This window comes from Xenopus laevis, chromosome 5S (genome assembly GCF_017654675.1).
Source record: "Xenopus laevis strain J_2021 chromosome 5S, Xenopus_laevis_v10.1, whole genome shotgun sequence".
Classification (NCBI taxonomy): Eukaryota; Metazoa; Chordata; class Amphibia; order Anura; family Pipidae; genus Xenopus; species Xenopus laevis.
Window position 1 is genome coordinate 87,399,325 of NC_054380.1, and position 72,089 is coordinate 87,471,413.

A 72,089-nucleotide genomic window follows, 5' to 3' on the forward strand; every position below is an offset into this window, starting at 1 on the left:
ACTAAAATCTAGAGTTAGTGTATGGGTATATATAGTTTGTAGAGTGTATGTGTGGGTGCTGGGTTTCATTTGGAGAGGTTGAACTTGATGGACTTTGGTCTTTTTTCAACCCAAACTAACTATTTAACTTTCCCATAGAAAATGGCCATTCACAAAAAACATGTGAAGTACAGGATTGCCAATACTGTTAGACCAGTCACAAGTTTCTATTCCATGATGACCAATCTGGGTAGTTGTGCAATAACTGTGCAAATATGTGTATATATATAATACACAAAAGCCATGAATATATTGTAAATTATATCCTTATAAACAGTGAGTTCTGATGTCATCAGTTATAAACGGTGAGTTCTGATGTCATCAGTTATAAACGGTGAGTTCTGATGTCATTTCTGTCACGACTCACTGAAATTTGTGTATTATAATAAATAAAGTACCCCCAGTTGCAAGATATGAGGATATTAGAAGTTACTTCGGAGTTTCATGACCTGTATAAAAACACTCGGCCTTTGGCCTTGTGTTTTTATATGCTCATGAAACTCCTCGGTAACTTACAATATCCTTATATTTTACAAGAGAGGGTACTTTATTCACTATATATAATTTATTTATTATGGAATTTCTTAATCCACAATGCTTGGGACCTTTGGTTTTCCAAATAAGGGTTTTTTTCCCCAGTCATTTGAATCACCATACATTTAGGGGCAGATGTATCAAGGGTCGAATATCGAGGGTTAATTAACCCTCGATATTCGACTGCCGAATTAAAATCCTTCGACTTCGAATATTGAAGTTGAAGGATTTTGCGCAATTCCTTCGATCGAACGATCGAAGGAATAATCGTTCGATTAAATCCTTCGAATCGAACGATTCGAAGGATTTTAATCCATCGATTGAAGGATTATCCTTCGATCAGAAAAACCTTGGAAAGCCTATGGGGACCTTCCCCATAGGCTAACATTGGCCTCGGTAGGTTTTAGTTGGCGAACTAGGGGGTTGAAGAAATTTTTAAAGAGACAGTACTTCGATTATCGAATGGTCGAATATTCGAACGATTTTTAGTTCGAAACGTTCGTTTCGAAGGTCGTAGTTGAAGTAGCCAATTCGATGGTCGAAGTAGCCAAAAAAAACATTTCGAAAATCAAATTTATTTTCCTCTATTCCTTCACTCGAGCTTAGTGAATGGGCCCCCAAATCTACTAAAAAAAACCTTTTAAATATTATATAAATTAACAGGGAATATTTTGAACTCTATATGGATTTATGCTATGTCACTGTTTTATTATTACAGTGAAAAAGGAAATCATCATCATCATTTATTTATTCAACACCAGAAAGTTATACTGTGCTTTACATGAATTTATAATAGGGAAACAAATTATCTTTGAATCCTTCATTTTTTTTTTTCATTCTCAATTAGTCAGATTTGGGGAATCATTGCACAGATGTATATCTAATCTAAGCTTCCAGCAACCATACCTAATAATCCTAAAAGCAAAAGATGAGGGGGGCAAGGTCCTAAAGCTGTTTTTCACCTAGAATCATTAAGTCAAGGCAGATGTGCAATCTCTCATTAACAGAGGATTTCATACCAGCAAATTAAATGGAAATGCCAGCCCACCCTCCCAGTTGTGCTACTACTATCATTCACCTCAAACACCTCATAATATGTAATGTATAGATTATTAGAGGAAAACTGAAAAAGAAGGGCAACAATATGCAATACAGGTATATTGCTTTTTCTAGCTGCATAATACAGCCTTCCAGTTCAAACTGTCTGGCCACATACACAAGCTGCTGGCACAGTTTTTGGGCAGTCAAGTAGGTCAGGCCAACATATGGCTGATCTGAAATTACACAAAACAATATTTTAAATAACAATTACAATTTAGAGCATCGGCACACAAGATGTTTCTAAAAAAAAAAAAAACTGCACTACAGTTTTCCTTCCCAACAGCAGTAATGTGAATTTGGGGGGGGGGGAGATGTCACAAATTAGACTGACATTTCCTCATGGGAGGAAAAGATGTAGGGGCAGATTTACTAAAGAGCGAAGTGACTAATGTTACTGAAAATTCGCCAGCGTAACGTCATTTCGTTACTTTGCTGATTTACTAACGGGCACAGGCGTATCTTCTCTAGGAGATAGTCTAGCGGTAATTTGCTGCCTTACGCCTGGCGAAGTTGCGCTTTGGAAGGGACGTAACTACGCAAATTCACGAAGTTTTTTATTTTAATAAACGTTACCTCTATCGCCAGTCTTGTCTTCGCCACCTCAGACCAGGCGAAGTGCAATAGAGTAGATAGGAGTTCCTCAAAAAATAGTTGAAAAAGTTTCTAAAGGATGATTTTCAGGGTGATAGGCTGAAAAAGATCGTAAATTTTTTCTGGGGTAACACGTCTTCCCCCCACCATCTCCTAACATATGGCACATAAACTATACACTGGGCTCGTGTAGGGCAATATAACAACTCTTTTTTTATTAAGGTTTCCCAGGCTTGTGTAATGTATTGGCTGCAACATATACGTCCATTCAACTTTAACTTCCCGCCATATGCAAATTAGCCAACACTAGCACAACTTCACTTCGCTTGCCGCAGTAACGCTATCGCAACTTTGCCACCGTTCGCCGCCCTGGACGCAGATTCGGATTTTAGTGAATTAGCGTTGTGCTGGCGAATCTACGCCTGGCAAAGTGTTGCGATGTGAGCGAATCGGACGCTAGCGCAAATTCGGAGCTTAGTGAATCTGCCCCATAGTGTTCGCCACGTGGTTACTTTTGATGATCAATATCAATCATGAAACTAATTTATAACATAAACAGTTATATACTACTTTTAACTTGTTTGTGCTTATAAAATAATAATAAAATAAAGTTAATCTTCAGTATCTCACACTTTGCAATCTGTCACGCTCAAAGCCTGGGTCAGATTTTGATTGACATGTAGGTCTACTACATCTTTTATGGGGGTGTCCCTTTCCTAGTAGATGTTTTAGGGTCTGGCCACATGGGCAGATTCAGGGAGATTACTCGCCAAGCCCAGGAAACCTTAATAAAATAAAGTAGAGTTGTTATATTGCCCTACACATGAGCCCAGTGTATAGTTTATGAGCCATATGTTAGGAAATGTAGGGGGGAAGCCAGGTACCCAAAAAAAATTTAACGATCTTTTGCAGCCTATCACCCTGAAAAACTGAAAAGTCGCCAGCATTTTTTGGGACTTAGGAAAATTTTCAAATTTTTTCCCCTATCTACTCTATTGCACTTTGCCTGGTCTGAGGTGGCGAAGGCAAGTCTGATGCAAGAGGTAACGTTCATTAAAATCCGCATCTTAGTGAATTTGCCTAGTTACGTCCATTCGCCAGAGCAGAAATTCGCCTGCCGTTAGAGTGCGAAGTAGCACTAGAGTCTATCTCCTTCACTAGCGAATTTTCACCAGCGTTAGTCACTTCGCCCTTTAGTACATTTGCCCCTAGGTGACTAATGCCAAACTAAACTCCTTAATCCTAACTATATCACTTATTCCTTAAACAAGGGGTGCCCAAAAGGTAGGTTGGGATCTACCAGTAGACCTTTAGCTGGTGATCAGTAAATCTCAAGATACTGCCAACAAACAGCTTGTCTAAATCACATTCTTATTTCATGCTTTTCATTCAGATATTCAAGTTAACGTTACCAAAAAAATTGTTTGTTAGCAATATACATTTACTGATTAATCAATATCAATATTGATTACGTAATATTAATATTGCGTAAGTAATATTTTCCATGGAACAGAATGCTAACAATGCTTTTATGGATGTAGATTCTAATAGGACGTCATCACTAAAAGTAGATTCCACATTGGGAAATTATGGGCACTCCTGCCCTAAACACTTACCTTAAATCCACATCATTTGAGTTTAATGTTACTTGAGGCTGCAGTCAGATCCCAGAGCTGGTTATTTGCTCGGCTTGGCTGCTCTCCCAGTAAGGATCACTTCTGGCCAATGTGAGGACATTTTCTACTATTTTCATTTGTTTAGTCAGCACAGGGGATCAGTGTCGTCATGCCTAGTTGATGTAATAGTCTCCTGATTTTGATTTTGCCCCTGGCACACTCTGTACAGATTTTATATTGTTTCCCCTGACCCGTGTATGTGAATTTGAGTGGGTTTCCTCCCACACCTGTAAAAAGGACCTTAGGTTGTCAGCCCCACTGGTGAGGGTTCCAGTTAAGCAAATCTCCATTAAAGGACAAGGAAAGTCTAAAATAGAATAAGGCCAGAAATGCTGTATTTTTTATACTAAATATAAACATGAACTTACTGCACCACAAGCCTAATCAAACAAATGATTTATGCTTTCAAAGTTGGCCACAGGGGGCTGTAATCTTGTAACTTTGTTAAACATATTTGCCTGACCCTGACCCTGCACGTGCTCAGTGTGGTCTGGGCTGCTTAGGGATCGTCATAAACAAAGCTGCTTGAATTCTGCATGGTTGGTAAGTAAGGCGGGGGCTCCCCATGTTGTTCATAAGTATGATTGTTTCCCTGCTCAGCAGTTAGGGACTATCTGACAATTCCTATCCACAGCAGTAAACGAAGGGAGAATTTCACTGCATACAGTCAGGTTTCTTATAAAAACGGTACACATTTTTTAATTAAAGTATATTGGAGATGGTTTCTTTTTATTAAAATAAGTAAAAATGGGATTTTATTTTTTGCCTTTCCTTGTCCTTTAAGTGCTGCAGCAGATGTTTTTTTTTCTAAATCTTAACAACCTAATGCTGGCAGTCACTGACGATGCTCATCTGCTCTTCCATTGTGAGTCGGCAAAGCACTTCTGACAAACATCATGGTTGAGTTGTTTCAAGTAAGAAAGTTTGCTATGGAAGTGCACTGATAAACCCTTTTTTCCTGTACAGAAATTGTGTCACATACTGTACTTTGCTCTGCCGCAGGCGTAGCGGTAAGTAGATTATGGATGTCAAACAGGGTTGGGGTTGTGCTCTGCCTCTTCAAAGGTGAACTCCACAAAAACATAACTTGTGTTTTTTGAACAGTAAACATAATTTCAAGCAACTTTGCAATATACATCAATTAAAATATGCAGAGTTTTCATGAATTTTTTAATGGTTTCTGACAGTTCCCTAAGCCTAGCCCCCTGCTCTCCTGCTGATCTGTCTGACTACTTTGCTGAGCTGGCTGACTACTGTTACTTTGTATTAACAGCCAGCTGTCCTTAGATTGCATCCTCCAAACCCCACAATTCCATGCACACGTGATTTCAATAAGGAACAGAACATCACAGTGCAATGCATTGTGGGTTTTGTAGTTCCTTCATGCTGTCTGTAAGCTGTGGAGAAGTTGTTACAATTTGTAACATAAGAGTTTAGTCCCTCCTTCCCTGCCAAGATTTCAAATGATGCAGAAAGAGAAGAACTGTTAAACAGATTGATTGCAGCATAGAAAATGGCATTTATTCATACTTTTTGAAGAAACAGGTAACTGTGATGGGTATATTTTGGGTTTCTGTGTTATGTGGGTCTCTATCAAATTTTGGTTTGGAAGCCAGAGTTCCCTTTAAGCAGTGGTCGTAGCAGAAGCAGCATTGTCCTAAATAGATGTTAGATGGCTTCCCACCCTCCATCCAGTTCATCGATACCTCCTGGTGCCAGACCCACAGTTTGGGAATCTTAGCCATACATCAAAGTTAGGGGGGTCATTTAAACAGATGATCCTACAAGCCTAGTGGACATGGGCTAATCTGTTTGATGGGAAAGCTGTAGCTTCCTGGTGGTCAAATCATTCAGACATTTGGCCCAAACAAAAAGAATAACACAAAAGTAGCCATACATGTGTATGTAGTTTGTTCAATTTCTTTCCTTTAAAAGCTAACTGTCTGTATTGGTAACAGGAATTGTTATCTTCCATAAACTTTTTTCAGTTTAGTTTTTCACCATAAATAAAATACTTTTTTCATTGCTTTCCATTTTTTTATAGTTTTTTCCCTAAACTGTAGTTTAAATGTTAATGTTTAAGTCGGGTAGCTCAGTAATCCAGGTGCAAATTCTGAACTGTTAAAATTTGCTACATTAGTTGGTGGATTTCTCAGTAATATCTGCAGAATATTACAAACTATTGTATCAATTATAACAGCTGCCTTTAATGAAACTCTGATTCAGCAGGGCCAAAGATAAGAATGCACTAATTAATGTATCATTTAGAAAAGCTTGCAGCAGAATGCTGTGGTTTTTAGTCTACTGTTAATATTAACCTCTTTTGTTGCCTTTGGTGTTCGATGAAGTTGTAATTTTAGAGACCTCTGGATGAGTTTGGATCAAATCATTGCATCTTTATGTCAACAACTTCTCTATTGTATGGGCCAAACTAACAACATGTGAACTGCACATAGGATGGCATTAATGAAAGGAATGCCAATTGTGAAGAACCGTATATAGCATAGAAAAGATTCTGCCAGCCTGACAATATATATTCCATATAATACATGTATAAAATGGTATTGTCCTAGTGATTCTTTATATATCACATAATAATACAGCATCAAATCCATTATGTGAAATAAAGAATCAATAGCACAATACCAAGAGAGTGCTGATGCATGAATTCATGTATAATAACCTTACACCCCGAATCACCATTGGAATGAATACAGGGATTTCCCGTAACTTGACTTACGTATACATATATACTTCCCAGTTTTGATCTGCACACACTCACTGACGATCTCCAAACGCACTCTATGCCCGGGTGGTGCTTGATGAGTTATCATAAAACCATAGAAGGATATAAGAGCACTCCGGGGTCTTCATATAAAAAAAGACTATTGATTCATACCAGTATCAATGTTCCTGTCTGTTTTTTTATATTTAATGATTTATGAATTTTTTAAATTAAGATTATTCACAATTTTTTAAAATACATAAGTTTGCAGAATTATACTCAATGTGACTAGTTTTTAAATGTGCATTTGTAGTATTTTTTTCATTGATTTTCCCTTTATTGTTTTTTTTTTTTTAATTACAGACCCGCTGATCTGGTTATAGACCTAGCTGTTATATCATTTTATGTGAACTGGCAGACGAAGCATAACAGAGTTACCTAGAACTACCGTATAATCAAATTATATAGGATTGTGTGTCAGGATAGCAAGCAGATTATTCAGAACAAAGACCAGAAGAAAGAACATAAAAGGCATCCTAATTAAATCTACCAAAAGTAATAAAACAGCTTTCCATCAGTAGACAGGAATCCTCATTAGATAAATATTTTGCATAGCAATTTTACGCTAAAATATACCTGTCAATGAAACGACCTTATGGCAATACAGATTCTGTTCTTCTTTATAGCTCTGTGTGTGTTTTCTGGAGTAACTGCTGCTTTTCCTCTAGGCTCAGAGGCTGAGTGGCAATCAAATAACATCAGATGTTTCTGAAAATGGGGTATATACTGGCTTATGAAGCAGATTTACTTGGGTTAATTAAAGAGGTAAGAGGTTGTTTATTTATAAGCTTTATGTCATGCAAAACTGTAAATAATGGCACAACAGCCCCGATTCCCAGAATGGATACATTGAAATCACAAGAATTATTATGCAATCGATATTAAGCAAACCAAGCTCATCTAGATTTTATGAATCCATAACCCTATTTCCTGAAATTTCAGTGTAGCTATCTTGGTGCTTTTGAATTTCGTAGGGAAAGTTATAGATTAAAGAGGGATGCACCATTTACTTGTATTTAGCATAATCTCAGCACATTTTGTGGGATTATTCCAAATTCTCATGGGTTTGGATTAGGGATGCACCGAATCCACTTTTTTGGATTCGGCCGAACCTCCGAATCCTTCGCGAAAGATTCGATCGAATACTGAACTGAATCCGAGCCCTAATTTGCATATGCAAATTATGGGTGGGAAGGGGAAAATATTTTTTACTTCCTTGTTTTCTGATAAAAAGTCATGCAATTTTCATGCAAATTTGGTCAGAAGGATTCGGCCGAATCCGAATCCTGCTGAAAAAGGGCGAATCCCGAACCGAATCCCTAACCGAATCCTGGATTCTGTGCATCCCTAGTTTGGATATGCTTTGCCATGTCATGGGGCAATAAAGTTCTGTACAACTGAAACCAACTTTTTTTTGTTGTACAGATGATGTTGTATCTCATATTTGAATATGTAAATTAGGACTTGTATTCAGCATGATATTTGGTCAAATCTCTGGTGTACAATAGATATTTGTCTAAATCCATAAATTATGGATGTTGTGCATCTTTGAAGTTAACATAATATAATGGCTTGTTTAAAGAAACTCATCACAAATATAAGCATTTAATTTAAAGTCATATAAGAATAAGTTGTTCCACTTTGTCTAACATAGAGGTCTGGATTTCACAAAATCATATATTGTTTCTGAAACAGTTACAGTTGTACTTCACTGTTTTATTTGGGTACTGTAAGTTTTAACTTTTGTATAATATATTTTAATTAATTTATATTATTCTATTTATATAACATCTTTATTCTGATTAAAAAAGTTGTATTTACTTTTCTTCCAAAATGTGCCTGTTTTAACTTGTCCGGCCCTAGAAGAATTGATTCTAGGGCCTGATTTGTATGTAATCCTGTTCCACAAATGAATGGGTAGACCTCAGGATACACTGAGCAAATGCAAACTGTATACAGGGGCCTTTTTGCAGTATAATTTATACTTCTATTACACAGATTTCCACTCCACCAGCCCCGCCCATGTGCACCAAGGACCTCCAGGTCCCCCTCCGATGATGCCCTTCTGCTCCAAAAACAGTGGCTGTTTACAATTACATTCACACACAGACAACTTTTAGAAATGTACACACATGCATACAAAAAAACTAATTTTACTCTTTTATCTTATGTTTTTCACCTAAAAACTGTTTATATTGGCAATGTAACTAATGAATCAGGTATTTTGACCACTAATTACGCTGATTATCTTGTTTCATTGGTTTGTGTAATTTTGTGGTTTTATTGCAATTTTATCCCTGCATTATTGTTTGCACAGTTTGTGAGTTTGGTGTACAACGGTGACTTTAACCATGTTGGCTTCATCAGAATGTGTACTTCCCAAAAATATATTGGTTTCTAGGAGTCTGTGCAGTTAGGGGGTCAGGCGGTACATAATATTCAGTCATGGGGCTCATATTGCGAAAGCTGAAATGGCAGACGAGAAAAAGGCATCTATACCCTTGTTGGATTTGTTGGAATGTGTACTTTCCAAAAATATATGGTGTTGCTGGGGTCACTGTACTTTTTTGCAGCTTTTACCAAACATAAAACTAGTGATGTGTTTTTGAATTTGTGTAAATGTAAACATGAAATTAGTATACATAATGTAAATGTTGTGGACCGTAAATGCCACATACTTACTATAGGTAAACTTATACATATTGGGCATAAAACTGGCGTTCATATTTAGGGTGATTTATCTTTATACCTAATGTTATGTGGGAGATAGGATGCTGAAAGTGGAATCTTTGTGGTAATTTTCTAAAATATCAAAATTGCCAGCTTTAGGACATTTTTTCAATTTGGTACTTTGGAGTAGAAATACATATTTACCCTTTTTGGATTTGTGTGACTGTGTACTTTCCAAAAGATATGACTTTCTCTGGTTACTACACTTTTTTTGTAGCTTTACCCCACTTAAAATGCATAAAATTTGTTGCTTTTGACATAGCTAGAATGACAGAATGATTGATCATATGGGATGTCTTCCATTTGGGAGCCCTAGAGGCCACATACTTAGGTAAACCTATACACATTGGGCCTCAAACTGTTCAGTGAACCCCTGGCCTTCATATTTAGGGTGAATAATCTTGATAACTGATGGTATGTGGGAGACAGGAGGATGCTGCAAATGGAATCTTTGTGGTAATTTTCTGAAATGTCATCAAAATTGTCAAATTTAGGAAAGTTTTGCAGTTTGGTATTTTGGAGTAGAAAGACATGTTTTACCCATGTTGGATTCGGGGCAATGTGTACTTTCCAAAAATATGACTTTTTGGGGTTAACACACTTTTTTGTAGGTTTACCCGACATAAAATTTAGTAAATGTGTTGCTTCTGCAGTAGCTGGAATGATGAGAGAGCATATGGGGTGTCTTAATTTTGTGGGCCCCTAGAGACCACATACTTCGGTAAACCTATGCAAATTGGGCCCCAAACTGTTCAGCAGACCCCCTTGTAAGGCTCTGCTGGGAGTCGAGTCAGAGACACCAAGCAAGGAGTAATAAAGCTGGCGTAATTATTCCTACTAGCATTCTCTGTGTTTGTATTGATAGTTCGTGGGTGGAAGAAGAGAGGGGTATCTGGCATGCTGTGAGCCCCCAGAATTTCTCACACAGTGAGTGAGGAGCAAAGTTATGTCCCTCCCCTCACCAAAAGGAAGCAGGAAGATCGTCTGCTTCCCCAAGTACCAGCTCTTCTGCCAAATTCAGGCTCCTGCTTGCGTTCTTACCCCCTACTATTAAAAAAAAAAATCAGTTCAGGCTCTAATAATGGTTTTGCACAAGCCACAGAGATTTTTACAGTTATTCTGCCAGACTTGAACGCTTCACGGAGCAATTCTCTACGGGGGCTGAAATCCTGAAACGGGGCCTTTCTTTGTAGATCATCACTGTGGGAATTGAAGATGCTGCTAATTCAGGTACAAATGCAAATATTAGGGCTGAAAAAGTTGAGTTAATTTTGGATTAAAAATTCTAATATAAGGATTTATCAGGCTAAATATAAATCTGCTGCAATTCTACGTAGGGTAGGGGGGTAGATTTTTTTTATATAGTGTTTGTCTCTCCTTTAATGGAAGACTATACCCCTGAAAATTGCAGGTGTCTATAAAAATATATCCCATAAAACTGCTCATATGTAAATACTGTAAATAAATATAGCTTTTCAATGAAAGAAATCCTTTTATTCTGTAGGTATAGTTTTTCCTTTAATGCAGCTTAGCCTGATGCATTTGCTGTGTGCACAAGTAGCACTATATAAACTAAAATATACTTTTGTATACATTCATATAGCGGAGATTATATTCGCATCACTCTGTGTCCGATTGGAGCTTACAAGTCCCTATGCCATTTGCACACACTATGACCCAGCTAACCTGTCTGTATGTTTTGGAGTGTTGGAGGAAACCTGCACAGACAGAAGGAGAACATAAAAACTCCTTGCAGATCCCTGCAGAAGAATGTAATTGACCAGGGGCGCCCACATATTTGAACATGACTGTAACTAAAACAAGCCATAGTTTATAGTTTAGAGTTACTATAAATTTTAGCATCCTTTTGACAACTTAAAGATGGAGGGGGCCAGGTGTAGTTCAGCATCCTGCAGAAGGCCTTACATTGCCCATTACAAATGTCAAATCTTTAGCATGCGAGTAGAGTGTGATGTGGTGACATCTCCCTGAGATCATTTTATGTTTGTAAAAGTCCTAACAGATTACATGCAATCCTTTTTCATTAGAGAGTGTTGCATAGATCATGCCAGTGCTGAAAGGGTTAGAGTAAGAAATTATTTTAGATTAGATAGAGGTGCAATGCTTGGAATGTTAACACCGGGGCTGCCTTTCTGGTAGCAATCAACAACGCCCTGTCTGGGTTTGAATGCTGTTCATCACCTTGTGCTGCCACTCTCTGCAGACAGGCTGGTGAATGCTCGGAAATGTCTTGTCTGTTTGGATATATTGCTTAATTCTTTTCCTTCAAGGCCAGGCAGGGTAAATTAGGATAAAGACATCATTTCATTTCCAGAGGTGTTCTCTTGTGTCTGCAACAGGAAATGGTGGGACTTGCCTTTTTATATCATTCAAATGCAGAACATTATTCATGGGAGATCTTGCCCTTTAGCCTTTGTCTGTCTGCAGATGCATTTAATCAACAGCGCATGATCATTTTCCAGGAATTTCAATATATACAGAACACAATTTGCTATGATAACAATTATATCTCAATGTTCATTAAGTGCTGTCCAAGTCTTTCCAAGTAGTGGGCCAAATAACTGATATACTGCTACGTGGGCATAATTATATTAAAGTGATGACACACACAGCAGTCTGTAGAGCCCATAGGTGAGCAGGATGCCATAAAGAAAAAAAGAAATTGCAGTACTACTTCCAGATAGCAGACCTCTGGCTGGACAGTACGATTCCTTGTTTCTTTTATCTTTTTTTCCTTATTTTGGTAACATAATACAACCTGTGTTGAAATGCAAGGGAACATGTTATGTATTAAATGCTTCTCTCTGTCTGCCAATTTTAATGAGGTGGAGAGAAGCGAATCCGTTCTAAACAACGAGTTCATTAAAATCAGCATGCAGAGAAAAGCTTTTAATATGATATGTGTGCCCTTGCCCTAAGGCTAAATCAACATGGAATTGTTTCTCAGTGTTTAAATGGATTCTGTCATGATTTTTAACATGTAGTTTTTATTTCTAAATTACACTGTTTATACTGCAAATAATTCACTCTACAATATAAATTTGCATTCCTGAAGCAGCAAGTGCAATTATGTAGGCAGCCATCTCAGGTCATTTTGCCTGGTCATGTGCATTCAGAAAGAGCCAGCACTTTAGGATGGAACTGCTTTCTGTCAGGCTGTTGTTTCTCCTACTTGATGTAACTGAATGTGTTGCAATGGGACCTGGATTTTACTATTGAGTGCTGTTCTTAGATCTACCAGGCAGCTGCTATCTTATGCTAGGGAGCTGTTATCTGGTTACTGTTCCATTGCTCTGCTGATGAACTGCTGGGGGGGAGGGGTTGATATCACTCCAACTTGCAGTACAGCATTAAAAAGTGACTGAAGTTTATCAGAGCATAAGTCACATGACTGGGGGCAGCGGGGAAACTGACAATATGTCTAGCTCCATGTCAGATTTCAAAATTAAATATTTTGAGAAAAGGATTTGAGTGCAGAAGTGCGCTGGAGTAGCACTATTAACTGATGCATTTTGAAAAATTATTTTTTCCCAAGATAGTATCCCTTGAGGTGCGGGCTGACAAACAGGCCCTCTACACCTTGAGAGATTGAATTGGTCCTAGTACAAACACATGGTTCATCAAATTCCACTCTGTCTCCATCCGGCCTGAAGAAGTGACTCCGGGTGCAGACACAAAATTGAGCTGATGCATGGACAATCAGCTGGCTACACAAATAAAGATCTACTAGTTTTGCAAGGCCACCCACACTCTGGGTCAAATGTGGATCAAAGCAGGCCGATGAGATCATTTGGCACCCTGGCAAAGATGTTTGTATATGTGCATTTCTGGAGGAGACTGGGTGTGCTTTGGGAGGGGAGGGAGCCTTGTGGGGGAGCCCGGGTGCACATATCCTTAACCCTGGCCCAGACAACAATACTTACCGTATGCTACTGGTTTGTGGACGATGGGAGCAGTGGCTGACCAGCATTAGGGGCAGGGGATTGTTTGGTTGCAGTGCTAAATTGCCTGGCTGAATATGGATGTAGTTTACTTTTTAGTTGCTATAATTTTTTTATGTTTTAAATTTTCTTTCTCTTTCCAGCTTTCAAATGGTAGTGCCTAACAGCCAACAAAAGAATAAATAGATTTGAAGCTACAACTGTATATTATTGTTACTTTTTATTACTTATCATTTTATTCAGGCCCTCTCTCACAATGCAAATAAAACAAAAAAATGAAGAATAATTGCAAATTGTCTTGAAATATTAATGTCTGCGTCATACTAAAAGTTAATTTAAAGGTCAATAACCCCTTTAACAAGACCATATAAAATTAAACTGAAATAAATCCTTCAGGGCATCAGGAGGATAATATACAGGTAAAGACTGACATCATCACCCAACATTAAACTGGGTTACTGGTGTTTCGGCCTAACTACAAAAGAGATTCTCTCTTGCACCAACATGAAAACAGATTGGAGATCGTGGGGTTAATTTTGAATGAACAGTAAATCATTTTAATTCCGGATACATTTACTATATACCCATAGAGCTCACCTCAATCTGCCATAATCAAGTATTTGAAAAGAGAACTGATACATTTATCACAATCATTTTTACTGTCAGAGAGTGGTTTTAGGAGCATGTATAAAAAAGTAATAAAATATTTCCACAGTCATGTTTGCCAGTCTTTTGCATGGGCTGCAATTTAACAGCCCCACAGCAATTTTACTGAAATGGCTTAAGAGTCTTGCTAGCAAAGAGATCGTTCAGTAGTTTGTAGCATTGATTTCCTATCCCAAACCCAACATAAACACAGTAAGTAATTGCTATTCCTGCAACACACTCTCCACTATGTAAAATGCAGGTGCCACTGGCTTGGGGAAACATGTGCACAGAAGAAAACTAGTTCCTCAGCTTTATATAGGTATGGGATCTGTTTTCCGGAAACCAGTTATCCAAAAAGTTCAGAATTACATAAAGGCAGCCGCCCACAGACTCAATTGTATCTAAATAATCCAAATTTCTAAAAATGATGTCCTTTTTCTCTATAATAATATAACTGTGCCTTGTACTTAATCCCAACTAAGGTATAATTAATTCTTATTGGAAGCAAAACCAGCCTATTGGGTTTATTATGGGGCCGATTCATCAAGGGTCGAATATCGAGGGTTAATTAACCCTCGATATTCGACTGTGAACTAAAATCGTTCGACTTCGAATATCGAAGTCGAACGATTTTGCGCAAATCCTGCGATCGATCGATTAAATCCTTGAATCGAACGATTCGAAGGATTTTAATCCAACGATCGAAGGAAAATCCTTCGATCAAAAAATCACAGGCAAGCCTATGGAGACCTTCCCCATAGGCTAACATTGACTTCGGTAGCTTTTAGCTGCCGAAGTAGGGGGTCGAAGTTTTTTTTAAAGGGAAAGTACTTCGACTATCGAATGGTCGAATAGTCGAACGATTTTTACTTCGAATCGTTCGAATTCGAACGAATTTAACCAATTCGATGGTCGAAGTACCCAAAAAATACTTCGAAATTCGAATATTTTTCATTCGAATCCTTCACTCGAGCTTAGTGAATCGGCCCCTATATGTTTACAAGATTTTCTAGTAGATTTAAAGTGTGAAGATCCAAATTACGGAAAGATTCGTTATCTGGAAAACCTCAGGTCATGAGCATTATGGATAACAGGTCCCATACCTGTATAATCATATCAGCCTCACTTTAAAGGGATGTAAATAGTAATGAATGGAATGGATTACCCATTTCAAGTAGTGAGTTTTCCTTTAACTTTACTCAGTGTACAAAGTTCAAAACGGCAGCAGATCTGTGAAATTAAATTCCTGCTTAGAATGTTTGGCAAAATTACAGAAAGCAAAAACTTTCAAGCAAACCCTTTGGTGTTACTGTAGCAAGTATTCCTATCCACTTAGTCACCACTGGATACTTTATCCAAGACCTGCCATCCTAAAGGGGATGTTCATAAACAGACAAATGTCTGAAAGTGCCCATGCTATTGCAAAATGTTCCTAACTGATGTTGATTTCTTAAAATGAAGCAGTACCAATACATTTAGCTCTGCAGCTCCTCTTTGCCAGTTATAAAGAAATCTATTATTCCCCATCAACTGGCTAGTCGCCAACTCCCTGCTTGCTATAGTAGACCCATCGCACAGGATGACAAAGTAGTAGGTTTGGGATGCAGTGCTACTGAGCAAGTCGCTTTCATTTGCACCTCATTGATCAGATTGGTTGGAGTGTGCCAGCCAATCGTATCACTATTATGCAGATTATCCAGATGGATATGACATTGATCATATGAATGTTTGGTCAGATACATTGCAGCAATAAGCCTCTAAAACCAAAGTTTTTCTACTTCCTGAACCCTTGTACTGTTTGCAGGATGCTCCAATTTTTCTATTATGATGTACTGATGTTGTACTTAAATGTATTGTTACAGGTCTAGGATTCCTTATATAGTAACCTGTTATCCAGAAAGCTCCAAATTATGGGGCAAATAATGGGGCAAATTCACTAAGGGCCGAACTTGCACTAGCGTCCGCTTCGCTAACATCGCAACATTTCGCCAGGCGTAAATTCGCCAGGACAACGCTAATTCACTAAAATCGTTCAGGGCGCCCAACGCTGGCTAAGTAGCGATACTATGGCAAGCGAAGCGAGTTGCGATAGCGTTAGCTAATTTGCATACATCGGGGAGTTAAAGCTGAATGGAAATATATGTTGCAGCAAATACATTACGTTACACAAGCCCGGGAAACCTTAATAAATGAAAATAAAGTTGTTATAATGACTTATACATGAGCCCAGTTTATGTGCCTTATGTTAGGAAATGTAGGGGGGAAGTCGGGTACCCCAGAAACAATTTACTATCTTTTGCCTTTCACCCTGAAAAATGAAAAGTCAACAGCGTTTTTTGGGACTTAGAAAAATTGTTTAAGGAAGCCCTATCTACTCTATTGCACTTTGCCTGGTCTGAGGTGGTGAAGGCAAGTCTGGCGCAAGAGGTAACGCTCAGTAAAATCCGCATCTTAGTGAATTTGCGTAGTTACGTCCATTCACCAGACTGCAACTGCGCGAGGCATAAGGGAGCGAATTACTGCTAGAGTCTATCTTCTTAGCTAGCAAAGTTGCGCCTGGGCCCATTAGTAAATTGGTGAAGTAACAAAATGACGTCACAGTGGGGAATTTTTGCTAATGTTAGTCACTTCGCCCTTTAGACTCTGTTTTAAAGATTCATGATTAAAGCGATTGTTGCACCTGGGCAGTTACCCATAGCAACCAATCAGTGACTGGCTTTTTACAGGCAGCTGCCGGTTGAACAATGAAAGCAAACATTTGATTGGTTGCTATAGGTTACTGCCCAGGTAAGTTTTGTCCAGTGTTTGTAAATGAGCCCCACTGGGGCTGGTTGTGTTTTAGCAACTTTTAAATGGTTCTTCAGTTTTTATTTTTTTTATAGTTTTTGAATTGTCTTCTACTTCTTCCTAGCTTTCTCAGGCTGACTGACCTCAGCAGCCAACAATTTTGTCGTTAATATAAATTTTTATTACTTCTGTTTCTATTTGGACCCTATCATCTTCATATTCCAGTCTCTCACTCAAACCACTGTCTGTTTACTACGGCAAACTGGACCCTACCAACCAGCTGCTGAACAAAAAGCTACATAATTTAAAGAAAACAATTGTAAAAAGGTTTAGAATGTGAATGTCTACATCATTCTAAAAGTTGAACTACACCTTTACTTTGTTTTAATCATTTCTTTTTCTCTTCGATAATAAAACAGTACCTTACAATTGCTCCCAACTAAGAAATCATTAATCATTGGAGGCAAAACAAAACAATCCCATTGGGTTTATTTAATGTTTAAACTAATTTTAGCAGACTTGAGGTATGGATATCCAAATTGCAGAATCTGGAAACCCAGATTCCAAGCATTCCTAATAATAGGTTCTATTACTTTTTCATGTTACCAGGTTTCTTTATATAGCATAATTTTAAATAGTATTTGGCCTGTGTACTGTATATTTTATCTGGCATAATATGACGTAAGGAAAGCACTTACTCTTTCACAAGCTCATATTTTTTCTGTTTTATATTCAGTTTTTCCCCAAAAAATAGCAATTTTTTCATTCTCATTCCAAATCACAGGTAATATGCAATTTCTAAAATTAATAAATCTACTTATGATTTCTTGTCATCTGCAGAATGATCTAATCACTGCCTTTGAGGATGGTAACATTAAGGTGTTCTTTGCACTGTGGCAAGAGCACATCCCTGTTGAGACTAATACAGTGGCCCAAAAGCTGGGGTTTTACTTGCAAATTCACTTTGCCATATTTCCTTTGAAGAAAAACCAGGGTCGAATTGTATGTCTGATTAATGTATCATCTGTGCTATTGACTTTTAGGGGCCCATTTACTTCGCTCGAGTGAAGGAATAGAATAAAAAAAAACTTCGAATTTCGAAGGATTTTTTTGGCTACTTCGACCTTCGACATCAACTTAGAATCGAACGATTCGAGCTAAAAATCGTTCGACTATTCGACCATTTGATAGTCGAAGTACTGTCTCTTTAAAAAAACTTCAACCCCCTACTTCGCCACCTAAAACCTACCGAACCTCAATGTTAGCCTATGGGGAAGGTCCCCATAGGCTTTCTAAGCTTTTTTTGGTCGAAGAAAAATCGTTCGATCGATCGATCATTCGGTCAAACTATTTGCGGTAAATCCTTCGACTTTGATATTCGAAGTCGAAGGATTTACATTGGGCAGTCGAATATCGAGGGTTAATTAACCCTCGATATTCGACCCTATGTAAATCTGCCCCCTAATGTGTATAATATGTGATATTGTGAAACCTGTTTACTCGTCTCATGGAGACTTTTTAAGAAGCATAATGTTTCCACATCTAGATGAACACTTTGTAGTATGACCGTCTTCAATAGACTTTCTTTTTAAAATGAATGTATAGTATAGTAGGTAAACATTTTGATGTACACATATGACTTCGCTTGATATGAAGAATTGCTTAATTTAATTTGCTCCTGTGCAATCCTATTATTCAAGCTGAAATGGTACAAGTTCTTGTATCTCCTGTTTTGTCTTGATTCTGGCCCTGCTTGCCTGTTCTTCTTACTTTTAGGATATACACAGCTTCACAGTCTGGCTCTGTGAGTTTTGTATATATTAAATTCATGCTCTGAAGACTCAGATCCCCACCAACCCTACAGCATCATCACTATGGAATGTTCCAACACTTAATATTTTCAGGTTTTATTTCCTTGTTATGATATATATTGATTTCTACAGCTCCACTGTATGTTTTTTTTTTTTAAGTCTTTTATTTATAAAGCACAGCAGTGTTTTTAACAGCGTTCAGGAAACAGTACAAACTGTCTTCACACATTAACAACACTATGGTTTAATACTGGTAATTACACATATTCAGAATGTGTTCAAAATACCTTTGCCATTTCTAAAAAAAAACTGGACATTCATCACTGGTGAAAATAAAGACAACTCAGTCATTTCTCTCCACCATAATTATACAGAGTCCTCTGTGTATTTTAATTTGCAATGTGAGAACCCAGTCTCCACTCTTCTTTCATTTCATGGTAGTGAGGTCCTTCATATATAAATTGAGGCTTCTGATGGGAAAGTACTGTGAGAAAGCATTAGGCTGGCCTTTGAACTAGGTTAAATAAATACAAATGTTAATGGATAAATAAGTAGCAATTTGCCAGAGGGTTGTTAAAAAAAAAGTTAACCCTGTCTGCTGTTGTGCTGTGGTTGAGGTATGATTGTGTTAATTTAACGTTTAGACTTTTTGTATTTGTTATTTGTTGGATCGTACAGATTGTGAAGAGCGGATTTCTCATTTTAAAACATACTTGGAAACTAGTGGGGCAGCTCTTAGCCAGACAATTGAGTTCCTCTCCTTTTATGCACTGACATTTGTTCCTAATCCAGCTGCTCATCCCTCCATCAAAGAGATTTTTCAGGTAATGTCTAAAGAAATACTTGCTTAAACTATTCCACAGACATGTACAAGTATTGGATAGGTATGAAGAATCTTGGAATCATGGTGGACTAGTCTTAAAGGGGAACTTTCATTACATTTTTATTCATTAATAGAATTCCATTTGTCGAATAAAATAATTTTCTTTCTATTTATATGTCATCTATTATCATTTTTTAAACCCTCACTCTCTCTTAAAGCACATTTTCTTATAGTATAGTATCCCTTAAAGCCAGAATGCCAACTGCCCCCCCCACACACACAGTAAAGCTGGCCATAGACGTGCAGATTTTACCCTTGTATCCGACATTGCAATCTTCCGACCTGTCCAATTGGTTAAACGACCAATCACCACGGTACCAAAAATTTTGGGACGATCCACACACAGTCTGAAAATCATACGAACTTTCGATTCGTACAACTTTATCTTTGCGTCTGCGGGCATCTTTAAAGAGAACTAAAGCTTAACTAAAGAAGTAGGTAGAAATGTTGTACATTATGTTTTGTGCTTCTGTGCCAGCCCAAGGCAACCACAGCCCTTTAGCAGTAAAGCTATGTGTGTCCAAAGATGCCCCAGTAGCTCCCCATCTTCTTTTCTGCTGATTCACTGCACATGCTCTGTGCTGCTGTCCAGGGGACCAACTCACAATATACAGTACTCATAGAATAGAAATGTCACAATAGATTAGTAATTAATACAGATAATTACTACATGACAGCACATAACCCAGTGCAACTAGCATCAGAATTTAATAATCAGCCCTGTAGCATCATCTTATATTGCAGACAAAACTTCTTTTTCTTCTTGATAATTTGTGATGACCCCTAAGCTTCGCTTCTCAACAGCTGCTCAGAGCCCACTGAGCATGTGAGTGTCACAGACACTTTCCAAGATGGTGATCCCCTGTGACAAGTTTGGATCATCGCTGCTATTAAGAAGCCAAAAAAACTTAAGGCTGGTGCAATAAGTTCAGTGTATAAAATATGCAGTTTTTAGCCACATTCATTTTAAGGGTTTAGTTCTACTTTAAGATTCAGGTTTTTCAGTCTGAATACCAAATGACTGAATATGTGGCCAATTCGTATGGTCTAATGCGTATATCTGGTTGGTAAGTTGTCCAAATAATTTGACTGCAAATTTTCAAGCACTCTCAGAAACAACTTGATTGGTCAGTTGGTTTGTGTACATGCTGACCAATTCCATGTCCTTTATGTATAAAAAGATTTAGATTACTTGACAAAGTGAGCCTCGGGTATTGCCTACGTGTAACACAAATTCCTGCTGGTACTCCCACTGTTATCAACCATTTATCTTGCATCTCTCCTCCACCCACTCACTAGTCATTTTTAAAGTGTTCAAAGAAAGATTCACATTTATAAACATTCAGACCAACTGTACTGTTCAGTGATCCACAGTAGGTATAAATCCTTATTTATTATAAAAATGTGTAAATGTTTGGAGTTGATAGTAAAATGTTGGCTCCTGTTTGTGTTCAGCTCTATTTTTGAATATCCTTTATAATTCTTTTCTAAGACAAATTTATTATAAACAACTCCATAGAGAACATTCTTTCTTCAGCTTGTCCTGTAGCTGTTTAACCCAACTGTGCCAGGATATTTGTGTATTAGGGCAGAGACAGATGAGAAGATTCGGGGCAAACTCCCCGAACTGCCTCCCCACCGGCTAGAATGTAAATCGCCGGCAGGATGGCACTCGGAGCACTTAGTTTTCCGAAGTCGCCCCAGAAGGAGTGTGGGTCCATTTGAACTATATATATATATATATATATATATATATATATATATATATATATATATATATATATATATATATATATACACTTAACAATACAATTGTTTACTTGTTTCACCAAATTCCAAGTGGTCTTCTTGAATAATACACACACTTTTTTGCTGTGCACCTGGGTACTAAACAGTTAAAGCATTGTGCTACCATATGGAATATATATATATAATACACAAAAGCCATGAATATCTTGTAAATTATATCCTTATAAACGGTGAGTTCTGATGTCATCAGTTATAAACGGTGAGTTCTGATGTCATTTCTGTCACATGACTCACTGAAATTTGTGTATTATAATAAATAAAGTACCCCCAGTTGCAAAATATGAGGATATCAGAAGGTACCTCGGAGTTTCATGACCTGTATAAAAACACTCAGCCTTCGGCCTCGTGTTTTTATATGGTCATGAAACTCCTCGGTAACTTATAATATCCTTATATTTTACAAGGGGAGGTACTTTATTCACTATATATGGTCCCGTGGGCAATACCCCATGGTATACTGTTTTCACTGAGTACTTATGGACACCGTCTTATCGGTGCTTTGTGTACCAACTCTATCACCATTTGGCCTACTCCAGTAACGACTCCTTTCCTGCTATGTGTGCAATAGGTGGAGGTGGGGGTGAGCAGTGGCCGAAAGAACCCAGTAAGGCTAAGTGCAGTAGGGTGTATTGGTCGGCGTTAGCTCGTAGACTATACACCTAAAAAGACTGCAGGGCCCGCGCTGTGGTGAGCAGCAAGGGAGCGCCGCCGTTGCTACGTGTAGCAATAATGGTTACGGCTCCTGGCTGTCAGTAAGCGCAAAACGGTCCCCAATTGCAAGTATGCGCATGACGTTTTGTAGCTCCGCCCCCACTGAACCTGCAGCCGTGATACACGTACAGCACACCAATACAGGACCCTGGACGAGGACTGAGTCTCGCTACTTCTTAGGTTGGGAACACGATCGTTTCCATGCAAGGGGTCCATGCTATGGATAATGAGGTAGGAGCTTTCAACTATCCAAATGCGGCTATGTTTTTACTTTTACTCACGCTTAGGTGTCACATTCACTGTGTTCGTTTACACTAACATATCGGTTGCCTGGCAACCACTTTTGGCGCCATATTTTGAATTTAAGCGTGCCACTGTGCACAATGCTTTTCACTCCCTGATGAAAGTTCCTGTGAGAAACTGAAACGTTGGTTCAATAAACCTCCTATTTTCTTCAGAATAACTTTGCTGCTGTAATTTCTTGGTGTGACGTCTCCTTACACTGCTTATATAAATATATATATATATATGTACACTCGAAAATAGTTGAAATCTTTAAAATTTGACCTAAAACATCTGATTTTCAAAAAAGTCCTAAAAGTAGATGAAGAAACCCTAGTTAAACATATAAAACAAAAACATTTTTTGGTCATGTATTTATTGAGAAAATTACCCAATAAATATATGCTTGTGGCAAAAGTAAGTGAATCAGAGGGGCAAATTCACTAAGATTCGAAGTTGCGCCAGGCGCAACTTCGCCGTGCTTCGCCACACTTCGGCGCACTTCGCCAGGCGTAGTTTCTCCAGCGTTCCGCAAATTCACTAAAATCCGAAGTTGCGCACAGGGGTAGCGTAAGTTTGCGAAGTTGCGCTAGCGTTGATTCGCCAAGCGAAGCGAAGTTTGCTAGCAATGGTTCATTTGCATACGGCGCCAAATTCAAATTTCAATGGAGGAATACGTATCAGCACTACAAATGCCTAGAAAACCTTCAAAACATCAAATAAAAATTTTATTTTGCCCTACACGTGTGCCCACTGTATAGGTAAGTTGCCATGAGTCAGGAAATGTAGGGGGGAAGGAGGGGAGCCCTAAAAAAATTTTCAATCTTTTTCAGCCTATCACCCATAATGTAGAAAACACGCCAGCGTTTTTTGGGACTTAGAAAAATTTTGACTTTTTTTGAAGCAATCCCTATCTACTCTATTGCGCTTCGCCTGGTCTGCGGTGGCGAAGGAAGTCTATCGTAAAAGGTAGCGTTCAGTACACTGCGCGCGTTAGTGAATTTGCGTAGTTACGTCCATAGCGAAAATTCGCCAGGCGTAAGTTTGCGAAGTAACACTAGCGAATCTACGCCAGCGTTCGTTAGTGAATTTGCGAAGTAACGAAAATGCCCAACGCTAGCGAATTGACGCTAGCGTTTGGTGCTTCGGCGCTTAGTGAATTTGCCCCTCAGTATTTGGTGTGACCCCCTTGTGCAGCAATAACTGCAGCCAAACATTTGCGGTAACTGTTGATCAGTCCTGCACATCGGCTCGGAGGAATTTTATCCCATTCTTCCATACAGAATAGCTTCAGCTCTTGGATTTTAATGGGTTTCCTCACATGAAGCACTCGCTTTAGGTCTTTCCACAACATTTCAATTAAGGTCAGGACTTTGACTTGGCCATTCAAGAACATTCACTTTATTCTTCTTTAACCATTCTTTGGTAGAATGACTTGTGTGTTTAGGATTGTTGTTTTGCTGCATGACCCAGTGTCAAATGTCTTGATATTTTCCTTTAGAATTCTCTGGTATAGTTCAGGATTCTTTATTCCATCAATAATTGCAAGCCATCCAGGCGCCAACTGTAACACTCCTCGTTTAAGCCAAAGTTCTATTTTGACTTCATCCATCCACAAAACATTTTTCCAGTTTCCTTCTGGATTGTCCACATGATCTTTACCAAACTGTAGCAGGTCAGCGATTTTTGTGGAAGATTAGTGGCTTTCTCCTTGCTACCCTGCCATACACACAATTTCAAGTATAGTATAGTTTCCAGTTAAATATAGACAACTACTTTTTAGAACTAATAATTAAAACGAAATCTCTCTGCAAGATAGGATGCTGTGCACTAGCATGTCATTTTCAGATGGCTGAATCTTCCTGTGGCTCCTCTTTAAGTCCCATGATGCATTGTTACTTGTAAAGAAAAACTACAATATTTTGCTATCCTAATCTTCATGATTTTTGACATTGCACTAGCAAGTTATATTAACTATTTGTTAACTATAGATAAAAGATTAGAGGTTGCAGAATGAAACAGGGCACTGCTTGCCGCAAGATCAACTCCTAAAAGGTACTGCAAGGCATATATAACATGCATATATTTTATATTTTCTCTCAGGAGTCATGGGAGGCTGAACTAAAGATGAGGCTGGAAAAGTTTCTCTCTGTCATACTTAAAGCTGCAAGTACCCCCAGACTCATTACATTATATGTATCCTTTGCTTCATCAAGCCATGGGCGTCCACATATAGGGGCAAGGGGGGGCACTGCCCCCCCCTGGACTTGTACTTCATTCTTATCTTGCCCAAGTGCATCTGTAATGGCACAGACCGGGACCCTGAGGGAGAAGGCACTTACCCCGCCACACGATCATCAGTGTCAGACTGGGACACCAGGGCCCACCCAAAAACCTTAGACCAGGGGCCCACTCTCAGTACTATTATTCTTCCTCTCCTCGCTCAACTACTATTCTCCTAGTCTCTTTTCTTTACATAATATAATACTATCATCTATTATTCCATCTATTCAGTCTTTTTGTTCTCATAGAAATAAAGAATGACCATGAAATATGCCAAATGTTTAGCAGCATGAGGGCCCACTGACACCTGGTTCCACTGGGAGTTCTCCTGGTATCCCGGTGGGTGAGTCGACACTGAGGGCCACATTTACTTAGCTCTAGTGAAGGTATAGAATAAAAAATACTTCGAATTTCGAAGTATTTTTTTGGCTACTTCGACCTTCGAATCGAAAGATTCAAACTAAAAATTGTTAGACTATGCAACCATTCGATAGTCAAAGTACTGAAAAAAATTTTGACCACCTACTTCGCCACCTAAAACCTACCAAGCATCAATGTTAGCCTATGGGAAGGTCCCCATAGGCTTTCCTAGCTTTTTTTGATTTTAGAAAAATCGTTTGATCGATGGATTGAAATCCTTTGAATCGTTAGATTCGAAGGATTTAATCGTTCGATCGAATGATTTTTCCTTCGATCGTACGAACGAAGGAAATGCGGTAAATCCTTCGACTTCGATATTCGAAGTCGAAGGATTTTACTTTGACGGTCGAATATCGAGGGTTAATTAACCCTCGATATTCGACCCTAAGTAAATGTGCCCCTGACTCTAGCTTATTACACCTGGTGAAAACATTTTTATTATCACACCTCCCTTGTCTTTGTGTTGTCTGTGAAAATGACTTCAAGTATTTATATAACGTAAATGATAAACTTTGTCCCAACTCACTGCAATGTTGCTTCATTCAGTAACTGCTTAGACATCCCACTATGCTGCACAATAAAAAGCGCCTAGATATTATCTCAAAAATTTGTATATTTATATTTTTTAAAAGGTATCGTGTTGAGTTACAAACATGAAATATAATGTGCAGCACTTTTGAGTAGTTAGGGGCCCCTGAAATGGTGCATTTTGATGAAGAGAAATACCATAAAACGGTCATCTTGGGCATTCCTCTGGGCTTACCAGAACTCTGCTGTAATATGTAAGGGTAAGGTCACACTGGGCATTTCGGGGAGATGTAGTCGCCTGGCGACCAATCGCCTCGTCTTTGCGGCAACCAATCTCCCCGAATGCCTTCCCTCACTCTTGCGCTGGCTAAAAAAATCTGTGATTCATTTTCCGAAGTCGCCCGAAGTTTCCTCGTGAGGCAACTTCGGAAAATAAATTGCCGCGTGTGCTTAGCGCCGGCGATTTTTCATTTTAGCCAGCGCAAGAGTGAGGGAAGGCGTTCGGGGAGATTGGTCGCCGTAAAGACGATGCGATTAGTCGCCAGGCGACTAAATCTCCACGAAACGCCCAGTGTGAACTTACCCTAAGTGTATAGAATCCATTTTGGTGTACTTATCTATATGTGCCAGAAAGAATCCAAGTACAGGTATCTCATTCCAGTGCTCTGACATACACACAATAGGCTTAACTTATTCGAAAGTGTATCCACATTAACATTAGATATCACTTGCAAACAGAGATCAGAGCTAATGTACTATTCCATGTTCTGAAATAAATACCACAAGCAGTGCTGTTGGTTCCCTTTACTACTCGTAAAGATTTCATGATATTGAATATTTTAAGGTACTAACATTTAATTTCAGATAATTTGTTTCTTTCCTAGGGCTGTATTTAAGTCCGATGCCACCCTAGGCACCTGACCTAAACACGCCCCCTACACTGTGCGCATGACATCACCGCCAACCAATTGCCTGCATGATCCCTTTATATATAATACCCTCATTCATACTGTATGTCTAAACTGCTGGTCTTGCTGTCATTTAACCACCCACAGTATCAATATTACCCTGTTGCTTTATCAGCTTTTTAAAGAGGGAATTGTGTAATGCACTTTTAGCTTGTATAACCTTCCTCCATACAGTACAGCTAGCTATGTTTAACCCTGTATTCATTCCAGGAGGCTGACTCTCAACATCTGTTTCATAAAACCCTCTATAGATTATACCTTCTTACACTAATAAATGGGTGTGATAAAGGCTGGGCAGTGTCAAGTCTATATAAATATCCCACCTAATCCAGCTGCAACCCAGTAAAACTTGCCTTTGTTATCATCTACTGAAGAGGTTAAATTAGTAGATTCCTTCCTAATTCCAGGGAATTTTAGACAACTAAGGTAAAAGAGCATGAGATGATGATTCTAAAACAGAATTTGGTTGCAGATCTGCATGTAACTGGTTTTCTCTCTAAATATTCAATTTCCATGGCTTCCTTAAACCAACACAGACCATCAGGGCCCTTCTAAACTGTGGGGCCGGCCCTTTTCCAAAGGCCCAAAGGGAAGAGTTGTCCAAAGGCCAGTTAGGGTGAGATTTGGGAAGGATGTTTATTGGCTCTCAGTATTACATAGGTTCCTATAAATCCTATGGAGGATAGTAAGACTGACACAGCAGTTATATGTTGTTTCAGTTACCAAGGAGAAACATAACCAATGCGACCATTTCCTGCTCTATAAGAGCCTTATTCTAACTTCTCTCCCTCCCCCCCCTCTATATGTTATTCCTGTCAAATCCCTAGCCTAATACCCACAATAAAGATACACATAATGACTTTGTGGTTAATCTGTGTAATCCACAGCTTTATTAATAATTAGATAAACTGCGCTTGTTTGATCGCAAGGAAGGCAAAAAACCTCTGAAAAGTAAATTTCCTTCACTAGAGGGTAAAATTCCTTCCTGACCCCTTAAAGGCGATCGGATTTGCTCCCACGATCAATGTGCCACATTGAATCAAGGGAGGCGGAGGGGGGGGGGAATATGGTACGGTAAGGGATTGCGGTGAAAGGATGAGAAACAGAAGGGAATATGGCAGCATAAACATGGGCACATTTAGACCGCTTAATGAATGCTTCATTCCTTTCCATTCCATTGGACCCCATGCAGCCTGCAGACCCCAGCATTTGCAGTCTGAGGGATGGAATGAAAGGAATGCAAGTGGCTTAAAGGAGTTCCTGTGAATAACACCATATTTTGGATAAAGGGGAGGAACCACTGGTGGAACTACAGTGGCTGAAAGCATCACTGGTGAAAGTGCAGTGGATGAAAAGGGGGCATCACTGGTGGAATTGAGATGCCCCATACTTACTGCTGTTTTCTAAGGATGTGGCGCCTAGACTGAGGTGCATCGGTATTTGGAACCGAGGAAACTGCTGGTGGTGCTGGTATCATGTGCCGTTTGTGAGTTGTTCCGAGGACTATCTGTAAAACCAAACAAGATAACTCAGACTATGTATTTTTTTACCTTAGCAAGTGATATCCCTGTAAAATTCTTATACGGGTATGGGACCTGTTATTCAGAATGCTTGGGACCTGTGGTTTTCTGGATAACTGATCTTTCTGTAATTTGGATCTTCATACCTCAAATCTACTTGAAAATCATGTAAACATTAAATAAACCCAATAGAATGGTTTTTCTTCCAATAACTATATCTTAGTTTGAATCAAGTACATGAAACTGTTTTATTATTACAGAGAAAAAGGAAATCATTTTTAAAAAATTGGACTAGTTGAATAAAATAAAGTCTATGGGAGATGGATTTTCTGTAATTTGGAGCTTCTCGGATAATGGGTTTCCAGATAACGGATCCCAACCCTGTAATATTTAGGAGCACATTAAGCACAAATCAGGTGATTAAGCAAAATTAAATGATTGACCAAGTGTGGGAAAGAAAAGGATGGATTATATACTGCACCTGAATATCTCTCATTGTTCTTAATCAGTATGGCCTTGTTGATCTTCTCTAGGTCTTTGTAGAGGTGTTTCAGGTGGGCCTTGATGTATCTGTAGTCCTGCCAGAACTCATTCTTAAGGTGTAATTTCCACCATTTTGTAATCTTCACACAGTCCTTGGCCATCCACAGATCGTAGAGTGCAAACATGATGTCATTGGTGATCTTGTCCCTGATGCACTCGAGATAAGGGCCCGCGAGTGGATCCTCAAAATCCCTGATCTCAAAGATGTCCAGATCAGACGAGATCCACCGTGAGTGCTAGAAAAATGTAAGAAGCAAGAAAACATTGAGGTCAGGGCACATACTATGCTAAACCCTGTCAAATTTCTGTTTCATTGTATTTACACAGAAGATATGCCATGTTTAGCATTGGGTTAGCCCCTCCTTTAACCCCTTGGATACCTTTCTCAGCAGTCAGAAAATAAAATGAGGAAATTAGCTGTGAGCACCTTTAGTTTTTCATAGCGCCACTGGTAGTAAAGCCTGCTACTTGCACTCATTCCCATCTTTGATGTTCCTGTAATAAAAAAATAGAGATTTGGGAAGGTTAGAGTTAACATAAAGATGTAAGACCCCCAAATAAACACAATAAAGAGCAGAGGTAAAAACAGCAGCATATTTACACCTTATTTAATAAGAACCCATTTCATTCAGAAACTATGGTTTTAATATGGCTCCAATTAGAAACAAATGCTTACTTATGTATATAGAATGCTCCTCCCCACCAGCTCCCCCTGTCCCCATTTTAAGACAATACCATCCCATTATATTTGGTCCACAAATCAGCCCATTATTTCTGTCAGGGCCCTACTTTCCTCTAGATCAGCAGTTACACAAAAAGGTAGACCTTGATGAACGTGTGTCTTTTTTCAGCCTCATCTACTGTGTAATACATATTGCAGATGGGAACAGGGCCACCATTAGAAATCACGGGGCCCCATACAACAAAATTTTTGGGGCCCATCCACACTTTCACCCGAGCCCCACCCCCGATCCCACTCCACATCACAGTTAAAAGACCACACAGACATCAGTGCTGAAAAAGTAACCCCCGACACACTAGTTTAAAAAAAATTCGTGGCAGGGGCCTATAGAGTATTAAAATAATACATTGGTGGCCAGGGGATTTTAAAAAAAAACCCCACAAATTGGTGTTCAGTAGAATTGAACTCATGGCTTCAGGACTTCAACTTCGCCTACTTTTGTGACTTTGGGTCTTTTCGCCGCTTCAGGACTTCGGCTATTTTCGTAGCTTCGGGTCTTTTCGCCGCTTCAGGAGTTCGGCTTCTGCTGTTTTCTTGACTTCGGTCCTTTGGCTGTTAATTTTTCAGCATTTCCGCATTTCTGCTGTTTGGGACTTGAAAAATGGCTACACGGCTCGGGCGCTCTCAAGGGTGGCCCGGCTCTTTCAAAAGTGCAGCACTGCTAGGTCCCCCTTCATGCCCGGGACACTTGTCCCCCCTGTCCTCCCCCCGATGGTGGCCCTGGATGGGAAAATGCAAGACCCTTACCTTCCTCCAAATAACCCACAATGGGTTCGGCAAGTTGTTCTTCTGCTCCTGATTAAAGTTGATAGTCTTTAAAAAGACTTTTGTGTTTCTTCTTTATCTCCTTCTGCTCCTGGGAATCACTAAGAATGACTATGAATCACTGAGAATCACTAGGAATCACTCGTATTTCACTTTATGGGGAGAGAAAGAGAGAGAAGAGATTGTGAACTGAACCCTCTCTGCCGTATATATCTGTATATACTGGATTTCCCTTAATAGCTCAATACTGCGCTACTGAATATGGTTGTGCCTTATAAATAACCAGTAACACCAATCAGCAGTATCTTTAATAGAATGAAGGAGCTGATTGGGAGAGACAGAATGTATTGGTGCAATCAAGGGCCCTAGACACCCCTGCTAACCAAGGTTGGGTCCTGGTGACACAATGAACTAATAGTTAAATGAACACTTGGAATCACCCTCATTCATTTATATACCAATTGCTTTCACCAGGGCTCAATTAAATTGAATTTAGAAATGAACGGGAGTGAGCATTTGGGAGTAAGCATTTGGTTGGCCATACACTGAACTGGAAATCACATGGGGACAAAACATCCCAAATCCCCCACTGTGCCATTACTGTAAAGCTGTATGTTACTGGCAGGGTGTTATAGGGGCAGAAGACACTGGTTCCCATTAGAGGCCCAGGTGAATAATGGGCCCACTGGGGCTTTTCATAACCATTTAAGCTCTGATCAGTGCCCCTGCACCCATAACACAAGGCACCCTAATTCTAGGCATGTAACTATCATTCTGGTTTGTGCTACTTGTCCTCCCTTACCCATCATCTACTCTAATGCTGAGGCCACTAGGATGAGTGATGAGTGGGACAGTTGGCCAATGGCAGTTGGAAAATGGCAGTTGACATTAACAGCTAAAGAGCAGCAGAGTAAATGGTCTAACACTTCAAAAGCTGTAACAAGTAAACAAGAAATACCAAATACACTATATTCTATAACTACAAGTCAGCCACAGGGGGTGCTGGGAATTGTAGTAAAGGCACAGCTAGATAAGCACAGGTTTAGAGTCAGTGGGACAGCAAGTTCTCATGTTGTCTCATTCCCCTTAGCAATGGCACACAGGCAAATTTTGGGTACTTTGGCACCCACAAGTTTTAGTAGTAGAAGGGGCAGGGCTGCCGCCAGAAACCATTTTCAAGGCCCCATCATTGATTGTCCCCTTCCTTGTAGTTGTACCCCTTTGTACCCCCTGATGGCTTATCACCAAAAATGACCCCCCCCCCCCCTTGATTCCAAGTGGCCATTGGAAAATATGGAACTGGAAAGACAAACTGATATCTCCAATGGACAATTTCATGACAAACACCTTCCCAGACAATTACAATAGCAGGCAATGGTGGGACAATTTTGGGAGCTTTGGCTCTAGACTAAAGTCCAGACTGGGATTTAAAAATGGCCCTGGCAATTGAGACACACAGAGGCCTTCACCGCCCCCCCAGCAGCCCAATAAATAGTGTCTGTCTATTACAGCACCCCCTTTGGCATTTACCTAAACCCACAGATTGCCAGTCCGGGCCTGGCTCTAGTTCCCGAACTACTGTAAATCATGGAAGCTACACTGCCCAAACTATCTCCTTGTATAATTGACTTCATGCCCCCCCCATAAAGTCTGCTCCACTTACCTCTGAATCCAGAAATGAAAAACCTGTCACTTGTACCTGAGCCGTTAAGTCACCTTCCCTGGCAGCTTTCAGCCAATCAGTGCTGAGCTGGGAATGATGTCATCCTCAAGTAAGGCATGAGATACCAGTAATTGGAAGCCAATTACATCAGTCACACACATGTGCATTTATGAAAATACAACAAATAGACATCAAACATAAGCAGTCATAGAACCAGGGCCACCATCAGAACTCATTGATCTCTGACTGGACTCTCCCGTGCCCAATGAATGAAGGTCCTGCTGAGATCTCCTCTCTAGCCCTCTCAGTTACAACTCTGCTACTGGTTCTGGCTTTGAATGCTGGGAATTGTAGTTTATCAGTGGCTAGAGAGATACAGTTATGGGATCACTGAGGCAGGCGGTAGTATTTTGTTGGGAATATGTTTTTTCACTTTACTCTTTTGCAGCTCTTTATGTTTGAATTGGAATAGTTTTCTTGTTTTAAATGTTCTACCTCCCTAGCAACCAGGCATATACATAGAAAGGCATAGTATCCCTTGAAGCTTGCAGCCTATTGCCACAGCCTATTGTCACTTGTCTATAGAGACTGAGACTAGAGCTGCACCCAACAAATATGCTTAGGGTGCAGCAGACCCAGCAAGGGCCTAAACATTCCCCCTATGCCGTGCACCCTAACCCCTCACCATCCCCCCCCCCCAGCTCCGTCACTGGATTTCCAATGGAAATCCGTGGCAGAGGCTGGGGAATCTTTTTTTTTTAATTTAAAAAATAAATTTATAGGCACCCGAGGGCCTCCCTCCAAAACCTGCCGCCTTAGGCACAGGCGCTCGGGTGCCTTAATATAAATACGTCCCTGTCCTCTCCAAGAGATAACACGGCTCCTACATCAGAAGCAGTTTCTGGAAACCGCAGATATTTTGTATGTACAATACAGTAGCAGGTGCTGAGGAAGGCATCCACCTTCTAATTAAATCTGACAAGGACAGTGTTTGCATGCAGTGCTTCCTTTAATGAGGACTGAGAGAAAAACAAAGTGTTTGTTGAATAATATTTCCACACACACACACACTCTCTCACACACACTCCCTCTCTCTCACACACACACACACACACTCTCTCTCACACACACTCCCTCTCTCTCTCACACACACACACACTCACACTCTCTCACACACACTCCCTCTCTCTCACACACACACACACACACACACTCTCTCACACACACTCCCTCTCTCTCACACACTCACTCTCTCACACATACACAATCCTTCTCACAAACACACACTCCCTCTCTCTCTCTCAAACACACACACACACATTCCCTCTCACACACACATTCCCTCTCTCATACACACACACACTCCCTCTCTCTCACACACAAACTCTCTCTCACACAGACACTTCATAATAGAGGATATTCTCTTGCCATATGTAAAAAAAATGGTGTAAAGTTAGTGAAATGTATTATGCATTAAATATTGGTGGGACCACAAAAAGTTGTATAACATATGGAAATACTTAAAATGAGGGTATGTAAAGTGAAGGCTTCTCTGTATGTATCTGGTTGTAACTAGAACTCTGGAGGGAATAACATTCTACAAACGTCTGGCTAGTCAGTTTGTTAAGAAAGTAGAAAATACCAAATGTTGTTCTGGCAAACAAGGAGTTTGTGTCACTAATAGAATGGCAATACTATACATGTGCAACAGTTACTACTCTATGGGGTATATTTATCAAAGAGTGAAGTTAATAGTGAAGTTCCGCCACTAGAGTGAGATTCCGCCACTCTCCATTCATTTCTATGGGATTTTTATAGGCGTATTTATCAAAGAGTGAACTTTCACTTTCACCCATTGATAAATACGCCTTTCAAAATCCCATAGAAATGAATTGAGAGCTGCAGAATTTCACTCTAGTGGCGGAACTTCACTCTTTGATAAATTTACCCCCAAATATTTATAGAAAAGCTTTTGTTAGGTTTGTGTGGAAACCAAAATGTGGGTACAAGTAATTTGTGTAATATGTTTTCTTCCTTGCCCCCCCCCCTGGAAAATTTTCTGTGGACGCCATCAAGCATTAAACTTCTCATTGCTTTTCTTTACACTTTGGTATCAAACTCTGAAAACTATTTATGCTCGAAAAATAACAGAAAAAGTGTCTTAAAGTAGTGTTTTTTGCACCACTTTAGAGCTTGTGTAAGCCATTAAGGTCAGTGGGAAAATGGCAGGTAAATTCAGGTGCAGTGGTGTAACAACCAGGGGTCTAGGGGGTGCGATCGCATCCGGGTCCACACCCCCTTGGAGCCCACCGGAGCCACAATAACGGTTATCGCAGGAGGCTGGACAGGGGGAGATTTTATAGCTGTATATGCTGTACCAGGGCCGCTGCTACGTAGTTGCACTACTGTTCAGGTGTAAAAAATGGGGCTAAAAAAAGAATAGGGTCTTGTTCACTTAGCATTTTTAAACAGGCAGTAACCAGAAATCATTACACAGCTTGATTTTGTACCTTGGAATGTACCCCCTATTGTGAAACGTAAGTATATTAGATGTCACAGAGGATTTCCTTAACTTTTTAAAGGCATGAGGCTGCCTAAATATGAATAATAAAAAAGCTTTAGTCATGTGACACGCAATACATCATTAAACAAAAGTTATAACTAATGATATCACTAAGTACTGTTTAAAAAGATTTGAATTGGTGAGTTACTTATGGCTCTTGTGTATTAAAACTATCCGTTTTTCAAAATAGACTCTTAACCTATTTCCTGACTATCCTGATTGCTGACTGAGCATTTTGGATAACTTACCTTTAGGTTGTTTGCTTGATGTGCCTGTACCACAGGGCCAGAATCCTCCTTAGTTCCTGCTTCTTACAGGTATTGCATTACTTGACTCTTAGGGGCAGATTCACTAAGGGTCGAATTTCGAAGTAAAAAATACTTCGAAATTCGACCCTCGAATTGAAATCCTTCGACTTCGAATATCGAAGTCGAAGGATTTAGCGCTAATCCTTCGATCGGTCGATCGAAGGATTTTTCGTTCGATCGAACGATTAAATCCTTCGAATCGAACGATTCGAAGGATTTTAATCCAACGATCAAAGGAAAATCCTTCGATCAAAAAAAGGTTAGCAAACCTATGGGGACCTTCCCCATAGGCTAACATTGACTTCGGTAGGTTTTACCTGCCGAAGTAGGGGGTCGAAGTTTTTTTTAAAGGGCAAGTACTTCGACTATCGAATGGTCGAATAGTCGAACGATTTTTCGTTCGATTCGTTCGATTTCGTTCGAATTCGAACGAATTTAACCAATTCGATGGTCGAAGTACCAAAAAAATACTTCGAAATTCTAAGTATTTTTCATTCGAATCCTTCACTCGAGCTTAGTGAATCTGCCCCTTAATATAAATAGTTTTAATAGAAAGTAGAGTACATTATGCAGTTTGTTTTACTTGTACTGTATATGCCCACATATGAATTATAAGCATCTTTAAAAACAGGTCAAGATCATTGATGGAAATCTGGAAGAAGTAAGTGCTACATTTTTAATAGAGAATTTCCCAAAGCACTAATTAATTCACAGTCCAGTTTATATTCACTCTTGCAGCTGTATAATGTTTTAATGAACCATGCAATGATGTATAAACCTCCCACAGAGATGGATTTTGAAACATGATGATTGTTTATAGTATTTGTACAATAGAGTTTTCCTTAACCCTCTAATAAGTTTGCATAACAACCAAGGTAAATGCAAAATTAACATTTTCTGCTATATTGTTATAACATAGGTTTGAGATATTTATAGAGGATTCTTTGTAAACCAGGTGTTTAATTATTTTTATTATTAGTGCATAAAAGGGGTTAACAATTGTAACTGTAGAGAAATAGTAGGATAGAAGCATTGGGCAGGGAAGGGCTACATTTTTGAAGCATTAAAATGATGGTTATCAGTGTTGGGAGGGAGTGTGTAGTAATCACATGGAACTGTTTGCCCTTTAACTCCCATGTATGCTGCAATCAAATGTGAAACGCAAGACTAAAGAATTGTGTAATTATATTTTATATTTACATATCTAGTACTATGTGCAACATTGTAATCTTATTAAACACCAGCAGATATTATTGTGCTGTGTCTACTTTTAATTAATGGATTTTAATGCAGATTTCCTAACATTAAAGGAGAAGAAAAGTTACAGAGGCATATTTTGCCAATAGATTAGCTGCAATAGTGCAAGCTAGAATGCTATATTTATTCTGTAGAATGTTTTACCATACCTGAGTAAAAAGCTTAAGAATCTTTCTGTTTGTTTAGGATAGCAGCTGCAGTATTAGCTTGGTGTGACATCACTTCCTGCCTGAGTCTCTCCCTGCTCACTTATAGCTCGGGGATCAAATTACAGTAGAGAAGTGGGGGGGGAGAAGACCAAACTGAGCATGCTCACGCCAGGGGTAAGGAGGTTTAAGATGAAGGCAGGAATTCTGATACAGAAGCCCATGTGTACACAATGAAGAAATCACTAATCAAAATTAGGATTATTTGATTATAATGGAGTCTATGGGAGATGGCCTTTCTGTAATTCAGAACTTTCTGGATAATGGGTTTCTGAATAACAGATCGCACACCTGTAAATGCTTAAGAATCCAAGGGCGTAACCACAGAGGAAGCAGACCATGCGGTTGCAGGGGGCCAATGACTGCAGAGGACTCAGTGAGGCCATCACTAATGAACAATTTCATTACTTTAATGTTGCTGTAGGGCCCAGTAACATCTAATTATGTCATTATATGAATAACTTTCAATTTTGGTCTTACTGTTTCTTTAATTTTGTTTCCCTTATCCCCACTTTCCTTATATTGTATACAGGGACAGTGATCTTATTAGTCATTGTTATTATGATGAACGTTTTACTCGTGTAGCCTACAAGAAATTAGAGGGAAGGTTGTTTACTTCATCAGTATCCTATCAGGTAAATGCCATTGTAACTCTGGGAACCAACTATTTAAGCGATACGTTTAGCCAGTTAACCATTCATTTAATACCTGCTAGAGGCCTTTTAATCTACCTTTCTTCAGTAAGGCTTAGCCACGACTTTGTATCACATATCCATTTAATTTGCCCTCACTCATCACTTCTCCTTTCTGAGCTATTATGTCTTTTATCTTGGCTGGCCTCCTGTTCCTTTGTGGGATTGTCAATACAGTGATTGTTTAAGTATGCACTGTTGCCTGGACACTTTAGAGTAAACGAGGAAATGAAAGTATCACCCCCCCCCCCCCTTTCTGTAAAAAGGAAATTACCTTTGCATTTATTCTTTTATGAATTATGCCTAAATCCTGTGGCAAGCCCTCAAGAAATTAGACAAAAATGTGAGTAAATTATTTACTGTGTAATCATCCCTTAGCTTGACTCTTCTGCCACCTTGTGGCATAATCATCTTTTATATAGGGAAGTCACTCACATCTGACCCTTCACTGATTGTGAACATTCAATCCCATTACTGTTGCCACTGGAGCTATACCATATACCCCTAAACCAGTTTTACAAGTTCTGCTTCTACTTGAAAGTTAGAAAGGAGGGGATGCAGGTATTGGCACTGGCCTAGCCACACGCCAGCAATGAATCCAGCAATGAATGAAAAGCCGATACCTCTTTATGCATCAAACGGGGTGATCCCAAAGTTTATTCCATGATGCTCTTAACACAGTTCACGAGATCAAACGTTTTCGGGACCGCATGGCCCTTCATCAGTGATAGTATACAAAAGAGACTATACAAATTTATAGGCTTAGACACAATGACTCCTAGTGGTGGTTCATGAGAATAGTCCTCTCATCTGTTTTTCCAATGTCCATTTTATCTTCCATCTTTTGCTAAAACTATTAACCCTTCAACCGCACAAAAGCAACTTTTTTTTTGGAAAAATACTTTACCCATTTTTTTCAATTTTTTTCAAAAATATTTTTTTGTTATAGTGTCATATAGATTCATTTGTTAATCAAACATGTGGTATAATGGTTGTGGTACACGATTAAGAAGTGAATCTATATGACACTATAACAAAAAAATATTTTTCAAAAAATGGGTAAAGTATTTTTTTAAAATTTTTGCTATAAAAAGTTGCTTTTGTGCGGTTGATGGGTTAATAGTTTTAGCCTAACTTGTGTGTGAGCAGCCAAACCTCTTTTTCTAGGTGAATTTTTATTATTTTAAACATATAAACATACATAACAAACCACTCAGGGCCGGATTTACATATTGGGCGCCCCTAGGCCCACTGCCGTTCATCGCCCCTGTCCCCTCCCCTTTATTCATGCATATTTTCATCATCTGGACCGGAGCAAAGGGAATTGGCGCATGGGAAATGTAAAAAATGATTGTATCTCCAGCACATCACCAGTGTTTTTGAACCAATGTGGGAGTGGTTGGGCAGCATGCCACCCCCTAAATTCCTGCTGTCCTAGGCCCGGATATAGGTGGCCTTTCCACAAATCTGGGCCTGAAACCACTCATAATCTTTGCATGAGGCATAGGATGGTGCACAGGTCCTTGTCCAGAGTAGTTTAGAACTACAGTAACATAGAAATATAACAACATTAAAATTAAAAAAAAAATAAAAAAGTTGTTTTTTAAAAATACAATTTTCCGGTGACACATGTATTTGTTCTATAGGTAGTACTGTCTCGTAAGCCATATACTGTACTTAATAGAACAGGTTGTCCGCATGTTGTTGTATCAGCCGTCTTCTTTTGGGGACTTTTTGTCATGAGGTATTGGACTATATAATTTCCTGCTAGGAAATTTGGCATAGCAGGGTTATTGTTCAATGTAAATGCTTGGGTCATCCAGGTCGCACCAGGGACCCCAGACCTTGTCTAATTTAATGTTAGAACCTCTGTTTCAGTAGGTTAGCTTATAGAGGGGAACCATTTTATTAACCAACTCCCTCCGGGCCTTTACTGTGGGGAGTGCTGTGCCCATCCAGTGCATAGCCACTGTTTTCTTTTTTTTTTTTTGCATAAAAGTATTTTAAAAAAATGTTTTAAGGTGTCTCTGTGGAATGATATCATCCACTACCCCCAGGAGGCAAGTTGCTGGTGCCACCACTTTGGGGAAGACCAGATTGGTTACAAGGAATTCTATTACTGCCGACCAGATCATGTGGAAAAAGCCCGCTGCGTTTGTGCCACATCTTGGGCAGGAGTAAGTAGGGACCCGAGCCATTTGGCATAGTTTCATAGGGGTTATGTATAGGTGGTGAAGAGTTTTATATTGGACAAGTCTGTCCTTCATCGAGATGAGGACAGTATAAAAATTCTCAGTTGCCTCTTCCCAATTTTCTGAGCTAAGTTCGGGGATTTGGGTTGACCATCATTCTTCTACTGCTCAGGATGGTTTGGGACCTGTAAGCATAAGGTTTTGATAGATCTTAGATGTCAGTTTGACTGAGGTGGGGGAGCCAAACCTCTTTTAAATGTACTATATCACATGGTGTGTTTTCTCTACATTTTCAGACCTCATCCACTCAATGTTTGTGTCTGTTGACTGTAATCCACTTGCCATCGTGCATGCAGTGTATTAAATTGTGCATTTTCTGGCCAAAATTGATATACTGACAGATAGATTCATAAGTGAAATGCTGTCCTGGCCCATGTTTAATTCAGAAAATCATGGCTTAAAGGGGAAAATTCTAATAAGGATGCCATTCTGGCATACTCTAGGATAGTGCACCACCTTATTGTAAGGAATATTTGCAATATTGGGAGCAACTGAACCAAGAATATGTGTTATGAACTTATCTAGTTGCCACATTTTATCTTCTCCCAACTCAGTCCTTATGCTTTTATGAATGTGCTTCTTTTAGTCTCCTCTCATCTGGAGCGCTTTTCACAACAGTGCCCCTCATCACAGTGCTTATTTTACTTCTACATTTTGCTACTACTTCCCTCTGGCTGCCTTTCAATAACATTTCATAATGTACACCCCTTCCCACTGTATTCCCATTCTCTTTTATTGTAGGTTGTTAAAACACCAATACAATGAAACTCTTTACTGGCTTTTTGGAATTTCTTAACGATGTATCATTATGTTGTAAAGCAATGAAGCCTGTGACAAACCTCACACTTGGCACAATAAATAAAATATCCAGCAGGTGGCAACACTGGGCAAAGAAATGTACTATAATTTTTAAGTTTTTCCATAACTTTTAGTTTGGTTGGAATTTTTCTCTATACCCCAACCTTTTTTACCTGTGAACAACATTCAAATGTAAAAGGAGTTGGGGAGCAACGCAAGCATGAATCTTCATGGGGTGCCAAATAAGGGTTGTAATTGGCTATTTGGTAGCCTCAATGTGGCCAGTCAACTTACAGAAAGCTCATTTTGGTAGTACAACTAATTTTTATGCAACCAAAGCTTACCTACAAGCTAGTAATTCATAAATAAGCACCTGCTTTGAGGCCACGTGGAGCAACATCCAAGGGGTCAGGGACCAACATCCAAGGGGTTGGAAAGCAACATGTTGTTCACGAGCTACTGGTTGGGGACCACTGCTCTATACCAAAGCATTGTTAATCATGGTGTCTGTTTTATAAGTTTCCATACTGTATTATAATGTTGTTATTTATCAAGTAATGTATACAAGGCAAATCTTTAGCTCAATCAATAAACCTTTGGTTCTCAAACTGTGGAGGCTGCCCCCAGGAAGGGGCTTAATCCGGGAAAGGGGGACCCAGTTGATTTTTCTGATATTTGGAGAGAATGCTTATTTGCTCCAGATACACCTGAAAACCCAAACTGAAGATTCATTAGGGTGAGATTTAACTCAGGCACTAGTTTTCTCAGATTTTCTTTGAAGCTAATGGGGGCATGACCAAAGGTTAGGCCTCCATTTGAGGCTTAAAAGACAATCACTGGATTTACAGTTCAGATATATGGAGTTATGCAATGGTTGATTTAATTACCTTTATTGGAACCTTTGAACAGAGGCCTTCTTGTTTATAAAAAAGATATAAATTAGAAGTCATCACATGACCTGATGAACAAAACCGCCTGCCATTCAAATATTCTTTCCCAAAACTTGTAATGATGGATGACATTTTGTAAGGGCAATTCACCCTGGTGGTCCAGTTGGCCGGCGGGGACGCCTGTCGCGTGGTGTTGCCCCTTTGGCGTCCTGTGATACACTGCCTTAGGGCGCACGCGGCACGCACTTCCGGGTTTTCTGTGCGCAATCACGCTGGCGTGATTGCGTCATTGCGAATTGGAGCAAAATTCAAATGGTTGAAAAGGCACATTTGGGCTGCAGAACTTTGCCCGTTATAGGTTTCCTCATTGTGAGTTCCTGGTGCCTCTGTGCTATCTAAGCTTCTATTTTCTGCGATCTGATACTCTGTTGTGACCCCTGCCTGCTACTGACGATCCTGACTTCTGAATCCTGCCTGATAACCGACTCCGCTGAATCTGTATCCCTTTCTTTTTTTTTTTTTTATAGCTCTTTATTTTTGTTGTTTTATTATTTTTTTTCCACAAATAATAATTAAGACAGAATAGAAAACCCAAAAAAAAACCAAAAAATTATATAGTTGAGAAACAGAATCATGTAAAGTTGTGGAAATGATTGTCCAAATACAATAAATTTCACAGTGTTACACGATTTCTCAAGGTGCAGTCTCACTTTACGGCACATCTTGGAATGTGGTACATGGCGGCTCCACTCATTATTTGTTATTGGTTTAGTAGGTCTGGGCCTATATTAGCTTAGGGTAAATAGAAGGGGGCAGAAATAAATGCAAGTAGGCCCTGATCAGGGAGTGTATATTTTTCCATTCTCTTTTTCCCATAAACTACGTATTTAGAACAGATTCAATGGACATCAAAATGTTGTATCGCTCATGTAGCTGTGTAGGTGTTCGGATCCCTTTCAGATTGATCCAGTAACGTAACTAGAGGGGGGCGGGCCCTGGCGCGACCCCCCTCTGTACTAGATTATCTGGCCTGGAAATCGGCCGCTGTGGGGAGAAATCACCAGTGCGCGAGCTGCCAGGGGGCTCTGAGGAGGTGCGGGCCCTGGCCCAATCGCACCCCCTGCTCCCCCGGTAGTTCCGCCACTGGATTGATCTCCTGGTTTGACCCTTGCCTGCCTGACTCCATTTGTACTCTGCCTGCCCCGACCCGATCTGACTAAGCTGATGTTGCAGACAGTAGATGTTTTGCAACTTATAAAGGTCCTGTAATGTTCTTCTATATTCATGTCCATTTCTACAGACCACTCCAGAATACCTGCAAAGTGTAGGCACAAGGCTCTTCAGCACGCAAATGAAGCAAAGCTCAGAGTATAGATTTTACACGCCCTGGAACTGTAAGTACATATTGATGTATTGCTTACACGTGATGAACCTAATGAGTTTTGCTTAAATAAGAGCAATAGAAAAAGCTATTTCAAAGCTATTACCGTTTCAGCTCCTAGTTTTTTTTGGTAATCGAAAGGTTAAGCATTTTTTTCTTGGTTAAATATTAAACCATATAAATACTTCATTAAATTATAAGTTTAAATTCTTCTGTCATTTAGTGAGTTTTTATTGAGCGGGTGTCATCTAACTTTCTGGCCCTCGGTAAATGAGTTTATTCTCCCGATTTGCTACCTCTTGCATTCAAAGAAACTTGCACAATCCTTATTTGCTCAAGAATGATTTTACAATTTCAGTACAGGAATGGTTCTGCTAATGGATTTGCAGGTTAACTACACAAGTACCGCGGCTTTTATTCAGCCAACTAGAGATGAAGCTTGTTTTTGACTTGACTTTTTTGTACAAAGTGTGGATACACATTTGGGCATGTGTAAAAACTACAGAATAAAAGATTTCTAAATCATTGCTTTGTGAATACGTATGTGTATGGTTCACTTGCCCCTCCAACAACAAAGTTATATTTTTTTGCCTTCTTGCCCCTTGTCTGATTTTAAACCACTAATATGATTCACCAATATTTCCTTAGGCCCTGTATAAATACTGCTCTGCTGCACTTACTTATATACAGCAGCCTTCCCACTATATTTATGTAGGACGTTTGGATCAAAATCCTACTTCACTCCTTTGTTCTTTCCAATTTTTTTCTCTGCTATTCAACTTTCTCATTTCTATGATGTTTTCCTGTCATTCGTCTTTTCTCCTCTCCTACCACCATTTTATACTTCTGCCTGTTTTACCTCTTGTATTTGTCTACCCTTTATCTCCTTATGATAGTTTTTCTCTCTATCCTTTTCCTCTGGAATTCCCCATTTCAGCTGTTTACTCCACCTTCTCATTCAGCTTTTCCCTTCTGTCCTCCTTCTCCTTTTTTTAGTACTGAAGACTGGTTTCCCCTTCTTCTCATCCCGTTTTTGACTCTTCAGGATATTCTCCTGATTTAGATCTTCTAATCCCAATCCATAATGAAAGGAATCCACAGGGAGAGAGGACCAGGCGAATTTGGCAGCTGTGTGAATTATCTTCTCTGTGAAACTTAGGGGCAGATTTACTAAGGTTCGAATGGTGAATTCGAAGTTTCAATTTTATTTTTTGATCAAAACTCACAATTTTGAGTTTAAAACCACCAACTCTAATTCGAATGTGAGATTTATAACATCTCGACCCTGGAAAGAGCACTGATTCGATACTTGTAGAAGTCATGGGCAGAACTATTAGAAGATGTTAATAGCCTTCCTGACATTTGAGTTTTTTTCAGGGAAAAACTTGATTAGAATTTTCCTATTCGATCCTATTCGATCAATTTTTAAACATTCAAGTTTTTTGATAAATAACCTCCCATCCAAGTTGTGAGTACATTCAAGTTTATTAGAGTTAACAAAAATTCACATAACTCTAAAATTTGACCTTTCATAAATAACCCCCTTAATTTCTGCTTGACTCAATTCCTTTTAGATCACCATACAATCACTGTATTGTGGGCCACAGAAGGAAAAGCTTTGGGCCTCCAATTAAACATCCCTGTCTTCAATGAAAGGGCCAGTAATATCATGACCTGAAAATTCCCTCCTAAAGCATTTAGGGCTCTTAATAATGGGGTGTTTTTAGACACAGGTTTGAGTGCACTTAAACACATTCGCTAATTGATTCCATTATTCTGCCTGGCTGTACTTATGAGCGTTCTGAGTTGCATTTTACTCCATTTGCATCTCATCTCACTTGATTAGATGCAGCATGCTGCATTTTCTTGCACCTGATGCACGTTCAGTGACTAGTAAAATAGAGGGTTTTGTTTGGAACTGACAAAAATACACTTAGATGCATTTTAAAAAAAATTCTATGAACACACTATACACGTGTCTTCTAGCTCAAAATGTGTATTAAAAACACAATAAAAAAACCCATATGTAAGAGCCCTTAAACTTAATGTATTTTAAGTCTCAAATTAAAAAGAGTACATTTAAAGTATATTTTTAAAAATTCTGAATCATTTTTTGAATCTAGGACGGTTGTGCAAGGGGCAGTGGATGAGGGGAGCCAGACTGCTCGTCTAAGTCAAGCATTTAATCATGGCTCTTTTATTGGCCTCTCATTTGTTTTTTTGCTTTATATCTCATTATTGTTTTGCTATAAATCTTATTATTTTTTCCTCTAAATATTGTGCAAATATTTATTCATGTGGGAATTCTATAGAAGCAACCAATTGCTATCTTAACCTGTAGGGTTTTGTAGAATTAGTATGGGGATTGAACAGTGGCTTTATAGTAAGTAAATGCTGTACCTTCATCTGAAAATAGATTGCTGTTTTTAATTGGTGCAGATTAGTAGAATACTCTACTCAAAATAGTTTTTTTTAACTGGTTATTTGAACTGTTTGTGGTCCCATGTGTTTTCTTTCTTCTCTTCCTTTCTGCCTGACATTTTATTTAATGGTATTGCTATGTCCTCATCAGGGGTGTCACTGTTTGCGCTTGTGCCATGAGGATAAAGTAAGTTTAAGGTGATGTTTCTGTTTGCATCCCCTGCCCGCTGCATCTTGTCCTGCATTCCATTGGGTGCTCACTGTCTATGCAAGTTTTTAACACTTCATTGTTCCATCTTGTTGTTAATGAGAGCAAATGAGGCATACATTTGCATTTGTTAATTCTAAACTTGCATGCATTTCCATCACCCAACAGTGGTCCATCAAATCATTTTTTTTACAATAATTTGCTTAAATTTGACTTTACATTCCCAATGATAAATAGTATACTGACTGTGTTGTTTGCCAGCCTATTCTGTAATTTCTGCACAAGTGAATGCATTAGTGGGCAATGCATTGGTCAAATAATCATTTAACATGAGAGCTTCATAAACCATAAATATTCAAATATATTTGACTTGGTGATGAAGACTCATTAGTTTGTGCTAGGAAGGTTCCGGGAACTGTATTAGTCTTTGGTGCATGCAAATTGCTCTGCAGAAGCAGACAATGGCGCTGTAAAAAAAAAATGTTATGCACACAATTGTAATTACTAAACACATTTAAGACTGGATTGCTTAGGAATTTTATTCTACAGTTCCATAGTGTTGAACTTTTTGTGTGTGAGATATGATTCCTTGGATTCCTTGGAAATGAGTTTTGGGGATGAGTCCTCTCAAAATACAAGTTTTACTTTTTCCAGTGATTTATTTGCAATTAAACTTATATGTGATACACATTTTTTGTTACAGTATGTCAAGTAATATTAAGTTTTTTAGCTATAGGAATTATTTATAGTAATGTTTAAGGGTGGAGAAATCTTTATAGCAAAGTAAAGCTGCAAGTTTTAAATCAAAATTTGATTAAAGCTCAAATATGTTAAAATGCTTTAAAATGCAAATTAGCCACTTGCAGCAGGTATTATGAGACAATTGCAACTCTAATTTTTTGTTGAACTTCAGTTCACAGCACGGCTTGCTATTCTTCAACATCTGGTAGATTCTGGTAGTAATACAACAAATAGGGAACAGGCAGTAACAAAGAATGTCTGGGAGCTCAAAAACAAACCAAAACGTTTTGTTCCCTATTTAGAGTGAGCAGTGATAGTACCAATAAGAGGTCACAATTTTTGCCTTAGTATCCGCTTATTAGGAGCATGCCATGAATGCTTCCTAGAGGAAGCAGGAAAATAATCTGTCCATAGGCATAGTTTTATCAGAATAAAACTAATAATAAAATAACAATTGCATATACACTGGCACTGTTTTTCCCATCAGAATGGGATGTGTTATCTGAATACACATACTTCCATTAGTGTATAATTGTGCTTCAAGGGCATGTAAAGGCAAAAAAATAAAATCCGATTCTTACTTTCTTTAATGAAAAATAAAACTTTCTCCAATATACTTTAATTAAAAAATGTGTACCGTTTTTATAAGAAACCTGACTATATGCAGTGAAATTCTCCCTTCATTTACTGCTGTGGATAGGAATTGTCAGATGGTCCCTAACTGCTGAGCAGGGAAACAATCATACTTATGAACAGCAGGGGGAGCCCCCGCCTTACTTCCCAGCCATGCAGAACTCAAGCAGCTTTGTTTATGACGATCCCTAAGCAGCCCAGACCACACTGAGCATGTGCACAGTCTTAGTCTTGCAAAGATGTTTAACAAAGTTACAAGATGGTGACCCCCTGTAGCCAACTTTAAAAGCATAAATTATTTGTTTGATTAGGCTTGTGGTGCAGTAAGTTCATGTTTATATTTAGTATACAAAATACAGCATTTCTAGCCTTATTCTATTTTAGACTTTACATGCCCTTTAAGACTTTATTTCAGAATAAAAGGAATCCTGTGAGGTGTCTGAATGCTTTGCTTCTGTATAACAGACACAGCTTATTTTCTCAGAAGAACGGCCATTGCCTTTGGGCAGTGCATTCCATGCAATAAAAGGATATGAAAAGCAGGACATACAATCATTTGACAAAGTGCACAGGGTCAGGCATACAGTATATCCGTTTGGTCTTCCACATCTACAATGTAAACAACTCATGTCTGCAAAGTTTTCACTGGGTTTACAGCAGTGGAGTTGCTACTAAAACCACTTACAAGACCAGATACTTGGGCTAAACAATTAAAATTGTGTCAAATGCTAAGTTCAAAAAATGTGGCACTTATTTCATGGTTTTTAACTATTGTACAGCATTATATCCCAAAATTACAGAATAATTCCAGGCACTTGCCTGTAAGACATCATTTAGCAATAGTAAAATAGCTGTTTATGTGTATCTGTATAATAAAATATTGCCAAAGGGGAGTCATTTTGTAGTTTGAAATTGGGACATTTTGGCCACATGCCCTATCTACCAAGTTCACTCTGAGTTTTCATAGTATATGAGACTGACACCCACAATGATGCAAACTCAATCCATCCTTCAATCCCTCTTTCGTTTCTTCATATTTTTTTTCTACAACACAGTAGATGTAAGAAGTGTCTCAAAAAAAATGTTTGTCCGTTGTTGCATATTCTTGTCTTTCCACCTTAATGTATTTTATGTATCCCTTTTTAAGTTATGAGCATTTAGTTGATTGCCCATGTAATATCATTGTGTTCCTAGCATGCATGTTACCTCAAGGTTAGATTTTGACAGACCCACCCATGATTTCATCTGCAATTGTATAGAAAAGATTTTCACTGGCACATAGGATTTTTAGCTGCAGGGCAAGCCCTTGCAATTTTTTAATGCAGTGCAGGTGCAGCGTTTCGGGGCCACGCCCCTTTGTCAAGCCCTGCACCTTATAATCCTGTGTGCCAGTGAAAATCTTTTCTATGGAATTTTGAGGTGGCCGAAGCCTTTATCGTTGTGCACCAGGTGATTAATACATGAAGGGTGGTGTTGGTGTGCGGTTAACCGAAATTCCTTCATCTGCAATTGTGCCTTATGCATGGTGAATAAGTAGATGAGCAGAAGCTACTCTTCATGTCTTGCATTATATACTGAACTTCCAAGAGTCTCAGCAGCCCAATAATAGTATAAATGTATATTTTTCAATGATCTTGTTAGGCTGTGTTACTAGTGTCAGTGACTCTGTGCATGCTCTGTGTTCTCTGGGCTGCTGTTAATGGGGTTGTTCACCTTAGTCTTTTTTCAATTGCTTTCCAGTTTTTATTGTTTTTCCAAAATTGATGTTTAAAGTTGAATGTTTATGTGTCTGGTGTCAGTTCAGTTTTCCAGGAGCATTTCAAACTGTTACGATTTATTTCTGGTAAACAATCTTAAACCAACTGAACTGGAAAAAGTCTCTGAAGGTCAACAACCCCTTTAAGAATAATTGGAATAATAACTGGGTGAAGGACCCCTTTAAGTCTCAGAGGCCTATATATCAACAGTCTTGTTTTAGAGGTTTTTGAAACCACGACTAAACTCTCTTTGCGATGTGCTAAAAAATATGAATACTTCTAAAAATTTTAGGTTTTCGGACAATTACTAGCAGAAATAAATCCTAAAAAAAAAAGGGGCCAATAGGGTCAGCACAGCTCCCGTTGACTTCTATTAGACCTCGACAACTTTTACCTGGCAAATTTTTGTATTTGTTTTATATGATTTTTACACTTAATAAAAAAATTTTTTAGAATTAAAATTTCTAAAATGTGTATTTCCCTCTTGCAAATGGCAAGTTGGACAGGACTGTTTTGTGCCACGTCTGACATTACTGAATACAAGTTTCCATTTCACCAGCAATGCAAGTTTTTCTCTTGGGAAAAACTTGTCAAGAAATGAAAAGTAAATATCACTTAAACACGCTTTGAGTCATTAGGCCCCTTTAAAAGTATCCAAGCAATATACCTGAGATAAGGGTTTCTGTAGTTTTATTTTAAAATATTTATCATAGGTGTGACTTCTTCAAACATCCTGTTTAAAAGGGTGTCTTTGAGGATGAGTATAACAAGAGTAATAACATTTTAAGATGAATAACAAGATAAGAGACTACCAAGTTATTGATATGCAAATTATCTATACGCAAGGGCTTGAAAGTGTTTTGTTAAACAGGCAGTATCTTGTTTATGTCTATATTTATAAATTCATCAAAATAAATATGGTCATACATCTGTATTTCAAAATCAAAATGAATACATTATACTGGATTTGTTTTTTGTCATGTGAACCAGATTGATATGTGTATGTGAACCAACTCTCTGTGAGCTTGATCTTGACTAGTTTTATATAAGAAAAAGACGTTACCTTTTGGCCAGGACACACACAGACTTGGCTCAGCTGCTCTCAGCCAACTCTCCAGGTGCCCTGGCCAAAAGGAAAAAACCTTTTGTTATATAAAACCTACCTATTGCTGACAAGAAATATTTGATTTGCAGTTTCTGGAAGTAGATCATTTATAAACAGAAGTCATTTTCATCATTTTTTTTTAGTTCCACAATTCCTTTTTTTGTATTTTCTAAAGGCCATTTAACCTGTATTCTTCACATCTAACAAACAGTATGGGATATTGTTACGTTATGATCAGAGAATGCCGAACAGCTCCATCAATCTAGGTAGAACATTTTGGTCTTTGATCTGAACGCTACTTTCCCTACATTTTGCTTTCAGCATAGCAGGAGGCTTGTCTCTGACAGATCTCTATTACAGCAAAATATGAGGCTAAGAGAAGACAACACATTGCCATATCTTTTAATAAACAACATGCATTCAGAGGCTGATCAATTGACCCAAGTTGCCCATTGCGTCTATGGGTATAAATAAGCCCTCATCTGTTTTTTAGAAGCAGTTAAGTGTATATAGTGAGTAGTTAAGAGTTAATATTGTCAGCAATATGACATAAGCCACAAGCCAGCACATGGCAGTGTATACTAGCCAGTTGAACACTTGCAAAACTGATACAATACTGACACACAAGGTCAACTGACACATCCTTTACTTTTGTAACCAATCAGCAGCTTGTTTTTTTATTCTATTTGCAGTAGACTGATCAAAGCTACTTGCTGATTGGGTGCATGGGTCAGATTTGTCTAGTTTTGGTAAATGAGACCCACTGACTCCCAATAATATAAAAGGTTGTTTCTTAACATGCTGTTCTGTAATGTAGAATTGCCTCTTATGTGGAAATGCAACATTCTCTATATCTAGTTCAGATTGAGCTGCAGGTGTTTACGCCACAGCAGGTACAATAACCAGCTTGGGTCAGGGACCATGAGAATATATTAACTTGTAGAAGTGCATTCATCTCTTGCTTGTTTTTAATCTGTGATGCAGGAAACAACAAGAAGTACCATTGTTTCCTTCCCTGGATTATGAGAAACTGAAAAAGGATCTGGTTTTTGGGAATGATCACTTGAAAGCATTTATCCTGCAAGCCTTGCGTTGGGTGAGGGAAAAAGTTGTCTCTCCTTTTCATTCACACACATCTGTACCCTACTCCCTGACTGCCTCTCACGTGCTAGGCACATCTGATTACTGCCTAATGCTTAGGGCTGGATTTATCCATGAAACCGTACTTTCCCTAATTCATCTGCTTTCCACATTAAAAATGGTTTATATTACATGTGTTTATTGTGACCCTATTTGTGTTTTTTTCTGGGGATTATATTGAAAATAGGCAAAACATTCTCTGTACGGTAACCTTAAGCAACCTGCCAGCTGCTTTTCCTCACTACTGCACTAGTTAGTAAAGAGTAACTATTGGTTCCTGTGGATTACTGGACTAGAATAATTTTCTCTGTTTTACTGCATAACCTCTTTTTTCCCCCCACCTTCCCTTCAGTTTAGGGCTCTAAGCATACCGGTCATATACATTGTTGTTTCATATCTATTCTAAATACACCTCTGTTCCATATATTTGCTCAATGCATTTTTGTTACACAAAAGTTAAAAGTCATATTCATCTTTTGTATTTAGCATGTTTGTTTCTGCCTCAAAGTGGTAACAAACAACCAAGTCCTCTGTATGACATAATAATATGGAAGGCTGACACACATCTCCCAAAACATCAATATTAAAAAGTGGGACTATTTACTGCACATCCTGATCCACCTGAAGCCCAATCCCCATCTTGTTAGTTTTGTCCTTTTTGGGGTTCACAATTAGGGATTGTTGGAAAGTTTGCTGATGCTACATGAGGTCGTTTGAACGCTGCTTTTTTCAGGATGAAAACAGTGGTTGTCAAAAAGCCCCAGTAGTCACTGCTTCCCTACAGGTGTATGGAAAATAGGCCTGGTCTATGACAAACACAATCCTCTTAAAGAGGATTTCCTTGTGCAAGTTTCCATGTTTTTTTCTTTAAAAAATGTCATTTTAATTAAGTAACTGTTTGTTATTTGCATATAAAATTGTTAGTCATTACCTTTACAAATAACTTTAAAACCACAAAAAATGTTTAATAACTTTAAATTGGAAGGTTCTGTAGATTTACATACAAAAATGCACTCCACAAAGGCTGCATTTAGCAGTTTAGTGCCATGCAATAAAAACTGGTAACAAAGTGGGCCCTGTTAGTGAGTGCATTCCTGTGTTTTTGAACACAACAGTGCACAGGAATGCAAGAGTAAGCACCAGTGTGTAAGTGTCCTTACATTGTCCTATATGTAGATATAAATTGTGCTTGTGCTTCTCAAGCTGAGAAAATGCACAATGGGCCCATGGCCTAAATTGTATTTCAATCTGAATGCAAATATTTCACTCATCCTAAAAAGTGCCTTAATCCATAAAGATTAGACAACAGTATTACAAAGCACCAGGTAGCCTAAACAACTGCACACTGCATCTCCCTACTGGTTATCAAATAAAAACTTTTCTGTATTCTAGATATAGTTGGTATCATTGATCTCCTTCCTTGTATGCAAATTGTGCATTGAACAGCATACTGGCACTCCCCCCACCTTCACTAATGGTCTCTACCTATTATAGGATGAACAAAAAGTCTGCATTGAGAGCCCTTCTTCCAAAGCTTCTCCCTTAACCATAGGATCCAAAATGATTTCTTCTGAGACTGTATCTCCTCAGCATTCTACCATATATAGTTAACTAAAAGCAAAGTTTCTTCTGAGAAGAAGAAATCTTCTACCATATTCTACCATTCTACCATATATAGTTAACTAGAAGCAAAGTTTATAAACGTTGTTCAAAAGTATTGTTACTATCGACTAGTTTCTGTCATAAGCTTCAAATTTGTTTTGCAACAGAAACCTAGCAAGCCAATACTAAGGCAATAACCCTAAAGCGTTGTGCAATATATTAATCATTGGTGAATCAACATGATACTACTAAAGGTATGAAAGGAATTTGTGCTTGCAACTCACTATGGAAATGAGTATTTTTCTGGAGAATATGCATTACAGAATAATTTCATGAATCAGGAAGGTAGCCAACAATACATACCTGAGACAATAATATATACAGTACTGTATATAATTTAATCATGAAACATCTAAAAAAAAACACTTGCAGAATTCAGGGCAGCAATGCAAAGAAAATTCTCTTGTAAAATCCTAGTTCATGAGATGTTTGATGCTGCCATCATTAGCAGGATGGCAGAGGCAGAAATTCCAATGCCTTTGTTTTAGAACGGGCATATTTAAACTTTATTTGTATTTGAACCAAAATAACCAGAATTGTCAGTCTAGGGATATTGAATATTTGTGGGTCTTCTGTTTATTCAAATCTCATATCAGTCAGATCCTCTATACTCCTGTGGTGTTGTCTGGTGTAGCTGCCTATGCTTTTATGCCCCTTCTGTTGTTGGTCTATTTAAATAATAAGACATGTAAGCGCAGTCTATTTTGGACATTTGTATGAATAATCAGCAGTTTAATGTGTGATGTCCTGAATGAAATAGCTGAAATTTGTCTTACATCAGCAAGGTGCAGTATATATTAACAAACTCAGATTGGTTAAATGTACTGTGCCTTATTCTTGTTAGAATTAAATAGCAATTGCATAAGTTGCAGCAAATATATATTAATGCAGGGGTCACCAACCTTCTTTACTTGTGAGCAACATTCAGATGTTAAAAGACTTGGAGAGCAACTCAAGCATGAAAAATGTTTCTGGGTGGTGCAAAATAAATGTTGTTGGCCATTTGGTAGAGCCTATGATGGGAATGTAATTAAAGTTGCAAAGAGAAAAACAATTTGCACCAATAAGAATAAAAATCCACATCTCGCAATGTAATATTGTTCCATAAACTGTTATTGCATTGCGTATTTTGATTGCGCATTATGAATTTTAATTGCACACTCTTAAGAAGTGCTTGAAAGTGTCGTAATCTTTTGGAGCAAACGTAATGACTTTTTCAGTAATAAGTTTTATTACATTTACTGCGCATTGGCGCAAACTATAAAGTTCGCACATGGTCAAACAGTTTCTGGGTTTGCAAAAGCTATATTAAATTTGCTCAAAGCAAAATTTGTTTGCGCAAAGGCATAACTTTTCGCATTGCGTATAGTTTTTCCATTACCGACTTTTATTTCATTCAAGTGCATTATTAGCCTACAGGAAGCTCTGTTTGGCAGCACACCTGAATATATACAACCAAAACTTGCATCTAAACAAGTGATTCAAAACTAAGCACCTGTTTGAGGGCACTGGGAGCAAAATCCAAGGGGTTGGTCAGCAACATGTTGTTCACAAGCTACTGGTTGGGGATCACTGTATTATTGGAGTTGGGGAGTTGGTATCTGGATTAGGAGTTGGAGTGACCAAAATTGTACCAACTCTGACTCCAACTGCAAATAACTGAAAATAATCAAATCAGATTTAAGAGCTTCTATGAAGGAGACTATGGCAGAAGCAATTCTGTTTACTAGTTGTTTTAGGTTTTCCAGTTGTTTTTGGTTTGTGTAGTTTAAATTTGATTTTGGTTTAGAAGTACCAAGGGTGTGGTTTTAACTTTCAATCAATATGGAAAATACATTAGTATATTAAAGGAATAGTAACACCTAAAAATTAAAGTGTTTTAAAGTAATTAACATAAAACTGTGTGTTTGCTTTAAAGGACTACTATAGTTTTCATAAATAAGCTGCTTTGTAGCTATGGGGGCAGTCATTCAGGCTGGTGGAAAAAGGAGAAAAGGCACAGGTTACATAGCACATAACACATAAGCTCTGTCCAATATAATGGTGTTTTATCTGTTATGTAACCTGTGCTTTTTCTCCTTTTTTCCAGCTGGACTGGCTGCCTCCATGGCTACATAGCAGCTTGTTTATATAAACTATAGTAGTTTTTCTGAAGCAAACACACCAGTTTTACCAGTGCAGAGCAACAGTACATTATTTTTTAAATTACTTTGGTACAATCAATTTTTGGTGTTACTGTTCTTTTAAAAACAGAGGAGACAGAGTAGGAAGTACCATAAACTGAAAAGACTGAGGATTTACGTACTGGCTCCACGGCCCTAGTATCAGTGACTGATTACTGTTAGGATATGTATTAGTTGTGTGGCTCAGTAAGGTCCCTTATGATGTAATTATGCAAAATTCTTAGCACTTGGTAAGTAAAAGTTATTTTTTTCCAGACACAGCATGCAGTCAGCCATGATCAAGGATGACCTTGTTTTCTGGCTGGTGCAGGAGCTGGAAGATACAGACCATTTGTCAGATTTTGCACTGCAGTATACCATAGCTTTGTTCATGAACCTTTTGCCTCCGTAGTGCAGGTATGTGACAGAATGTACTCATGCATGTGGGTAAAACCGACTCAGCAGGTGGGTGCTCTGCTCGGCTGGCCATGAACATAAAGTTTGCTGCCTTCCAATCTACATTTTGGTCAGATTGAGCTGATCAAAACCTTTGGCTTTCTAGTCAAGAGAGAGGACCACATCAACTCATATATACATTTCTAGCTCAGCAGGATTTATAAACCTGCCTAATAGATTTCTGGATGATTTCCTGGCAATATTTATTGAAGATGGCATTCAGGAAGGGCCCATACACAGGCTGATAAACTACCGGCTCTGTCCTAATGGGCAGTTTATTGCCAACTTTATTTTGATTGTGAGGAGCGAGATACAATGAAGGTGTTTTCAGACCATTCAGTCTTACATGTTAATCTAGAAGATGCCTTATCCAATGTTTCAGACTCTAACTTAGGGACAGGTACTTTTTCCATTTGTATGAAGATTGTTATTTGTATGCAAGGAACCAATGCACAGTTTATCAATGGAAGGCTGTACATGAACATAATTTAAAAGGCCAGTGTAGCGTATGTATAGGAGGGAAATTACTGTATATGTGCCTGTATAGTAATAGATAATAATGGGTTGAAAGCTATACTGAAGACCACTGAGTTTATAGCTGTGGGACAGGAGATATTAAGTGAACACTGAACAGATGAATAAAGTAGACTTACAGAATAGAAAAGTGTGTGTTTAATGTTATAGGGAATTTCAATAAAGATGTGTTAAAAGGTGTACTTTACATGTCTCTATTTGCATTTGCAAAAGCAGACATAGGCTTTTATACCTAGAATAGCTGCTCTGACCAGCTCTGTGTGCTGTTCCCTAATACCCAAATCAAGTATTAGAGTACACTTAAACACTTTACATACATGCAAGGTTTGGTAGGTTGCAGTAATATTGCTTAAAGTTGTTAACACATTGAAGGTATTTAAGCACAAAAAATATTTCTGTATCTTTTGTTTTGCGAAATGTATAGTCTATGCTATTGTACACGTTGCTCCTGGGGTCAATTAGTTTTGAGTGATTCAACTATTAGAATAATATATATGTTAATAGACCACAATGTGTAAATAACTTAAGTCACCAAACCAGTTATAATGATCTCCTCAGCTCATTTCCAGTAATCCAAACAATGAATCCTCAATGCAAATTAGAGATAAAATGGAAACAAAGGAAGCAGGTGCAGTATTAGTTACACCAATTACACCAATTATCTCTCAATCTGCACACGGTCATTTTACTTCATTTGAATAATTTAATTTATTTCATTTGAGATTATTCTAGTTCATTAGTTAATTATGAATTAATATGTGTTAACAAAAAATGCATCAATCAACTTAACATACTTAATCAGCTGATCAATAAATAGATAAGTTATAAAGTGCAAAATTTCGCATTCTCATCACAGTTCATTCATTCATCAGCCTATAGAACAAATTAATTTTCAATTCATGTGGGGTTGAATAAGTAAGAAAAATCATTCAAGTTCATTAGCAATTCTTTGGTTAAATATATCCGTTGTGTGGCATCACAAGAGAATTCATTAACCACTTTGATACTGTTAAAAAGTTTTTGAAGAATTGTCTGGCCAAGTTTGGATCCGCTATATTTTATAGAACAGCCATTCTAGACATTTGTAGCAATTTGGGACAGAAATGGAACACTGTTCCAACTTTGTATAGCCTTGTATCTAGCACTCCCGCATGTATAGCCAGAGGCTGCCTGCTTTTAAAAGACAAAGACAGTGGGGCTCATTAAGCAACACTGGGCATATTTGCCCATGGGCAGTTGCCTATAGCATCCAACCAGTGATTAGCTTTTTAAAGCCAGCTGCAAGTAGAACAATGTATGCAGCAATCTGATTGGTTGCCATGGGTTACTGCCCATGGGCAAATTTGCCCAGTGTTGATAAATGACCCCAAGTGTCTTGCAACAGTTCCATTAGAAGATCCAATAATTAGATGTGTGGTAAGTGTGTGGGGAACGAAGGCGATGTGATATTGGATAGCGTCTTGTTACCAGTATAAAGAGTCCGGCATAGGTGCTGCTCAATCCTCCATTGTAATATTCTCTCTCATACTTTACCACATCCTGGAGTTCTGCTTATAACAAGCTTTTGAAAAAGTAGCCGGTGGGCTACGAAACGCGTCAAGTGTGATGGTTCTATATACACATGGCGTTCTTTTGTATTGATTTTTAAATGAATTAAATAAATACTGGATTTTACATAAAATACTTCACGTAGTGCTCCATGCTTTGTAGATGAACTTTGACCGATGCTATCCGGAGCAGCTTTCATGTGCAGCACACTGTGAGTAGTTTTTCCGGGGTGCTCCTTATAAACTGTTTTGCTGTGCTGCTTATAACGCTCACGCTGGTGGAGCTCCAGTACGCACTTCTCACATATAGTTCACTTTGGATCCTGCTGCCACAGTCCGTGGATAACAGAAAGGCCAGGTTCCTCAAAGCTTGCACTTATATTTCCAGTCTGGTTTGTCCACAGAACTCTGTAGAAGTTTATTTCCATGTTATTGCAAAGGTACATAGGATTGGATGCCTTCTAGTTTTGTTTCCTTATTTTTCCACTTACAGAAAAATAAAATATACCACGTAATTTGACTTTGTAGGTTCAATCTATAGGAGATGAAGCCAGATCCACGGTGAGTTGCACATCCTTAAAGTTTACCTGCTTGTTCAACCTAAATTCAATAAATTGGGTGTGTGCCAAACATACATTTTGGATATTGCTAAATTAAGCAATATGTAAAATATATGATAAATTGAAGCTTCTCTGTTCAACAGATAAAATAGTTATACCTTATGAGCCTTATGGTCTCCGTTCCTTACTCCCCTACTACCAGGGTAATGAACTGCAAATGATTAAAGTTCATAGGAATAAAAAGGCTCAACAGCAGGAATCCATTCTTTGAAAATGTGAGTTTATTGTGCCATTTCACACAACATGTTTAGGGCAAGGCCTGTTTATCAAGTATAGATTTCCTGCTGTTGAGCCTTTGTGTTCCCATTAACTTTAATAATTTGAAGCTACTCTGTGTTTAGTCCTTGCAAGGTAAATAATTACAACAATTGTAACAATCACAATTCTTCGTGATTAAAATAATAGGCAAAAAGTATGTTCAGCACAAGCATTATTAATTAGGGATGCACCAAATCAGGATTCTGGATTCTGCCTTTTTCAGCAGAATTCGGATTTGGCGGAATTCAAGTGCCTGATCTTGGCTAGCACTTACCATTGCACATGTGATGTTGAAGCAAGATCTATTTGTACTTAACGTTCAAACCTCTGTTCAGTTGAATGAATTTGTTGCTCATTCTAGAGAAGTTACCACAAGAAGTGTGGGGCATTTTAATTTGTATGATTTCTGGTACCATGAGACTAGCAGAGTTTTTGCTTTACTAGGTTTTAGGCAGTAGTTTTCTGCACATACAAACCACAAAAATAAAAACATTTTGTACAAGTCAAGCAACTAATATAACCACAGAAAACCGAGGTGTGTAGGTTGTAGCCCCATACAAGAATAGACCCCATTTCCCCCACCTCCAGCAAACCAGTTCAGGTAAACAACCTTTGGGCTATATCAAGACATTAGGATCATTAAAAATTAAACCTTTAATAGTTAACTTTAAAAATGCCACACAGGACACTGGGCAACTGCCCACACAGCACACCAAACAACAGTAATGAAGACACACTGCCCAAAAACAAGTGTCAGCAGTGCAGGACTTTAACCTTAAAACATATATTAAAAAGATAAGCATAAGGTGTTGGTGGGGTAAGTTTGTACCCGCTATCCAATGCGAATAATATAGTAGTCACACAGCCCCTAATGAGGCTGTACCAATTCGTAATTGCCCCACCCTTCCATTCCCAATTCTCCAGTAGCAAATTCTATCTGTCTACGTTGGGAACGGATGGGGACTTGTTCCCCACCGTCCACCTATGCAGCCCTACGCGTTTCGCAGTAACAACTGCTTCCTCAGGGGCATAGGTGCTGAAAGCATGTCTCTGCTGGCCTTAAATCATCTTCCGTTAGCGTTTTGGAATGCAGGCGCTCCAAATGTGCGTCACTTCCGGTCGCGCCATGGTGTGACTGCAGACTTTCCGGTTCGTTACGTCAGCTATTGTTGCCCTTAGTTGCGTGAAAGACAGCATTGCGCATGCGCAATCTTTTGCCAGTACTGCTGCGCTTCCTAATGGATACATCTGTCTATTGGGCATACTGCCAAACCAAAAGGACACTATGTTACTATTTAATTTACCCAAATGTTAGGTCCTCAATTTGTATATATAATTACAAATACAGTGCAAGTCTTTGCTGCAGTTTCATAATGGCTCGCCCTTTGTGAATCAATCTCCATTGGCTGCTAAAAGAGAATTTGATTTAAATGAAAGGAGCAAAAGTAAAGCCCTCAGTCAAGCAACAGAAACATAACTTGAGATTGTAAATTGATTATATTTTAATAATTGTTATTGAAGAACATTTCAAACTGTTGATTAAACCTGTCCATAAAAAGTGACAATTTGATCCAGATTTTTTTCTTTTTAATTCCACAATACTGGGCGTTTCTGTGTGCCATTATACAACATTTTACAACATTCAAAACTTTTACTCTTCTAATAAAAATATACTGGAAGTGTGCCTATCATGCAGCTTTTATACCCTGTCATGTGTTGTCTTTGTAAAATAAAATCACAGTTTATAAGGATATCATTTACAAGATATTCATAGCTTTTGTGTATTATATATATATATATATATATATATATATATATATATATATATATATATATATATATATATATATATATATATAAACCAAAAATGCTGTACAAAAACCGCACTCACAGGACTTTATACAGGTGCAAAAAATTCTGTTTATTATTTACGACGTTTCGGCTTCCACTACTGAAGCCTTTCTCAAGTGGTATGTAAATCTATCACCACACTATATCTTATAGGTTTTATATGCCTGGGTACTGCACAGGATGCTGAAACTGTACATCACACTGATTAATTAAAATTACATTTATTTTCCCAAATTTTCCAACATAACAGTTTTAGCATGCCTCATCAGACATTTGGCTTTTCACAGTTAGGCAGTATCTTCTAGCCCAGGGGTGACCATTTCAGCATAAAAAACATACATCATAAAAATAAACTGTGCACTGGGTGCTACATTCAGACATTTGAAGAAGTCCCTTGCTAGACTGGGCCCCTTTTTTGACAACTAGCAAAAACAAAATAAGTTTGGCTCACTCCTGTATTTCACAGTACTCCTTTTCCAGAAAGTGTTCATCCTTCTGGCTTCCCTCACTTTCCCAACCAGACTCATGGTCAGAGTCACAATTACACAGTCACCGTCATGGGCTCCCTTCGTGCAGCTGCAGGCAGCACTCCCAGCTCCTCTGGAAGTTCCTCACACAGCCAGGTCTTCTACCTGCTGTGCCCTGCTAGGTGTGGTGTATGTGCAGATGGCCTGTAGATGTCACTGTGCATGCTTCCTGGACAGCTTAAAAGTAAAATTGAAAGTTACAGTGGTGTAATGGCTGCATGAGTCTGCTACTCATCCTCGGCTACCCAAAACAAAACAAATTGACGACGAGATGGCTCTTCTACCTCTGCAGCAGCTGCACCTTTTCTTCCAAACCCTGGTGAGCCTACCATACCTTTTACTGCTTGGATCCGTATATTTGAAAATTACATTATTGCTGCTTACCAAGGGGAGATTTCTGCTGCTAGAAAGCGTGCTTTACTTATTCACTGCCTGGGAGAAGAGGGACAGCGTATATTCTATACATTACCATTACCTGATGAGACTTATGAAACTGCTCTTACTGCTATAAAGAACTTTTTCGTGCCAAGAGTAAATGTGGTTGCTGAAAGATATAAATTCCACCAACGTGGATAACGTAATGGCGAATCCACAGAACAATTTGTAGCAGCTTTGAGAGAGCTGGTTGTTACCTGTGAGTTTGGGAATCTAACAGATGAAATGCTAAGAGACCAAGTAGTGGAAAAAACAAACTCACCTCGCATTAGAGAGAGACTGCTCCTAGAGCAGGATTTAACCCTTGCAAAGGCTATTACAGTTGCTAGCCAAATTGAAACAGCAGTGACAGAGGCTAAAACTCTTAGCCAAGTGGATTTGTGCCACTATCATTAGAGCCTATGCAGTGAAAGGGAAACCGCTACCACTTAAAGTGACAGCTCACTCTACTCGCTCACTCAGCACGTCATGGGCAGTTCGGCATCAAGCATCGGCAGAACAAGTTTGCCGAGTGGCCACCTGGGTGACACTTCACACTTTCACATGCTTCTACAGGCTACACACACAGGCTTCAGCTGAAGCCAGCTTCGGGAGGAAGGTGTTACAGGCTGTAATCAGTTAAACACCAACTGGGGGCTCAGTGTCCCACCCTCATGGGTTGCTTTGGGACATCCCCACGGTCAGGCACGTTTCAGGGGCTGCTGCCGCCTGAGGCAACAGCCCCAATGCCGCCCCTCCTCCTGCTCCGCTCTTCTAACTACCAGCGTCGGAGTGGGTGGAGGAGGGGCCGCATCGCTAGTGCAGGGAGCGCTATTGCGCTCGCTGCGCTAGAAGAGCCGAATTTCCGTTTTAAAAAACGGAAATTCGGCTCTTAAAGTTACCAGAGGCGGCTTTTTGCCGCCCCTGGTAACTGGCCGCTCCATGCCGCCTGAGGCAAGATTCTCACCTTGCCTCATGGCCGGAGCGGCCCTGCCCACGGTGCCTGTGTTCCCCAATTAGGCAAGAGAAAGAGAGATTTTGTACTTACCGTTAAATCTTTTTCTCTTGTCCTATATTGGGGGACACAGGCCTTCCCTCCCTGTATCAACACTGATTTTACAATAGGTTGTGTTTAGCTTACTATATGTTGGGAGTCATGTTCAGTTTTTTCTAAAAAGAGTTCTGAGGGGGTTGTGGTACTCCTCTTCTGTTTTGTTATGCCCTTTCTTCGGTCGAAACTGGAGATTGTAGGAGGAGGCAGGGGATTAAGCCCAGAGCAGGAGGAGGAGTCAAGTTTAACAATTTAGTGTCCAGTCTCCAGCTGCAGGATGTTCATCCCCATGGTGCCTGTGTCCCCCAATAAAGGACAAGAGAAAAAGATTTAACAGTGAGTACAAAAATCTCTCTATATTCATTCATAGAAGCAAATACAAGATTCCTCTGCACTCAACCCTGCAGATACTGCCATGCCCAACTGCATTAATGGCACCTAAATCCCTGATACTGAATCCCTGACTACATGAGGGTTATGCATCCATTAGTGGGGAGGGGTCCAGCCAAAATACAATTTATGTAGGATCACAATCATGGAATAGTGAATCACCCCGCCATAAAAAAACTGTATTTATCAAATGGTACATGGATTTCAGTGAACGTTTACCTCTTTTTAAAAATCTGGTGTAAATGGAAGCAACCATTTGATAATACTATGGGGTAATATGGCCTTCACTGATCACGTTTTTTTCGGCCGGAATTTACTTGCTGCTTTAGTTTTAAATTGGACTTAAATGGGTTAAGTGAGGTCTGAAGTGGTGTAAAATTTTAGTGTTCGGTGGCATAAAATAAAAAACACATTATAAATTCGCCATTTATTGACAAAGCTTTTTACACACTTTTACTGATGTTAATTTTTTACACAGTATGATCAATAGAACCCCCCCATTGACCATGGCTTACTGTGTTAGTTGTGAAGGACATTGCCCATGTAGTCTCTATTGTCATTACTCTTTTTATTTTCCTTGGCTTTGGGGGCACCTATTGCTGCCTCTTTCAGTATTAAAGATAGATTGACATGTTCTTATGACAATCCATAGAAATGTGTCTGTATAACTAAAGAGTAGCAAGCTAAAAGCTCCCCAAAGCCACCCCCAGACCAGTGTTACTTACAAGAAAAACACTTCAGCACAGCAAAAGAATCCCCTGCCAGTCATACTGGGCTACAGGAGGCTCAATCCTTTCATAGGACGCAGTACTTTTCATTTTTAATTAGCTTATTAGTCTATTCACCCAGCGGGACACAAGGAACACAGTGTGGCTTCCACAGCTCGCGGTCCCCTTCATGAGTTTGCCTATCCAGATTTTTGTGCTCTTAGTAATACTGACACGTTTCTATGGCTTGTCATAGGAATGGGTTGCATTCTTATTAAATTATAGTTGTGTCCCCTGCATAGACAATTCACATGTCAAAGGAATGCCACTCACATTTGCATTATTTTGCTAGTTTTCGCTTAATGATTCAGGCAATAATAGCATTGTGAGTGACATATTCCTTAAAAGGTTATTTAAAGGGGACTTAAAGCCACTCCAGCAATTTTTTAGTTTTAGCAGCAGTGCACATCCCACTGGCACCCACCCTAAATGCATTACTGACACGCCCAGTTTTAGATATTTATTAAGGGGAAAGGAGGGATTAACTCTTCGTAATTAAAATGATCTCCTTGCTCTTCAAACACTCAAGGAGTTAAAAATACACTTACACCTCTTTTTATCGTTGTGACTTCATATGCTAATTGTGTTCTCAAATTATATTGTCATCACCCAATCAATTCCACTTATAATTAATTGAGAAATAAAGTGCAATGTGCTGCTGTTTCACATCTGTGCCATCATTCTTATGCTTTATGGATTTTAATTAAGAAATTTTAGTGCTAATTGCTTATATTCCACAACTGTGTAGTAATTAATTCACTGCTATATGGTTTAATTAAAGTGCCAAGTGCTTAGGTTTCCACACTGTGTAATCCACTCAATTCAACCAATATTGCGGAGTTCAACAGTTTTAGATATTTAACAGTTTGCAGATATTCAACATTCAGTTTAAAGGGGTTGTTCACCTTCCAAACACCTTTTTTCAGTCCAGTTTCAGATTGTTCCCCAGAAATAAAGACTTTTTTCAATTACTTTCCATTATTTATTTTTTACTGTTACTTTCCATTATTTATTTTTTACTGTTTTTCCAAAATCTAAGTTTAAAGTTGAATGTTCCTGTCTGTGGTGTTTGAGTCTAGCAGCTCAGTTATTCAGGTGAAGACTCTAAACTGTTACAAGTTTAGTTGAAACATTTCTCAGCAGCATCTCTGGAGTATTAGCAACTATTGTATCAATTATAACAGCTGCCTGTAATGAAACCTATGACACATAGAAAATAGAAAGTAATTGGAAAAAGCTGTTATTTCTGGTGATCTATCGGAAAACATCTAGTTACCCCTTTAACTATGGTGTAATTTCACTGAGGTTGATCAACGCAACCTGTCTTCTGTGGCACCCTTTACCTACAGAGCTCAGCGTGTCTCACTGCCAGTTCCCATGTGCCTGCCTATGGTATAAGCACGGAAGGTTTGGAACCATGCAGCTCTTACAACCTACATAAACCTCATACATATTAATTCTTATCATGCCATTGTGGTCCAGGGTTCCAAACACCTGCAACTGGGCATATGCTATTGAAACTACTACTTTGTGGGGTGCAGCTACTGCTAAACAGACAGCAGATTCCTATTGAGAACCTAAGCAGAGGGAGGTGGAAAATGTTCCTATTGTATTTGTTATTGCTGGTTACTGACTAAAAAACACATTTACACTGTCCATCATAAGTTTAATGACCCATCTGTCACCTCTCAATATTCACAGGAATTTCCTTTGACCAAATTTTGCCTGAAATCAAGCAGGAAATCCTTAGTCCTTTCCTGTATCTATCACAGGAAACTGACTGTATGAGGATTTTCTCTGCATTTAAATCAGCAGTTTTCATACTCTTTGAGTTCAATGACCTGTTCAATAAATGCTTTTCTCTCTGGGCTGGTACTCACAAACATTGCTACGTATAAATTATCTCATGCAATGAACTTGACTTTACAGTCATTCTGTCTACTTCTGATGTTTGAACAAACCTAACCTGTTGCAGAGCAATCTTCAGTTTGTTAACAAGTTAATTTAATGTGAAACCCTGTATTTCTTGAGCAAGAAACATGCCAGTAAATTTGTAGAACTGAGAATGTCAAATATCAGTTGTATGTAATGTAGAATTATACCGTATATACTGTATAAACATGTAGCAGTTGTTCTATTATTGGGATGGCTGTGGCCCCCTAAATTTTCATGATTCTACAACTATATGTAAACAGCATATAACCAATTACCCCAGTTCTTGTACTAACAGCCATGTAGGCTGACCCGAATTTGCAGGTTCAATATTTTTTTGCTAGGTGCACTATTTGGAAACCTATGGTTTAAAGGGATCCTTCTAAGCGTGCTAGGCTACTACTGTATGGACACCCAGTGGAACTGTTCTTCAAAATTAAGAGTGTCACAGTCGGCACCCTGAACCAGAACTAATGCCAAGCTCCCTGGTCTCGGCTCGGCTTCACCAGTAGTGTGACCGCCTTTGGCTTCGGGAGGAGCCCTCAGCGTACTCAAACGCCACCTGGACTTTTCGAGAGGAGCAAGGCGAGGAGTTCTGGCAAGCAAAGGGGCACAACTGTTGTTAAAGTCAGTTAGGCCGAAGGTCGTGGTACAATAACGTAAGACAGATTCGTGGTCAGACAGGCCGGGTCGAGGCAGGCAGATAGCTAGAGTTGTCAGGCAGGCAGGGGTCAAACCGGGTAATCAATCAGATGGGCTGAGGCAGAATCGGAGTCAAATAACAGGCAGAGGTCAAGCCAGAACGTCAAACAGGAGGGTTAAGCAGAGTCAAGGTCGGTTTCAGGCAAGGGTCAGGTTCCAGAGATCAGAGTAGTCAAACAGGCAGGCAAAGGTCAAAACAGATAATCAGGATCAGATTCAAACAGAATAGCAACAGCTAATAGCACCAGGAACAAATCCTATCATGGGCAATGCATAAAAGAAAATGTCTCTTTAAATCCATTTGAATTTCGCGCCATTGCGCGCTGACTTCATCACGCCAGCGCGCATGCGCCTATATAAACCGGAAGCTGGCAGAGAGGGAGGACGGTGTGGCGGGCGTCCCCGCCGCACCACCACTAGACCACCAGGGTAAGGAATCCTTACAAATAGGCTTGGGATGCCTTCCAGTGCCAGACATTAGCATTATGGTAGAAACTGGTACATAAGGGCTTTTCTTTGGCTTTTCATAATGGATATCTCAGTAACATATTTAAATTGTTCATTACATAATTAAGTTGGGTTGCAAAAGACCAAAGTCCATCCAGTTCAACCCCCCAATGAAAACCCAGTGCACATATATACATATACCAATCTATCTATACACTCAAGATTGTAATATCAATATAGCATTGGATACTATGCTTGTTCAAGAAATCATCTAAGCCACTCCTAAAGGCATTCATCACAACATCCCCTGGGAGCTATTCCACAAATTCACTACCCTCATTGTGGAAAAAAACCTTTATGCTGTTTTAAAAGAAGTTTGTTGTTGTATCCCAGAGAGCTATGGTAATAAGGGATGGACACATTGAAAAAAACACTTCATGTAGTAAACAGATTAATTAGATGAAACAAAAATCTTAGAACATATTTGATTTTCTAGCACAAGATGCTTTATTGAGAAAACATATAAATATAAAACAAAGTTTCTTGCTAGGCAAGCACAACATTTGAATAGATCCCATGATTTATTTGGTCCAAAGTAAAGGATAGTTCCCTTATTAAAATTGTTGCTCTAAATGTGTTAGTGTCATTTATTGATGTTGCAAAATAAATTATCTTGCAGCTACAAGGAAAGTTCTATACCTTGTTGCTTGTGTTTGTGACCAGAACTTAAGCTTTACAAATAAAGAACCAGGGAACACACACAGACATCTGTTCCCCTGCAACATGGATATAAAAAAAAGACAACAATCACCCATAGCTAAATGCTAGATGTGGCAGATTTTAATAATATTAAACACAAGAAGATAGAAAAATTATTTTTGCCAAATGGGGTGGAGATTCAAAAAAATAAATAAATAAACCAACTGGACTTTTACTTAAACACATGATTGGAAAGTTGTTGTACTAGGTTTTCCATTTGCACTCTCTTCATAATGAATTATTGTTATTGTGCTATATGTGCATGTGTTTTTATTGTATGGTAATATGGTCATGTGAATAATGCATTGTATTGGCCTGTTTACCTTTAAAAAAAAGTCTTGGACAAAAACATGAATTGCATTTGGTATCTTATATTTTTCTTTTTAATGACTTCTAAGATTTCATTGTTTGTAAAAGGAGGCTTTTAGAGATAGTATTGAATAAATGTTTCTGCTCTACCTTATTATTGATTTGCTTGCTCTTTTTATAGCCATAGACTCTGAGGCATCTTGACTTTTCTCTCCAAGCAGTCAGGCAGACTAGAGTAGGGCTATGTCACCACCATCGCCCCGTATTATGGACCTGGAATGGAAAAATGGGCAGACCAACAGGTGAGGCCTAGAAGTCATAGTTTATAATTTTTTGTAACTCAATAACTAGTGATTGGCTAATCTGATCTGTTTCACTGCCAAAATGGCGAACAATTCGAAAATGCATTGAAGTCTATGGCTGGCAATTTCTTTTTTATGTGCAAATCTTTTTTTCATCAATTGGAGTCTATGGGCATCTTTTTTCATGGCGAAACCTGATGAAAAACTTTGCTCATCGCTACCAATAACAGAATGCTTAGGTTTCCATGACGACTGCAGTGCATTAAACAATGCAGAGCACATAAGTAGCCAGTAAATAAGTATACAATGATTATTACATTATACATATTATCAGTATACAGTATATTACACTCTATATTACTTGCTGCCAATTTACAATGTGTTCCTTAATCTCCCAAACTAACCATTGCTTCTTTTTTAATTATTTATTTTTACTTTGGAACAATAAAGCCTGGCTCCCACATAGCCCTGAGGTACAAAGTGCCACATCCCGTATTGCCAGAGCTCCTACTATTGCACCCCAATTCTCTCAGTCAGACCCACAGCAGACCAGGTATTCCAGTTTTGCTGGATCTTCTACTAGAAGCAAAGTAAGAATATTACAAGTGAAGAAATTCTTTTAACCGCTTTTGTATGAAAACCTCTAGTGGCTGTTCTATTGATGGCTACAGGCTAGCTTCATAAGCAAGACGTGTTACTTTTTTTTTTTCCGACTATTGCTGCTGAGCAATACATGGCCAAAAGGGCAATTAGAAGCGTTGTAGTAATAGCCATAAATTAATACAAACAGGCTGCACCTGCTAACAATGTTGATGTAGTTTGGCTGAAAGGGAATAAAGATCTTCAGTTACTGCTGAGATTGTTAGAGTGGTCAGGTTAACCCTAAAAAATGGAACAATAGCTAATAAGTATGGCCCTTTGTGTGGGATTAGTTTGGAATACCATAGGGGATGGCCAGGGGTGTTCCTGACCTCTCTGCCACCCTGAGACAGGTTTTCTGCTGCTGCCCTCCTCTCCCAGAAGCTCTCACTTTTCAGCACCAGAGGGGTCCATGCACTAACAACTATGATTATAGTTCATCCACTCCCATGGCAATAAGTCTAAAGTGGCTAATCTGTACCCCATATCTTTTTCGGTAATCACAAACCATTTTTAAATTGCGTGCCTTATATTTTCCCTGCCTGCTAAAAATTGCTTGAGTTGCCTGTGGTGGCCCCACAAATTAGATTTTTGCCCACTGGTGCCATAAAGCATATATGACTATCTGTGCTCAAAGTCAGCCCTTACTCTGTCCTCGTACTGTTACTTTTTGTTTTTTACATATGTTGTGTATTATTGTCACTGCTTTCCTTTTCTAACTCAGGACACAAGTCCAACCATGTGCTTCCTTTAACTAATATCCTTGGAGCATGTGCTGTCTGTCCTGTGTGTGGTTTGGCACAAAATTAAAGCAATGTTATAGTTGGAAAAACTTGAATCTTTGAGCTTGAGGAAGGAGGGAAAGTTAGAGATTACGTGGACAAGGTCTCTCAGCAGCTGCCCCTGCTCATATTGTAAGATATATACAGTATGGCCCTACACTGCATTCAATGCATCCTGTTATAACAAATAGAACACTTATGGGGGAATGTAATAAAAATCGCTAATGGAAAAACTATTCGCAATGCGAAAAGTTATGCCTTTGCTCGAACAAATTTTGCTTTGTGCGAATTTCATATAGCTTTTGCGAGCCCGGAAATTGTTTAGCGACCACTTCCGACAGTGAAAGACCGTTTGTGAATTTTATAGTTTGCGCCAATGCGCAGTCAATGTAATAAAACTTCTTACTGAAAAAGTCGTTATGTTTGCTCCAAAAGATTACGACACCTTCAAGCACTTCTTATGAGTGCGCAATTAAAATTCGCAATGCGCAATTAAAATTCGCAATGCAATAACAGTTTAAGGAACAATATTACATTGCGAGATGTGGATTTTTAGTCTTATTGGTGCGAATTGTCTTGCTCTTTGCGACTTTTATTACATTCCCCTGTTAGAGGCACATTCATCAAAGGTCGAACTTCGAATTCATGTGAATTTTTTTTTACTCAAATAAATTTGAATATATATCTATATAAATAAATCAAATCAACTGAACTTGCTGTGTTTTTTTCCTTGAAGACGTTTCACCAGTCATTCAACTGGCTTTCTCAATTCAGAATAACTTGTAAATCTTCCTTCGAGAATATATATCCTCTGGAATGTTGCTCCAATCAGCATAATCTGTTTATCATAATACACAATGAAGTCATTAAATTAGGTGTTGATTGTATTAGCAAGATTGGAGCTTTGATATGTTATTAAACCTTCCAGGGAGAGGTGCCAAAACAGCATTGTATGTGTCAGACAATAGATGTTGCACCCCCGCCTCTATTCAAACTTGGTTTTTGAGTTTATACATAAATGGCTTCTTTAACACCTCTTTTGAACCAGTCGCTCTCCCAGTCTAGAATCTGAATTTGGCAATCTTCAAACGTAGGTCCTTTTTCTTTTAGATGTAGGTACGCGGCTGAGTTCTGACCAGAGGAGGTGGCTCTTCTGTCCTGCACCATACGCTGAATTAAGAAAGCCAGTTGGATGACTGGTGACACATCTTCAAGGAAAAAACACAGCAAGTCCAGTTGATTTAACTTTTTCTATAGTATATATACCATGACCTGGATGAATGAGAATCTTTACAAACAAATTCAAATATACTTGAAATTTGACTGGGAGGCTATTTAAGAAAAAATTCTAACATCTAAAACTCAAACAAATTTTACTGACTCAAAAACTCGAATCAAATTTGATTCGAATTAGACTATAATCAAATTTTCTATGAAAAAAACTCGAATGTCAGGAAGGCTATTAACATCTTCAAATGGGTCACTGGACCTCTCCCATTGACTTATACATGAACTTGGCAGGTTTTGGCCGACGAATAGTCAAATTCAAATTATTCCCAGGGTAAAGGTTTGTTATACTTGAATTACGAATTCAAATCCAGTTTGGATTATTATCAATTCGAATTTGGGAGTTTTGACAAAAAAAAAAAATGCGGAAATTCAAATTTCCTATTAGACCCTTGATAAATCTGTCAAGTGGTGGTCACCACCTCAGGCAATTGTAGGTGGTCAGCAGTAAATTGTGAGCAATTGAGAGCATTTTGTTCCCCTCCCATGGAGCTACAAAATGTTTATAATCACCCTGTGTGCAATCACCATAAAAAGCATCTGTTTAGCACTGGGACTGTAACAATAGGAGTCATTGAAAGAAAACACACTGCAGTTATAGAAGCTGATCATCCAGCCTGTTCACATCCCCAACAGCAATGACAGACAAGGGTCGCATTATCTCTCTCAAAATATCTCTCCTGTGGGAGATAAATTGTCCTAAGTATAGTACCTGCCCTCCACATTAATTTGAATTGAATTTGAATTTTGTCTTATGTATAGTGTTGTACATGCAGCAATTCAAACAAATGCGGAGGGACAGGTATTGGCAGGTGCTTTATCACCCTCTGGAGAGAAGTGTCCATCCCTGAACCAAACAATTATCCCTGCTAGCTGTCTATTAATTACAGCAGAAGTCTCTTTGCAGCAGGATAAAAGATAATTGATAGAGATCACTATAAAAGCATTAAACATGTTAAATATTGGGCCCTAAAGTCACAAAGTGCACTGCTCATTAGTACCCACGGCTACAGAGGAACATATTAATGTAAAAAACGAATATTCCATTTGGGGAGAAACAATTTGGATAGAAGTTGGCACAGACCGATGCACTGGCACCCTTACAAAATGGAAGAAGTTGATGGCTCAGCGTCAAGCTCACTGAGACAAGCTGACACATCTATTGGCTTAAATGAACGTGTCAAATTTTGTCATTCAAATACCCTCAAAATAAGTCCAGGATTCAAATCATGCTTTACTCACTACTATAGTGTCCAGGGAATGGATGCCTCTGTTTGAGCTGTTACATCTTCTGAAGAACCCCATGGTTCCATTTGGTAATCCAAATGAGGCTCTTCTGTCTGGAAGAACACAATCTTATTTTTGGTAAAGATAAATACAAAATGCTTATTTGTTTATCTTGACTACAGTTTTTAACAATTTTAAGGTAGGGCTTAGCAGCCATTTCATTACAGTAGATTGCAAGATGTGTTCTTCTCTGTTATAACAGCTCAAGCAAAGATGGAGGTATGAGATAATATAATAATCATATGTTTATATTAGAATAAAAGTTGATATATTCGTTATATTGGATAATGTTTAATATGTCTACTTAGTGATCATGTAAGAAATACAGTTAGGGGTTTTCTATATAAAGTCATAATTTATTTCTCACATTTTCTTTCCCCAGGTGCCCAGTCGTACAGAAAATGAGAATGGGTTCTGACCCTGTGATCTTATGATAGGTTATTTATGCCAGTTGTGGCACTAGTGTCAGTTCAACAGTTTTCCATATCGAGGGCAACATAACCAAAGATGTTCTTACACTCTGTGCATTGAAATTACATGAAAAGCACTGACCTCTGCTATCAATCTCATGAAGTCTTAGAAGATCATAAAGGCCTCAAGTATCTAAGGTCTGAGGCTGATGGCACACAAGGTATTATATTTTTTTACAAATGCGGAGGGACAGGTATGTGCAGGTGCTTTATCACCCTCTGGAGAGAAGTGTCCATCCCTGAACCAAACAATTGTTCCTGCTAGCTGTCTATTAATAATATTGTTTGTCCGATATTGCAGGTATATCTGCACGTCTATGGCCAGCTTAAAGATACGAAGTAAGTAAATTACAAGTAAGTTCTGGAGAAAAGCAAATCAGGTTGAGTTATAGAAAATAAATATTCCAAGCTTTGAGAGTATGGTTAGATCTATTATTTAAAACTAGACACTGTTCATTGGACAACTATAACTAGGACGAAGCCACTGGACTTTTTACTAGAGTGGTAAAAATCCACATATGAACTCCCATTTGGAGTTTGCTAAAAGGCAGTTGGATAATACAACAACATGTAGAAAACGTTTCTCTAGACCAGTGATCCCCAGACAGTGGCTTGTGAGTAACATGTTGCTTACCAACCAATCTGATGTTGCTCTCAGGGGCCTCTAAGCAGGTGCCCATTTTTGAATTCCTGACTTGGGGGGCAAGTTTTTAAGGCACAAAAAACATATGCATTGCCAAACAGAGCCTTCTGCTGGCTGTCAGTCCCAGAGCCCGAACTAGGGGTAGGCAGAAGAGGCAG

At 38.8% G+C, this 72,089-nt stretch overlaps 1 protein-coding gene and 1 long non-coding RNA gene across 2 annotated transcripts; one reads left to right on the forward strand and one right to left on the reverse strand.

The window, feature by feature from the left end:
* Positions 1 to 7,440: 7,440 nt before the first annotated feature.
* LOC121394110 (lisH domain-containing protein ARMC9-like) lies at positions 7,441 to 35,355 on the forward strand. Its single transcript, XM_041564113.1, has 5 exons — positions 7,441 to 7,491; positions 17,694 to 17,855; positions 19,309 to 19,488; positions 24,453 to 24,650; positions 35,284 to 35,355. Exons 1-5 carry the CDS (start codon positions 7,441 to 7,443, stop codon positions 35,353 to 35,355), a joined length of 663 nt encoding a protein of 220 aa, XP_041420047.1.
* A 19,712-nt stretch (positions 35,356 to 55,067) lies between these two features.
* LOC108718040 lies at positions 55,068 to 58,487 on the reverse strand. The gene is made up of 2 exons (XR_001935955.2): positions 57,647 to 58,487; positions 55,068 to 57,029 (listed from the first exon to the last, which is right to left on the reverse strand). It is a non-coding gene; the product is annotated as an uncharacterized LOC108718040 (long non-coding RNA).
* Positions 58,488 to 72,089: the final 13,602 nt, after the last annotated feature.

Excerpts from the sequence above, each read along its gene's own strand:
- LOC121394110 (XM_041564113.1), top strand. The coding sequence starts at position 7,441 with ATGGGGTATATACTGGCTTATGAAGCAGATTTACTTGGGTTAATTAAA. Across the intron at positions 17,856-19,308 it reads AGAAAAACCAGGGTCGAATT|ACTTTTTGTATTTGTTATTT; the intron begins GTATGTCTGATT and ends TTTAACGTTTAG. Across the intron at positions 24,651-35,283 it reads TATCTTGCCCAAGTGCATCT|GTCAAGATCATTGATGGAAA; the intron begins GTAATGGCACAG and ends CTTTAAAAACAG.